Source organism: Salmo salar, chromosome 18 (assembly GCF_965601325.2).
Source record: "Salmo salar chromosome 18, fSalSal1, whole genome shotgun sequence".
Taxonomy (NCBI): Eukaryota; Metazoa; Chordata; class Actinopteri; order Salmoniformes; family Salmonidae; genus Salmo; species Salmo salar.
In genome coordinates this window covers 8,900,880-8,972,968 of record NC_138308.1, presented here as the reverse complement: position 1 = coordinate 8,972,968, position 72,089 = coordinate 8,900,880, and the positions used below count along the sequence as shown (strand labels likewise).

The 72,089-nt window shown below is 41.3% G+C and overlaps 3 protein-coding genes across 8 annotated transcripts; 2 read left to right on the top strand and 1 right to left on the bottom strand.

The window, feature by feature from the left end:
- Window positions 1–8,676: 8,676 nt before the first annotated feature.
- Window positions 8,677–13,419, bottom strand: LOC106576813 (DENN domain-containing protein 10). The gene is made up of 10 exons (XM_014154252.3): window positions 13,280–13,419; window positions 12,875–13,032; window positions 11,948–12,144; window positions 11,775–11,854; window positions 11,530–11,678; window positions 11,244–11,355; window positions 10,268–10,368; window positions 9,736–9,843; window positions 9,445–9,539; window positions 8,677–9,268 (listed from the first exon to the last, which is right to left on the bottom strand). The coding sequence occupies exons 2-10, from the start codon at window positions 12,918–12,920 to the stop codon at window positions 9,101–9,103; spliced, it is 1,056 nt and encodes a 351-aa protein (XP_014009727.2). The 5' UTR covers window positions 12,921–13,032; window positions 13,280–13,419; the 3' UTR covers window positions 8,677–9,100.
- Window positions 13,420–25,908: 12,489 nt separating this feature from the next.
- Window positions 25,909–52,127, top strand: LOC100380334 (eukaryotic translation initiation factor 3, subunit A). Of its 6 annotated transcripts, none has more exons than XM_045700439.2 (23): window positions 25,909–26,082; window positions 29,134–29,324; window positions 31,889–32,025; window positions 32,496–32,659; window positions 35,513–35,712; window positions 36,548–36,756; window positions 36,913–37,084; window positions 37,365–37,469; window positions 37,677–37,775; window positions 38,351–38,467; window positions 38,851–39,036; window positions 39,366–39,713; window positions 41,944–42,048; window positions 42,192–42,305; window positions 46,809–46,931; window positions 47,183–47,336; window positions 49,055–49,254; window positions 49,761–49,849; window positions 49,950–49,967; window positions 50,108–50,529; window positions 50,761–50,911; window positions 51,096–51,283; window positions 51,579–52,127. In XM_045700439.2, the coding sequence occupies exons 1-23, from the start codon at window positions 26,034–26,036 to the stop codon at window positions 51,788–51,790; spliced, it is 3,753 nt and encodes a 1,250-aa protein (XP_045556395.1). In that variant the 5' UTR covers window positions 25,909–26,033; the 3' UTR covers window positions 51,791–52,127.
- A 9,665-nt stretch (window positions 52,128–61,792) lies between these two features.
- Window positions 61,793–66,308, top strand: LOC106576814 (homeobox protein EMX2). Its single transcript, XM_014154253.3, has 3 exons — window positions 61,793–62,460; window positions 63,835–64,019; window positions 65,448–66,308. The coding sequence occupies exons 1-3, from the start codon at window positions 62,073–62,075 to the stop codon at window positions 65,619–65,621; spliced, it is 747 nt and encodes a 248-aa protein (XP_014009728.1). The 5' UTR covers window positions 61,793–62,072; the 3' UTR covers window positions 65,622–66,308.
- The last annotated feature ends 5,781 nt before the right edge of the window (window positions 66,309–72,089 follow it).

Genomic DNA, 72,089 nt, shown 5'->3' with positions numbered 1-72,089 from the left:
CCACTACACACAGCCTACACCATTGTCACCATATGAGCTAATGTCATAGTCAACATAGCTACTAGAACTAATGCATTAGTAAACCCGCTACAATCATGCAGTACAGTGTACAGCAAGCAGTTTAGCAGATACACCAGCCCGCCCCAGTGGCAATACATTTATAAAACCGAAAGCTTACCTTGACTTGGAAGAGTTCAAGTGTTGGATAGCCTTAGCCAGCTAGCTAACATAGATAGCATTCCTTTCTGTTTGAGCCGGGTGTTTGAGTAGGCTACATTAGCTAGCTGCATTAGCTAGCTAGCTAAGCAAGTGAAAGTGGAAAAAAATACAATGAAATATAGCTAGCTCCCTCTCTCCCTGCTGCTTCTCCTTAATGTTTTTGGAAATGAATTTGTTCAAAACTGTTCAACTATTGTCTTTTTCTCTCTTTGAGTCAACTACTCACCACATTTTATGCACTGCAGTGCTAGCTAGATGTAGCTTGTGCTTTCAGTACTAGATTCATTCTCTGATCCTTTGATTGGGTGGACAACATGTCAGTTCATGCTGCGAGAGCTCTAATAGGTTGGAGGACATCCTCTGGAAGTCATCATAATTACTGTGTATGTGTACAGTATGGAAGGGGGTGAGAACCATGAGCCTCCTAGATTTTATTGAAGTCAATGTACCCAGCATAGGATGGAAAATAGCTGTCCCCTGGCTACACCATGGTGCTACCCTAGAAAGTGCTCATGAGGCTACTGTAGACCTTCATTGCGAAACAATGAGTTTGAATCAGTTATTTGGTGATATGGGAATATATGTAGTATAGTTTTATCTAAAAATGATTCCTTTAATGTTTCACTATTTATTTATTTGTTAAATTCACTGAGTAGGATAATCCTCCCCTTCCTTCTTCCTCAGTGGAGCCTGATACACAAGTACCGGAGAATCCCTTTAATTACAAATTGATAAAGGACAGAGTCCATGTTCCGGTTCAGTTTAATTTAAAAACTGCAACTTGTATGTGGGTGTAAATAAACAAAGCACTGCAAGTTAATTGTAACCATGAGAATGTGTATAGCAAACAATGTCCTTCCTCGTACAGCATTTCACATGTGATTTGGTTTGCATGTTTTCATATTGCGCTCCATTATTTACTTGTTAAACATTTAAAGGAGAAATACCTATTTTTCCCGTATTACATCAACAGTTAGGCTATTTTCAAACAACTCTCCCCCTTCCCCACCCCCACCCCCAACAAGCCTAGAGTCACTCCCCCTTTGCATGGCTTTCTGCTCTCCAACGTGATAGAATAGCTGCTTCTCTGGTTTGTATTATGTTGAAAATGCCTATATATTTAACAAAAATAAAGTATTTTTTCTTGAATAGTTGAATAGTTAATGTATGAACAAAATAATTGGTGGCTGAATACATTTTGGTTTTTGGTATTTCTCCACACATATTACCTTTTTAGAAACCTGATCTAATTTCATGAATTTGCAATAGAAAGTAGTGTTTGAATTGGCTTTGAATGAATCGTAGACCTTGACCATACACATGAAAAATACCTTTAGTTGGGTGTGGAGAGAAATATCACATTCTGCCTTAGTGATAATAGGCTATGTGTGCATCTGTTCAGTCAGGATGTCACGTCCTGACCAGTAAAGGGGTTATTTGTTATTGTAGTTTGGTCAGGACGTGGCAGGGGGTGTTTGTTTTATGTGGTTCGGGGTTTGTTGGGATATGTGCTTATGTAAGAGGGGTGTTTTTATGTGTTCCGGGGTTTTTGGGTATTGTTCTATGTTTTGTATTTCTATGGTTTTTCTATGTTGTGTATTTCTTTGTTGGCCTGGTATGGCTCTCAATCAGAAACAGCTGTACATCGTTGTTGCTGATTGGGAGTCATACTTAGGTAGCCCTTTTTTCACCTGTCTTTTGTGGGAAGTTGTTTTTGCATTGCTGTGTGTAGCCTGCAAGACTGTTTGTCGTTCGTTGGTTTTCTTGTTTTGTAAATGTTCAATAAAAGTAAATATGAGCACTCAACCTGCTGCGCCTTGGTCTACTCCATACGACGACCGTTACACAGGAATTCCTCATCAGGGAGCTGAATGATGCAGACAACAGGGAGGTGGTGAGGCTGATGTTTCAGCGAGGGCCAGGGTTGGTGTTTATGTCCTAGAGATTTACCGGCAACTGCAGGGAGATGCCTATAGACGAATTTGTTCTTAACTGACTTGCCTAGTTAAATAAAGGTAAAATACAAATAAATAAATAAATTGACAGAGAGAGGAAGTGTTGCAGTCAAACCAAACTTCTGTGTAAGCCAGCTGCCACATTTCGCCCATTACTGCCTAGTCAACGGCTATTTTCGTTTGCACAGACGGTATAGGGTTGACGTGCTGGCAGTGGCCAATGCAGCAGAGCCTGGAGATGATGCCTGGGAATACCAGCATGCTGCCTACACACAGTTTGTGATGATGGGACACTTTCCCTGATCCCCATTCACAGTACACTTGGTTCCACCCTGGGCACTAGGATTCTCAAAGCGTTTGGCATGATGACGTACTAGTGTTATGCCAAAGCGTGTCCGTTGCCAGTCACTTATTGGCATGACATTAGTATGGCATCATGCCAATTGCTGTGAACAGAACACAACCTCTCCCTCAGTATGCATTCTCCATACACAAACACCTGCCAGGTGCATCTTCAGGACATCAACAACCTTTCTGGGCACACCATGTCATATCAAAGATTTTAAAGGTGGTTCGTTTATTTCTCACCCAAAAGTGTGATCACTGCACTTTCTCCCGGCACAACAAAGTTTAAATGGGAAAATGTCTGATTTTATTTATCCATCAGAAAGAGTGCTTGAAGAAATAATCATTTTACATTAGATCGTTTGCATATTGTTTTTTTTTCTGGATATACAGTTTTAAAAAATCCCACTTTTACACATTTTAGACAATATTTGTCTATATTGAAAATTGTTTACCATTGACATAAATCTACGGGTGAAATGTCACCCTCAAAACAACAGTTAACACCAATGACTTGTGCCAGGTCTATGTAGGTAATTGAGAATTTACTCCGAGCCTTGCTTTTCAAGGAGACATGGGATGTCCGGTGAAATGAGACAGAGGCGTGAAATGAGTAGGTTATGGTACCGATATTCCAGAGGAGTTTCAACTGGGATATAAAACACATAACTACCCCTGGACAAATGAACTCGATTGCATATTTAAAGTGGTAATCCGTGAGTCGTCCATGACCCCAGGCTCACCCCGCTTCTTGTGTTGTTTATATATACACTATGTATGGTTGTGAGAGAGTGGGAGAGCGCAAAGATGCGTGAGAGAGCGCTTGGGCATGAGGGAGCTACTGTAGAATGTAAACAGCAGGGTAGTCAGCTGCTAGCTAGTTGTAGATAAACAGGTCTGGTAGCAGGGACAATGTTTTTAAGAAATGTCCTACTGAACAAGTATCATCATCATTAGTATTGGATCTGTATCAACTCGACCCGAAAAGAGAAGTGAGAAAAAGAGGTCAGTGTTGAGTTTCATTACAAATGAAATAAGAGGTGTGTCCTGGGGGGGTCACAGACGACTCACTAATTCCAGCTTTAATGAGTTGAGATGCAATGTGAACATGATAAAACGCAAGTTAACCCTTAGCTACCAAGAACAATGGTCAACTGATAAATGGCTAAAACAGAAACTCAGAATATAACCAGATCAAAAACACCTTTGATCCAGAATCTTGTGTCACTTGTCACCTAACAAGAAATAATGTGTGTGTCAGCCCAGACATAATACACACCCCTAGAGGCAGGTAGAGCCCCATGAACACAGGGATGGGAAGATTAGAGGAGGGTATATTTTAATAGAGCTACGGGTGACAGGTGATCTGGGTAAGATGTAGCAGCATAGGTGGCTCAATGGATCTAGCTGTGTAAAGACCTCTATAGATTTAATCTGAACTAACTGATTCGTTTGCAAGTTGTGATGTCACTTTTTGCGAAGAGCCTTTTAGGAGGAGCTCCTTGGCAAATTGATTGGGGTGATCATGTGATGACGGCGGGCCTTTAATGAAGTAATGTACTCTCCAAAGTCAGGCCATGTTTACAGAGTAAAGTAAACCTATGAAAATGGTCTGGCACTGTAGGCCCTCTGTACAGCATTATATCAATGCTAATTTCATCTAATTCCTTCCCTATGCCAGGCAGCCATAGAGCTTAAGCTGTCCATGTGTATGTTCCTGTCATCAGGTTGTGTGTGTGTGTGTGGCCTGGTACATGGAGAAAGTGCTGCATCAGTTTTTGGGTTGGGACTGTGAGGCAGACAGGGAGGTCTCTCCCTAGTTGCTTGATAGTGGAGTCTTTAGGGGGGTCTTTAGAGAGGTCCAGCAGCAAGGGTCTTGGTCCATCGGGGCCTTTACTGTTAATCTAGAGATGCATTCCAACAGATAAGTCAGAAAAAATATTATTGTTACTATGAGGGGCAAATAATTCTGTAGTGCAAAAACTAAATGAAACTGCTTCTTTCAAATTCTGTCATTGTAATGTACTTGGTGTAAAGGGGTTTGTATGTACACTACCGTTCAAAAGTTTGTGGTCACTTAGAAATGTCCTTGTTTTTGAAAGAAAAGCACTTTAAAAAAGAAATTCCATTAAAATAACATCAAATTGATCAGAAATACAGTGTAGACATTGTTAATGTTGTCAATGACTATTGTATCTGGAAACGGCAGATTTTTTATGTAATATCTACATAGGCATACAGAGGCCATTATCAACAACCATCACTCCTGTGTTCCAATGGCACGTTGTGTTAGCTAATCCAAGTTTATCCTTTTAAAAGGCTAATTTATCATTAGAAAACCCATTTGCAATTATGTTAGCACAGCTGAAAACTGTTGTGCTGATTAAAGAAGCAATAAAACTAGCCTTCTTTAGACTAGTTGAGTATCTGAAGCATCAGCATTTGTTGGTTCGATTACAGGCTCAAAATGGCCAGAAACAAAGACTTTTCTTCTGAAACTCGTCAGTCTATTCTTCTGAGAAATGAAGGCTATTCCATGCGAGAAATTGCCAAGAAACTGAAGATCTCGTACAATGCTGTGTACTACGCTCTTCACAGAACAACGCAAACTGGCTCTAACCAGAATAGAAAGAGGAGTAGGAGGCCCCAGTGCACAACTGAGCAAGAGGACAAGTACATTAGAGTGTCTAGTTTGAGAAACAGACACCTCACAAGTCCTCAACTGGCAGCTTCATTAAATAGTACCCACAAAACATCAGTCTCAACGTCAACAGTGAGGAGGCGACTCTGGGAGTTCCTCTGTCCACTGTCTGTGTTCTTTTGCCCATCTTAATCTTTTCTTTTTATTGGCCAGGCTGAGATATGGCTTTTTCTTTGCAACTCTGCCTAGAAGCCCCCCTAGGGGGGAGGGAAACCCAACTCTAGGGGGGAGGGAAAGAATGAGGAACGTCGAGGTTTAGTGTACCTATACTGTGGAATTATAAAAAGACAACTATTCATTGACTGCATAAGTATCATCTCCTACAGGCTTTGTTGTAACTCACTCTGAGGTCTGATGCAATTCTACCTGATATTCCTGCCTTCCGTTTTTTACTTACCTCTTCTCACTTGTGATTGCACAAGTTCCTCAGTTGTTGGTGGAGGAATGGGGGGTAGGATATTATTTCTTTATTGAAGACTCATCTCTTCAGTAGGTCCTATTGAGTGTAGTCTGGCCCAGGGGTGTGAAGGTGAATGGAAAGGCACTGGAGTGACGAACCTCCCTTGCTGTCTCTGCCTGGCTGGTTCCCCTCTCTCCACTGGGATTCTCTGCCTCTAACCCTATTATGGGGGCTGAGTCACTGGCTTACTGGTGCTCTTCTATGCCGTCCCTAGGAGAGGTGCATCACTTGAGTGGGTTGAGTCACTGATGTGATCTTCCTGTCCGGGTTGGCGCCCCCCTCGGGTTCGTGCCGTGGGGGAGATCTTCGTGGGCTATACTCAGCATTGTCTCAGGGTAGTAAGTTGGTGGTTTGAAGATATCCCTCTAGTGGTGTGGGGGCTGTGCTTTGGCAAAGTGGGTGGGGTTATATCCTGCCTGGTTGGCCCTGTCCGGGGGTATCGTCGGACGGGGTCACAGTGTCTCCCGACCCCTCCTGTCTTAGCCTCCAGTATTTATGCTGCAATAGTTTGTGTCGGGGGTCTCTCTCTCTCTATCAGCCCTAGGACCATGCCTCAGGACTACCTGGCCTGATGACTCCTTGCTGTCCCTAGTCCACCTGGTCATGCTGCTGCTCCAGTTTTAACTGTTCTGCCTGCGGCTATGGAACCCTGACCTGTTCACCGGACGTGCTACCTTGTCCCGGACCTGCTGTTTTCGACTCTCTTTCTGAGCCAGCAACCTGTGCCAGCAACCTGTGCACAGCATCCAGTCTAAGCTATCAACTGCTTTTTCTCTCAGGAGTGCGGCATGAGCCCACTAGTAGTGAGCATAGAGAGAGATCCCGTCCAAACATCTCTCATGGTTCTGGTGTACTGGTCGGAAAATGGACAAGACATAATGGACTGTAAAGGATGGTGGCAGCTCAGGTGAGAAATTCATCTGCTTGGGAATATCTGATTATTCCCCCGATATTGAAATTGGAACATTATCAAGGGCCATCTACATTGAAGATGTGCCATTGGTAGGACGAACTGAAATACTATCTGAAGAAGAAAATGAAGAAACGCAAGAAGAATGAAATGCCGGGGAGGGGGTGGTCAACCTTGCCCGTAATTGATTTAGGCTTGTCCAAAATTGTTTAGTTGGGGAATCAGGTTGATTGTGGAGGTCTGCACACTGCAAAATTCATAGTAATTTAGACAAAAAATGCATTGAGATACCAATGTGTCATTAACATGCCACTCGCAACAAAAGCTGTATCTGAAATTTCAATGCCAGAATCCAAAAATGAAAGTGTCTGTGGTTTTATGAAGCGTAAGTGTAACTGTATCATTCTACTGCAATGGTTTTACAAGTAAGGGCTATGGAATTACGATCAGTTACTAGTTGGATTGTACAACCCAGAATGAAGGGTTTGAAAGTGTCTGTGGTTATGCATTGATTTTGTTTTCTGATTATGTATTTTGATAGAAGCTTCTTTGATAGAAGCTATAATCTGATGTTTACCTTAAAATATAGGGATAATTATCTCATAGTGATAAAAGCAGGGAATGTGAGAGAAAATGTTGTCTGAAGAGATAGCATTGAATTGTACACAGCATCTCCTTTCCCTCTATCTTGGTTCATGCAGGTGACTGTGACCTCCTCCTCAGACCAATTGGTAGTACGCCCAGGACATTGTTCTGGGAATCAAAAGGGATATCTCAGTTTCAAGGTCTCATTTTGGAGAGAAGCCGCCTCGTGAGGTATTGGTCGATCACATACAGGAACCAAATGTTAATGATGAATTAATTATGAATAATGTAAAACATGCAAATATAACTTGTCTGTGTAAGCAGTATATAAGAGAACGGGACTGCCCCAACCGACATGTACTATGGTGCATTAAGTTTGTTGGAACCTCTCCAGCTTGCTGATAATAAAACATTATTCATTTAATATTGACTTCAGCTGGCCCTGGTGGTAATTTCCACGACACCAAGATAATCCATCCACCAGACAGGTGTGGCATATATCAAGAAGCTGACAAAACAGCATGATCATTACACAGGTGAATAAAAGACCACTAAAATGTGCAGATTTGCCACAGATGTCTCAAGTTGAGGGAGCGTGCAATTGGCATGCTGACTGCTGGATTGTCCACCAAAGCTGTTGCCAGAGAATTGAATGTTCATTTCTCTATCCTAAGCCTATCCTACGTTGTTTTAAAGAATTTTGAAGTACATCCAAACGGCCTCACAACCGCAGATTACGTGTATGGTGTCATTTATTTTTTTACTTAGCAACTGCACTGTTGGTTAGAGCCTGTAAGTAAGAATTTCACTTTAAGGTCTACTACACCTGTTGTATTTGGCGCACGTGACAAATACATTTTGATTTGGGCAATCAGTTTGCTGATGTCAACCACGTTAACAGAGTGTCCCATGGTGGTGGTATAGTATGGGCAGGCATAAGCTATGGACAATGAACACAATTTAATTTTATCGATGGTCATTTGAATGCAGAGATACCGTGACGAGATCCCGAGGCCCATTGTCGTGCCGTTCGTCCGCCGCCATCGACTCATGTTTCAACATGATAATGCACGGCCCCATGACGCAAGGATCTGTACACAATTCCTGGAGACTGAAAATTTCCCTGTTCTTCCATGGCCTCCATACTCACCAGACATGTCATCCATTGAGCATGTTTGGGAGGCTCTGGATCGGCGTGTACAACAAACAACGTGTTCCAGTTCACGCCAATATTCATCAACTTTCACAGCCAGTGAAGAGGAGTGGGACAACATTCCACAGGCCATAACCAGAAGCCTGATCAACTCTACGTGAAGGAGATGTGCCGTGCTGCAAATGGTGGACACAAGATACTGACTGGTTTTCTGATCCACGCCCCTACCCTTTTTTTAAAGGTATCTCTGCCCAACAGTATTCCCAGTCATATGAAATCCATAGATTAAGGCCTAATGAATTTATTTCAACTGACTGACTTCCTTACATGAACTGTAACTTAATAAAATCTTTGAAATTGTTACATTTATTGTACATTTTTGTTCAGTATACATATTTCACATAGATATTTCTTTAATTCTGAAATATAACATGCTAAATCAAGGTTCTTGAGAACTCAAATTAATCTGTTAACAGTCTTAAGATAAACTATTGAATTGCTGAACTATGGAATGCTATGTAAATGCCGTTATTATATTATTGTCAAAACAAGACAATGTCTGTATATCTCATGTGTCTGTGACATTGTGAAACGTAGGCTTTGTTAGTATTGTTAAGAGTCAGGAATGCAACTGTGTGCGATACCTAACACCTGAGTTCTTCCCATTCTCCTTAACATGCCACTGTATGTAGAATTACATAGATGAATGCCTATGCTAATATTCAGTGTCCTCACACCGCATGGCATGTTACATGATGTAGGAGATCAAGGGTCATATCTTGAGGAGCTGCTCAGCAGCTGCCAAGTGGAACAGGAAGTTCTCCGTAGCAGGCGGGAAGTGGCGCTGCTTTAAGGTCTCCAGGGTGATTTTAGAGTTCTCACATTCCTCGGCTAATGACGCCAAGTTAGCAAGGATCTCCCTCGTCTTTATGGAAATGTCCTGAAAACATCGTAGCAAACAGACAGCTTTTTTCATGATTGTGCTAAATACCAGGATACTTATAATAACATATTTACTGTATAAACACTGTTCATCTTTGAAAATACATAGCTCACACCTTCTCTGATCACTGAAGAATGAATGGTAAGGATGTCATGTGTACTTTCAACTCTCACCTTGATAATCTGCCCATCTGTTCTATCAGCATTCTCTGCAGACTGGACAATGACGAGCCCAATGTCTTTGTGCAGCTTTCCCATAGACATGGCCTCTTTGGTGTATAAATTAGATAGGAGAGAGGTCATATTGTTTAAAAAATGGTGGATGCTTGCATTGGGATAATGAGGGAGGACTAGGTAGCAAGGTTTCTCTACATTCCGTTACATTTTTTAGATACAGAGCATTCTTCACTTTGAACAGACTGTCTTTTACAGTAATAGGAAGGAGATTAGAATTGAGACACCCACCTTTGGCACTCTGGGATATAGTAATCTCACTATCTGGGAGGTTCACATATACGTCAAACAAATCCGATCTGTTGCTCACTTCTGGATCAACAAATCCTGCGACGTATCCTGCAGAGACAGTGAGCATATGGGTGAATCAACTATTCATTTCTTCACCATAAGGCTTTTCAGGGACAGTGCAGATGGGGGTACTCACAGAACTCTACGTTGAGAAGCTCCAAGGAACATGTTTTCAAAACAGGCAAGTAAATAAATGTACTGCAAGTCAATTATTGCATGAGTCTTCCTGTGTGTGTGTGTGTGTGTGTAGAACTGACTGTTGGGAGACTATGGGAATCTGAGTTGTGTTCATTAGGACACGCTAAGGAAAACATTTAAAACATTTTGCAAGAGAAAATTAACATTCTATTGGACAGGTCAAGGAAGTCCCTGACTGTTACTGTCCATGTTCTTCTCTTTGGTGTTTAATGAACACGATCCAAGTCTGAATCAGTTTGCTTTAATGTGGATCTAATGAAGCAGATATCCTCACCAGTGCACGTCCTGAGATTCTCGAGCTCACTGTCAGTCAGGTGGACATAAGGGTGCAAAATGGACCAGTCTTTCCTGTGCCACGTCAGAGCTGGAAGAGCTCTAGGAGGGAAAAATACAATAAAATCATACATTTGATATAAAGATTATAATGTTCTCTCAAAAACATCAATTGTAATCCACTTCAACAATGAAGTCCATGAACAGTCAAAGGTCTGGATCCAGTTTCCCAAAATCATCTTAAGGCTAAGTTCATCGTTAGAACCTTCGTAGGACCATTGTTAAATCTCAGAGCTGTTTACCAAAACCATCGATACTAAAGTTGCACTTGAAAAGGCTTGCTACTTAACAACTGCCTCAGACCACTAGTAGAACAGCTAAGTGCATCGTTAGATGCTTTTTTTACCTTCCGCATTAAGATGTTTATCTGTCTTTCTGTAACTGCTGATAACTTTAGACCGATTGTGACTACAAATAGATAGCTGCCAATGTCTTTCCAACTGATACAAACAAGCGAAGGATATAAGATGCTTCAAATAAAAGAGATGACTGTATTAAAAGAAACACAGTATAGGCACTCTATATTTCAATGATATTGAAATACATTTCTTGTTAATTCAATTGGGTTTTATTTACCCATTTGTATGCTACTGTCTTATTTTTGCCTACATGTGCACAAATGATGTGTCAAATCTTAATTTATTGCATATAGGATAAGCATTAGAATAAGCCGCCTCAATATTTGTAGCCATAGGTGATAATATATCATAGGAGCTGATCTGTCATCAGTATTGTGGAATAATTCTAATGTTAAGGTAAGATTTGAAAGGGAGAAAGCTGATCCGAAAGCAGCGGTTTCTTTCTATCACATCACTTAGCGAACTCTCTCTCTCTAGGCGGTGGTGGTGTTTTGGGAAACGCATGTTACATCTTCGCCCGCATTTTCTTCTGTGCATTTTCTCTATTGCCTTAGTCACCTTGTGAACTCCAACAGTGCTTCAACCTGAGGGTGATGGACCACAATCCTCTTCTTCAGCATAAGGGCTGTGTACAGGATGATGGTCTCCATACCAAACTGGGACACCACATCTGAAACAGTTATCACAAGATAGTCTACCTAATCCTGGTAATCAAATGGGATCAGCTTCTTCAAGGAAATGCTTCTTTGCATACCAATAAGGAAACTGGACAGTGTCAAGCAACTTGTATGAACAATCATGTCCTTATACTGTAATAAGTGTTTTATATTTGTACATGTTTAACCTTTCACTGAGCCTGCTAAGTAGGCCTTCCTGACATCGTAGTCCTTGATGAGAAAGGAGCCATTCTCGTCACTCTGGCAGATGCCTTTGGTGAGGACTGCAATGTAACCCTCCATCATTTTCACAGGGCTCCCATGTTTGATGTAGATCCTGAATGATAAAACACACATGAAGAAATATGTTTTTGGGAAGTATTAAATAAGCAGACATTTAGCCATGGGGATGCATTAGCGTAGCATGCTGTACCTGCATAGTACTCGACTGAATGCTGCATACTTCTCAGGGTTGAAGTCCTTTGCTGTGACAACTATTGAAAAATGTGTGACCTAAAAAGAGAGAAATACGAGCAATATAATTTATCATTAGACCTACAAGTTCAAATTATTTCAATGAATGGAGAATTTCAAAACTAACTGTACCTTCTTTAGGGCGGTGGGTTCCTGCACCTCTACAGTGGATATGTAGTACCAGGTACGGCAGAACTGGCCAAACACAAAAGTGTGCAAGCCTCGGCTGTCCTGTCTGAGACAGCACTTACTGAGCAGGACCTCCCGGAGCTCAGCACTGACTGAAGGATAGCACCACACCCACAAGGTGTCTGCATTCACATCTTTCTCTGTGTGGGGAAGAATATGAGAATACTGTGTCATATTACTTTCACAACTCATTAGTATCAATATTACAGATCTTTAACTAAATTAATCTGTTCTCACGCTTACAGGAAGTAAAATCAAAGATGGTAAAATACTTCATCACATTGATATCACAGATGGAACAATGAGACAGATATTTCACTGGATGTATAAATATGAAGCATCTTGTTGGCGTTTCCACTCACTACCAAATATGGTAGTGAGAGGAAGCCCACTGGCGGGAGAAGATGGAACGAGATGGATTTTGGCCAACATTCTGCAAATCTTATCAATTAAACATTGTATCTCAATACAGTTCTGTTCCCAAAACTAGAATCTGTTATGAACAGAACAGACTAAGTTTTGTAGACTTCACCCATTGCCAAAGTTTCTAAAAATGTAGTTCTTTAAAAGGAATTGTAAAGACGAATTGAGTTATTGCATACACACAGTTCACAGCGTAGGCGTTCCCTAACGGAAATATGCTAGAACGCGCCAATAGGATCTCGCTAACTCGTGCTTGGTTCTACACACTATGATTAATTTGCTCCCATTGGAAACGGCAGGCTGTGGTCTATCTTGGGTTAGTTAAACAAATCTTTGTTGATCTCATGTGATGCCAGTCAAAGCCAAACAGAAGCAAACCTGGCACGCTTCAATCAAAAAAGCAGGGTAAAAATAATTAGAAAAGGGGAAAGATATGTCTTTCCTTACCAATTAATCCAACGCTTAACATGAGCTGAGTTTCTGGTGCCGCCATATCCCATCACAGTTCTGTTGTACTGTGGGAGTTGACAATTAGGGACTCATGACAGCTTGTCTTGGGCAAGGAAGTACTTTCACCAAACGAACAGCTAGCTAGCTGTTCCTGACTGTTTGGAGATAGGATGAGCAAGAAAGAAGAGTAAACGCTATGATAAAACATGTTCATTAGCTCTAGCAGGTTAGAGGTTATACCGACATCAACAAATTAGCCACAATGAATGATTAGCTACAAGTAGTTCGACAGTGATAACATTTGATTTGAGAAGCCATGCACAGTTTGATGATAACAGTCTTAGGCTTCTAGCTAGCTACGGTATAGGACACACAAAGTTGATGAAAGTACAGTTACTGTACCCTGTGTCTGGTCCAGATCTGCGATTATTATCGTGTGGATTTAGCGAATCTACAAAATGTATAAATGATTAGCTAACATTGATGCTTTCAAAACACACAAGCATTGTGAACCTATCGCAATTGAGGTCATGTGATCATACGGACAATTTTCTAAATAAAAGTCCCCTGAAAAACTGTTACAGGACGTTTTTCTGATTTAAAAATCACAAAACGTATAGTTAAAAGTTACTCAAACATTTGAAAATGAACAAATATAGATTTACTGTATTATTATTCTTAACTATAGCCTAATGATAACGCTTTTCGTTATAGTGCCCTGTAAAAAACAATACCAACACTGTTGCTGGAAGTATTAGTGGTTTTCTAACTACTGTCCACTCGTAACAGAACAGGATTTAAACATGTTTTGAAGAGAACATTTTCACATTGGCCCCGTCCAGGGATAACTTTGGACGGGACCACAGTGTTTGCACTGTACAAGGCCATAGAGGATAGCGGTGAACCACATGACAGTGTCTGCCTTCCAGCAGAGACCCCAGACTGTGTTTTTGTGTGAGGAGGATGCAACTATGGAACTGAGGGTTAAAACTGTCAAGTACTTCCAAGGCGAGCTCATTTTTTCCCAATGGTCTGTGCTATCTGGCATCCTTGGGAAGTCCTTACCCCATTGAAGTTGACATTTTCAATGGTTAACAAGAGTTGGGGTAGGGTAAGGGTTGGGGTTAGAGTTTAGGGATGTCCCAAGAATCCCGGATAGCATTGAACCTTACCAAATAACTTAATCCCAATGTTTATTTCATGATTGTGCCACTTGCATGGCTTATGAACAAAATCTATTCAGTGTTTTGTGTTATTTTTGGCTTGGGATTTTTTTATTGTATTCAAAACTAAAATGTGAATAAAATGAAAATCTAACTCACTTGACCTATTGTTATTTCCCCTCTAGGAAACCTGCAATGACATAGATGCATGACATGCCTGGATATGAGCAGCATGGAGAACAGTGCCATCTAGTGAAATGAAAATTAAACTATTATTACAGATCATTTAAATGAAAAATATTGAACTTTCAATCATTATTTCGTTTTCAACTCGTGTATTTTGGAAGACTGTAAAAGCAATTTGTTTAATACACATTTCGATGTCCCATTATTAAAATAATTACATGTACTGATTACATGTTTTATTTAATGTACTTACAAATAACCACAAGCACTCAACAATAAGACTTAATACCTCCTACAATAGCATGAAAAGAGGAGGGTAGGAACAATGAAACAGAATAAGGCATCTTGATACAGCCAAATATAGTACCATTTGTGAGTGTTCAAGTAAACGGAGGACTTCTATTTTGAAGCTTTTCCGGCGATTTGGACCCGTTAATGACGCTTATTTTTTCATCCGTACTCCAGGACGACCCACGTGACCTTAATGAAACGGTTGTCGCTGGCTTCCATATGCCGCGTTCAAAACAATTGTAAAATCTAAAATATTCGACTTTAGTGCATTCAAAACAATTGGGAACTTCAAAAAACGAGCTCCGACTGGGATTTTTTTTTTGAACGGTCATCCAACTCGGAATTCCAACTCGGGCCCCTTTCTAGACATGAAGATCACTGACGTCATGATTTGACCTCGTATTTTTCCGCGCTTGGTGCCTTGTCTTCTACAATTCATCTCCTGAAAAATGTATTTTAAACCTAACCACACTGCTAACTTTATGCCTAACCCAATGCTTAATTTAAGAACAAAAGGCTCATTTAGGTTTTCAGGAATTTTTACAATATAGCCTATGTTGACTTTGTGGCTATGGAATATGATGCTGCAATTTGATGCCCTATGCAGGTGTCGCTCCACCATTTCCTGGTTGCTAAAATTATAATAGTTCGCCTAATTTCAGTTTATGTGACAAAACAAGCAAGTATAGTGGAAAGAATCCTAATACCAACTAAACCGCTGTGAAATATATATTTTCCATGAGAAAAAATATAGCATTTTCAGCTGTTTGAAGCAGGTGTACTAAGCCTAACGTAAAATACAAAAACGAAATTTAAGAACGCATAGAAATTGCACACATAGCACATATCTACTGCTTCTGAGACTTGCTTTCAATGAGAATGACAGATCTATAAAAAACACTTCTATGTGGATTTGATATGTCCCCCCCAAAATGTAAATATTGGAGCTGTAATTCCTTTCATCCTCAAGATGTATGTCACTGTATCACCAATAAATGTATCTACAATTGTATTTAATTAAACTATGTTTTCACACAATGTCTGATTTTAATTTCACATTAAATTTGTCTCATATGCCTACTGAGCAAATTAATGTATCATAAATATTGAATATAAATTCATATTAATTTGTTGAAACCTACCAGGTACAACCCCAAATCCGTAAACATGGGCACCCTCATAGATATCATCCTAACCAACTTGCCCTCCAAATACACCTCTGCTGTTTTCAACCAAGATCTCAGCAATCACTGCCTCATTCCCTGCATCCATAATGGGTCTGCGGTCAAACGACCACCCCTCATCACTGTCAAACGCTCCCTAAAACACTTCAGCGAGCAGGCCTTTCTAATCGACCTGGCTGGGGTATCCTGGAATGATATTGACCTCATCCCGTCAGTAGAGGATGCCTGGTTATTCTTTAAAAGTGCCTTCCTCACCATCTTAAATAAGCATGCTCCATTCAAAAAAATGTAGAACCAGGAACAGATATAGCCCTTGGTTCACTCCAGACCTGACTGCCCTTGACCAGCACAAAAACATCCTGTGGCATACTGCATTAGCATTGAATAGCCCCAGTGATATGCAACTTTTCAGGAAAGTTAGGAACCAATATACACAGGCAGTTAGGAAAGCTAAGGCTAGCTTTTTCAAACAGAAATTTGCATCCTGTAGCACAAACTCAAAAAGGTTCTGGGACACTGTAAAGTCCATGGAGAATAAGAGCACCTCCTGCACTGAGGCTAGGAAACACTGTTACCACCGATAAATCCACTATAATTGAGAATTGAAATAAGCATTTTTCTACGGCTGGCCAAGCTTTCCACCTGGCTAACCCTACCCCGGTCAACTGCCCGGCACCCCCCACAGCAACTCGCCCAAGCCTCCCCCATTTCTCCTTCACCCAAATCCAGATAGCTGATGTAATGAAAGAGCTGCAAAATCTGGACCCCTACAAAATCAGCCGGGCTAGAAAATCTGGACCCTCTCTTTCTAAAATTATCCGCCGAAATTGTTGCAACCCCTATTACTAGCCTGTTCAACCTCTCTTTCGTATCGTCTGAGATTCCCAAAGATTGGAAAGCTGCCGCGATCATCCCCCTCTTCAAAGGGGGAGACACTCTAGACCCAAACTGCTACAGACCTATATCTATCCTACCCTGCCTTTCTAAGGTCATCGAAAGCCAAGTTAACAAACAGATTACCGAGCATTTTGAATCCCACCGTACCTTCTCCGCTATGCAATCTGGTTTCAGAGCTGGTCATGGGTGCACCTCAGCCACGCTCAAGGTCCTAAACGATATCATAACTGCCATCGATAAGAGACATTACTGTGCAGCCGTCTTCATCGACCTGGCCAAGGCTTTCGACACTGTCAATCATCACATTCTTATTGGCAGACTAAACAGCCTTGGTTTCTCAAATGACTGCCTCGTCTGGTTCACCAACTACTTCTCTGATAGAGTTCAGTGTGTCAAATCGGAGAGCCTGTTGTCTGGAACTCTGGCAGTCTCTATGGGGGTGCCACAGGGTTCAATTCTCGGGCCGACTCTCCTCTGTATACATCAATGATGTCACTCTTGCTGCTGGTGATTCTCTGATCCACATCTACGCAGACAACACCATTCTGTATACTTCTGGCCCTTTTTTGGACTCTGTGTTAACTAACCTCCAGACGAGCTTCAATGCCATACAACTCTCCTTCCGTTGCCTCCAACTGCTTTTAAATGCAAGTAAAACTAAATGCATGCTCTTCAACCGATCGCTGCCCGCCCATCCAGCATCACTACTCTGGACGGTTATGACTTAGAATATGTGGACAACTACAAATACCTAGGTGTCTGGTTAGACTGTAAACTCTCCTTCCAGATTCACATTAAGAATCTCCAATCCAAAATTAAATATAGAATCGGCTTCCTATTTCGCAACAAAGCATCCTTCACTCATGCTGCCAAACATGCGCTCGTAAAACTGACCATCCTACCGATCCTCGACTTAGGCGATGTCATTTACAAAATAGCCTCCAACACTCTACTCAACAAATTGGATGCAGTCTATCACAGTGCCATCTGTTTTGTCACCAAAGCCCCATATACTACCCACCATTGCGACCTGAATTCTCTCGTTGGCTGGCCCTCGCTTCATACATGTCGCCAAACCCACTGGCTCCAGGTCATCTACAAGTCTCTGCTAGGTAAAGCCCCGCCTTATCTCAGCTCACTGGTCACCATAGCAGCACCCACCCGTAGCACGCGCTCCAGCAGGTATATCTCACTAGTTACCCCCAAAGCCAAATCCTCATTTGGCCGCCTTTCCTTCCAGTTCTCTGCTGCCAATGACTGGAACGAACTGCAAAAATCACTGAAGCTGGAGACTCATATCTCCCTCACTAGCTTTAAGCACCAGCTGTCAGAGCAGCTTACAGATCACTGCAACTGTACATAGCCCAGCTGTAAATAGCCCATCCAACTACCTCATCCCCATACTGTATTTATTTATTTATGTTGCTCCTTTGCACCCCAGTATCTCTACTTGCACATTCATCTTCTGCACATCAATCACTCCAGTGTTTAATTGGTATATTGTAATTACTTCGCCACCATGGCCTATTTATTGCCTTACCTCCCTTATCTTACCTCATTTGCACACACTGTATATAGACTTTTTCTACTGTATTAGTGACTGTATGTTTGTTTATTCCATGTGTAACTCTGTGTTGTTGTATGTGTCGAACTGCTTTGCTTTATTCTTGGCCAGGTCGCAGTTGTAAATGAGAACTTGTTCTCAACTAGCCTACCTGGTTAAATAATGGTTAAAAAAATATAATTTAAGCGTTAAGAGCAATGTCACGAAAAAAAACCCCCACATGTAATTCAAATACATTTTCCTCTCAATCAATATACAGTTAAAGTCAGATGTTTACATACACTTAGGTTGGAGTCATTAAAACTTGTTTTTCAATCACTCCACAAATTTCTTGTCAAAAAACTATAGGTTTGGCAAGTCGGTTAGAACACCTACTTTGGGAATGACAAGTCATTTTTCCAACAATTGTTAACATACAGATTATTTCACTCTATCACAATTCCAGTGTGTCAGAAGGTTACATCCACTAAGTTGACTGTGCCTTTAAACAGCTTAGAAAATTCCAGAAAATGATGTCATGGCTTTAGAAGCTTCTGATAGGCTAATTGACATCATTTGAGTCAATTGGAGGTGTACGTGTGGATGTATTTCAAGGCTTACCTTCACACTCGGTGCCTCTTTCCTTGACATCATGGGAAATCAAAAGAAATCAGCCAAGACCTCAGCAAAAAAAATTGTAGACCTCCACAAGTCTGGTTCATCCTTGGGAGCAATTTCCCAACGCCTGAATATACCACATTCATCTGTACAAACAATAGTACGCAAGTATAAACACCATGAGACCACACAGCCGTCATACAGCCCAGGAAGGAGACGCATTCTGTCTCCTAGAGATTAAGGTACTTTGGTGCGAAAAGTGCAAATCAATCCCAGAACAACAGCAAAGGACCTTGTGATGATGCTGGAGGAAACAGGTACAAAAGTATCTATATCCACAGTAAAAAGGGTCCTATATCGACATAACCAAAAAGGCCGCTCAGCAAGGAAGAAGCCACTGCTCCAAAACCAAAATAAAAAAGCCATACTGTGGTTTGCAACTGCACATGGGGACAAAGATCATACTTTTTGGAGAAATGTCCTCAGGAAGTGAAAGCTTGGTCGCAAATGGGTCTTCCAAATGGACAATGACCCCAAGCATATTTCCAAAGTTGTGGCAAAATGGCTTAAAGGACAACAAAGTCAAGGTATTGGAGTGTCTGTCACAAAGCCATGACCTCAACCCTATAGAACATTTGTGGGCAGAACTGAAAAAGTGTGTGTGAGCAAGGAGGCCTACAAACCTGACTCAGTTACACCAGCTCTGTCAGGAGTAATGGGCGAAAATTCACCCAACTTATTGTGGGAAGCATGTGGAAGGCTAACCCGAAACATTTGACCCAAGTTAAACAATTTAAAGGCAATGCTACCAAATACTAATTGAGTGTATGTAAACTTCTGACCCACTTGGAATGTGATGAAAGAAATAAAAGCTGAAATGAATCATTCTCTACTATTATTCTGACATTTCACATTCTTAAAATAAAGTAGCGATCCTAACTGACCTAAGACAGGGAATTTTTACTTGGATGAAATGTCAGGAATTGTGAAAAACGGAGTTTAAATGTATTTGGCTAAGATGTATGTAAACTTCCGACTTCAACTGTACATACAGTACCAGTCCAAAGTTTGGACTCACCTACTCATTCAAGAGTTTTTATTTATTTTACCTTTTTTCTACATTGTAGAATAATAGTGAAGCTATCAAAACTATGAAATAGCACATAGGGAATCATGTAGAAACCCAAAAAGTGTTAAACAAATCAAAATATATTTTATATTCTTCAAAGTAGCCATTCTTCGTACTCTATCAACCAGCTTCATCAGTCTTGAGGGAGTTCCCACTAATGCTGAGCACCTGTTGGCTGCTTTTCCTTCGCTCTGCAGTCCAACTCCTCCCAAACCATCTCAATTGGGTTGAGGTCGGGTGATTGTGGAGGCCAGGTCATTTGATCAGCACTCCATCACTCTTCTTCTTTTTCAAATAGCCCCTACACAGCCCGGAGATGTGTTTTGTGGCATTGTCCTGCTGAAAAACAAATGATAGTCCCACTAAGCGCAAACCAGATGGAATGGCGTATCGCTGTGGTAGCAATGTTGGTTAAGTGTGACTTGAATTCTAAATAAATCACTGACAGTGTCACCAGCAAAGCACCCCCACACCATCACACCTCCTCCTCCATGCTTCACGGTGGGAACCACACATGCGGAGATCATCCGTTCACCTACTCTGCATCTCACAAAGACACCGCTGTTGGAAACAAAAATCTCAAATTTGGACTCATCAGACCAAAGGACAGATTTCCACCAGTCTAATGTCCATTGCTTGTGTTTCTTGGCCCAATCAAGTTTCTTCTTCTTATTGGTGTCCTTTAGTAGTGGTTTCTTTGCAGCAATTCACACAGTCTCCTCTGAACAGTTGATGTTGAGATGTGTCTGTTACTTGAACTCTGTGAAGCATATATTTTGGCTGCATTCTGAGATACAGTTAACTCTAATGAACTCAGCAGAGGTAACTCTGGGTCTTCCTTTCCTGTGGCGCATCTCATGAGAGCCAGTTTCATCATAGCACTTGATGGTTTTTGTGACTGAACTTGAAGAAACTTTAAAAGTTCTTGACATTTTCCGGATTGACCTTCATGTCGTTTCTCTTTGCTTATTTGAGCTGTTCTTGCCATAATATGGACTTGGTCTTTTACCAAATAGGGCTATCTTCTGTATACCACCCCTACCTTGTCACAACACAACTGATTGGCTCCAACCCATTAAGAAGGAAAGAAATTACACAAATTAACATGGCACACCTGTTCATTGAAATGCATTCCAGGGGACTACCTCATGAAGCTGGCTGAGAGAATGCCAGAAGTGTGCAAAGCTGTCATCAAGGCAAAGGGTGGCTGTTTTGAAGAATCTTGGTTACTACAACAAAAGAAAGGGGATGATCGTGGATTTCAGGAAACAGCAGAGGGAGCACCCCCCTATCGACGGGACAGCAGAGGATAAAAAGGTGGAAAGTTTTAAGTTCTTCGGCGTACACATCACGGACAAACTGAAATGGTCCACCCACACAGACAGTGTTGTGAAGAAGGCGCAACAACGCCTCTTCAACCTCAGGTGGCTGAAGAAATTTGGCTTGTCACCTAAAACCCTCAAACTTTTACAGATGCACAATTGAGAGCATCCTGTCGGGCTGTATCACCGCCTGGTACGGCAACTGCACCACCCACAACAGCAAGGCTCTCCAGAGGGTGGTGCGGTCTGCACAATGTATCACCGGGGGCATACTACCTGCCCTCCAGGACACCTACAGCACCCGATGTTACAGGAAGGCCAAAAATATCATCAAGGACAACAACCACCTGAGCCACTGCCTGTTCACCCCACTACCATCCAGAATGCGAGGTCAGTACAGGTGCATCAAAGCTGGGACCGAGAGACTGAAAAACAGCTTCCATCTCAAGGCCATCAGACTTAAACAGCCATCTCTAACACAGAGAGACTGCTGCCTACATACAGACTTGAAATCATTGGCCACTTTAATAAATGGATCACTAGACACTTTAAATAATGCCACTTTAATTATGTTTACATATCTTACATTACTCATCTCATATGTATATACTGTATTTTATACCATCTATTGCATCTTGCCTATGCCGCTCGGTCATCGCTCATTCATATATTTATATGTATATATTCTTATTCCATTCCTTTATTTAGATTTATGTGTATTAGGTAGTTGTTGTGGAATTGTTAGATTACTGTTAGATATTACTGCACTGTCGGAACTAGAAGCACAAGCATTTCGCTACACTCACAATAACATCTTCTAACCATGTGTATGTGACCAATACAATGATTTTATTTGATTCCATATGTGTTATTTCATAGTTGAGGTCTTCACTATTATTCTTCACTATTTGTCTTCACTATTATTTACGTTTCTGCTCTTTTGCACACCAGTATTTCTACTTGCACATCATCTGCACATCTATCACTCAAGTGTTAAATTGTAATTACTTTGCTACTATGGCCTATTTATTGCCTTACCTCCTCACGCCATTTGCACACACTGTATATAGACTTCTTTTTTTATTTTTCTATTGTGTTATTGACTGTACGCTTGTTTATTCCATGTGTTACACTGTGTTGTTGTTTGTGTTGCACTGCTTTGCTTTATCTTGGCCAGGTCGCAGTTGCAAATGAGAACTGGTTCTCAACTGGCCTGCCTGGTTAAATAAAGGTGAAATATATATTATATATATATATATATATATATATATATATATATATACTGCTCAAAAAAATAAAGGGAACACTTAAACAACACAATGTAACTCCAAGTCAATCACACTTCTGTGAAATCAAACTGTCCACTTAGGAAGCAACACTGATTGACAATAAATTTCACATGCTGTTGTGCAAATGGAATAGACAACAGGTGGAAATTATAGGCAATTAGCAAGACACCCCCAATAAAGGAGTGGTTCTGCAGGTGTTAACCACAGACCACTTCTCAGTTCCTATGCTTCCTGGCTGATGTTTTGGTCACTTTTGAATGCTGGCGTTGCTTTCACTCTAGTGGTAGCATGAGACGGAGTCTACAACCTACACAAGTGGCTCAGGTAGTGCAGCTCATCCAGGATGGCACATCAATGCGAGCTGTGGCAAGAAGGTTTGCTGTGTCTGTCAGCGTAGTGTCCAGAGCATGGAGGCGCTACCAGGAGACAGGCCAGTACATCAGGAGACGTGGAGGAGGCCGTAGGAGGGCAACAACACAGCAGCAGGACCGCTACCTCCGCCTTTGTGCAAGGAGGAGCACTGCCAGAGCCCTGCAAAATGACCTCCAGCAGGCCACAAATGTACATGTGTCTGCTCAAACGGTCAGAAACAGACTCCATGAGGGTGGTATGAGGGCCTGACGTCCACAGGTGGGGGTTGTGCTTACAGCCCAACACCGTGCAGGACGTTTGGCATTTGCCAGAGAACACCAAGATTGGCAAATTCGCCACTGGCGCCCTGTGCTCTTCACAGATGAAAGAAGGTTCACACTGAGCACGTGACAGACGTGACAGAGTCTGGAGACGCCGTGGAGAACATTCTGCTGCCTGCAACATCCTCCAGCATGACCGGTTTGGCGGTGGGTCAGTCATGGTGTGGGGTGGCATTTCTTTGGGGGGCCGCACAGCCCTCCATGTGCTCGGCCAGAGGTAGCCTGACTGCCATTAGGTACCGAGATGAGATCCTCAGACCCCTTGTGAGACCATATGCTGGTGCGGTTGGCCCTGGGTTCCTCCTAATGCAAGACAATGCTAGACCTCATGTGGCTGGAGTGTGTCAGCAGTTCCTGCAAGGGGAAGCATTGATGCTATGGACTGGCCCGCCCGTTCCCCAGACCTGAAACCAATTGAGCACATCTGGGACATCATGTCTCGCTCCATCCACCAACGTTACGTTGCACCACAGACTGTCCAGGAGTTGGCGGATGCTTTAGTCCAGGTCTGGGAGGAGATCCCTCAGGAGACCATCCGCCACCTCATCAGGAGCATGCCCAGGCGTTGTAGGGAGGTCATACAGGCACGTGGAGGCCACACACACTACTGAGCCTCATTTTGACTTGTTTTAAGGACATTACATCAAAGTTGGATCAGCCTGTAGTGTGGTTTTCCACTTTAATTTTGAGTGTGACTCCAAATCCAGACCTCCATGGGTTGATAAATTGGATTTCCATTGATTATTTTTGTGTGATTTTGTTGTCAGCACATTCAAGTATGTAAAGATAAAAGTATTTAATAAGATTATTTCATTCATTCAGATCTAGGATGTGTTATTTTAGTGTTCCCTTTATTTTTTTGAGCAGTGTATATATATATATATATATATATATATATATTTTTTTTTATTCTACAATGTAGAAAATAGTAAAAATAAAGAAAAACCCTTGAATGAGTAGGCGTGTCCAAACTCTTGACTGGTACTATATATTTCATTATTTACTTTGCTACTTACTGCCTGTCTAGCTATATCAAAGACAAAAACTGTGATGAAAAGCGCTTCGTGTACATACGGGAACTTATGTCGTTACTGATGTAGGCCGCTCACAAGCAAGGTTGCCATGTGTGTGGTTATCCTGTTATAGGCTACTTAGAAAACGATGTCAAGGGTGAAAATGTATTGGTCGAGCATTTCATTTTTTTTTACCTCTTAAGTGACCCGTGGCCGTCTTGGCATTTCTCTTAAAAATATATATTTATTTAACTGTGACCTGTTGCTGCCGATTTACATGCCATTGTAAGCTACCATTTGATACAATAAATATGTTGAAATGACTGTCACTGGAGTCATTGCAAATCAATTTGTGCCATTTGTGTAGTCTACTTGGAGTTGGCAAACGGATTTAATAAATAGCCTATAACTTCAGTGTATTGTTGTTGTAGCCTTGTGTTATGCAATTATTAATGGACATGTTCAGTTAATTAAATTGGAAGTTATCAAAGCTCTATCGCAATTTCAAATCAGTTGTTAGAATGCATTAGATTGATGGTAACAGTCAGTCAGATTAGGCTAAAGGAAAATATGTTAAACACTGGCTCTTGTTGACAAGCTTATTTAGTTGATATACATATTATTAGTATTTAATTGAAATTACGACCCAATCCTCAGTAGCCTATTCTAATAGGCTATTGGGAAACACACACACTTCTTACCTCGAAATCGCCAAACTATTCATGTTAAACAAAAGAGTCAATTTGAATTCAGCAAGCTGCTAAATCTTTCATTTTACATCTTGCCTACATTTTGCTTAGACTACTGTAGACTATCTGAAATAAGATGTAGGCCTGTCTGGGGCTCTAGGCTACCTGCATCTATCTAAGCAAACCATGGCAAAGTTGAATTACAACCGTACACCCAGAATTTTGTCTGTAGTCAATGCCTATTGAAATGACAAGTCAAATGGGCCATTCATAGCTGTTTGTAGTCTTAACATCGGGCATATAATAAAAGGCACAATTGAAGGAAAATAGCCTAACAGTTTTTTTAAGTCTCAATAAGGCACCTCCAAGGTTTATAATTAAGCAATAAGGCCCGAGGGGTTGTGGTATATGGCCAATATACCACGGCTAAGGGCTGTTCTTATGCACAAATCAACGCGGCCCTAAGCCGTGGTATATTGGCCATATACCACATCCCCTCCGGCCTTATTGCTTGATTATAAACGGGTTCAAGCCCTGAATGCTGATTGGCTGACAGAAAATTACTTTTATGTTGGTAATCAGTTTATAATAGCAATAAGGCACCCTTGGGGTTTGTGGTATATGGCCAATATTACAGGGCTAACGCCTACATCCAGGCACATCATGTTGCGTCATGCTTAAGAACAGCCCTTAGCCATGGTATATTGGCCATATACCATACCCCATTGCTTAATCATAGCAGTCAAACAAGTTAAATAGACATCCATTGATGGACAATGATATGAGTTTAATAAGGGCAAATTATATTTTCTCTTGCAACATATTCAAATTAGTTTATTACATCATGTCATAGTTTGCAATAATTATTATTTTGATAAACTTGTAACTACTATACATGTGGCAACTCTCCTCTTGCGGTGGGGGAAAAATGGGGCTATTTTTCATGCCTTTTGTGCGGGTTTTGAATAGTCGTTTACAGGATTTTTACGAATTTTCTCGAACCTGGCAACCCGGCTCACGAGGTTAATTCCTTTCCCAGGAGCTTGTAGAGTGGGTGAATGCCTGGCTCGGATGGACCGGTGAAATTAGTAAAATTCACCTAAACCAACCTTCTCTTCATTCCGCGAGCAAGGCCATAAAATGCCGGCATATTTCCAACGACCGGAGAATGCTCTCAAACGAGCAAATGGTGAGTGTAAAGGTTAATTTCCTAGATGTCATCGCTTGCTAGCTAGATAGCTAGCTAGCCAGCCAGCCAAAGTTATGTGTATTCATTGTTGGCTTGCCATGGTTAACGTAACAGCTAGCTACGCATGGCGGGGAAGCCATGTTTCAAGTATACGCTCATTCAGGCCACCCGTGTCACTAGGCCTTAGAGTTAGGGTTCCACCACCCATAATGACGTTAAATGTGTCATGGCCCTGCCAATTCAGCAAGATTAGCAGCTTGAAATCGAAAATCGCACTAGTTATCAGATTGTCTCACTGACATCAAAAAAGTACCTGCCATCTTAGCTCACACTCACATAGATACATTTAAACATCAGCACATCCTAGCCCTGAAGGGATAACATATCCCGTCATCATCAAGCTGAGATAGTGAGCGGCTAACTAGTAGTGGCACAGTGAGCAACTTGTCCAACTCGCTTTGATGTCCGTAACTAATCGGTTTAGCCACATGTAACGTTAGTTGACTATAATTTTTTTTTACATTTAACCTTTATTTAACTAGGCAAGTCAGTTAAGAGCAAATTCTTATTTACAATGACGACCAAACCCGGACGACGCTGGGCCAATTGTGCGTCGCCTTATGGGACTCCCAATCACAGCCGGATATGATGCAGTCTGGATTGGAACCAGGGACTGCAGTGCCTTCTGACTACACGCGAGCGTTGCAAAATAAATGTAGAAATCTATGTTATTCAATTATTGCACCCACACTGCTCATGCGCGTCTGCGTTGCTAAAATAGAAGTCCTTTCTATTTCTGACTCAGATCAAGCTGAAAGTCCTGCCTTTCCCATCTCCTCATTGGTTTATAGAAGCAGGTACCCACGTGCCATCTCCTCATTGGTTATACCCACGTGGGTGCTTGAAAGAAGATGGTGTAGAGGGACAAAATACATTTATGCACGATGGCGCATGCGCACAGCTGGTTTGGGTTCCGTGTTTAACACATACGCGATCACAACAGGCAGGTTAAAATATCAAAACAAACTCTGAACCAATTAGATTAATTTGGAGACAGGTCGAAAAGAATTAAACATTTATGGAAATTTAGCTAGTTAGCTTGCACTTGCTAGCTAATTTGCCCCATTTAGCTAGCTTGCTGTTGCTAGCTAATTTGTCCTGTGATATAAATATTGAGTTGTTATTTTACCTGAAATGCAGAATGTCCTCTACACTGCCAATTAATCCACACATAAAACGAATCGTTTTTAGTCATCCCTCTTCCTTCCAGGCCTTTTCTTCTCTTGACTTTATATTGCGATTGGCAACTTTCATAAATTAGGTGCATTACCACCACTGACCTCGTTCGTCTTTCAGTCACCCACTTGGGTATAACCAATGAGGAGATGGCATGTGGGTACCTGCTTCTATAAACCCATGAGGAGATGGGAAAGGCAGGACTTGCAGCGTGATCTGCGTCAGAAGTAGAAAGGACTTCTATTTTAGCCCTTTGCAACGCAGACGCTTGTTGGCGCGCTGAGCAGTGTGTTGTGCAATAATTGAATAACAAAGATTTCGAAATGTATTTTGCCACCACTGCGCCAATCGGGAACTATCAACTGAAAAGCAACAAGTGTTGCTGGTTCATGTTTTTTTAGAATTGTCTTGGGGCTCCTGAGTGGCGCGGCGGTCTAAGCTCATCTCAGTTCTAGAGGCGTCACTTCAGACCCTGGTTCGATTCCAGGCTGTATCGTAACCGGCCGTGATTGGGAGTCCCATAGGGCGGCGCACAATTGGCCCAGCGTCGTCCAGGTTAGGGTTTGGCCGTGGTAGGCCGTCATTGTAAATAAGAATTTGTTCTTGACTTGCCTAGTTAAATAAAGGTTGAATAAAATAAAGATTGCATCACCAAAACAAGGCCATACTAAGATTGTCTATCAATTGCAGTAGCTAGCTAGCTAGTTAGTCACCTTTAATTAGGATTAATGAGTCACTTGACACATCTTGCAATTATATTGTCGCATAGTAGTACCAATAGTCGTTGTTAGTCAACATATAGCTGGTTTGGGGAGTAACTACCCCATTCATAGACGCTAACTGCTTTAGCGCCTCTGATGATAGTATGTTCTGGTCGGGGATCTTTTGTTAAGAGCCCCTACGCTCGTTTTGAACTTTAAAACACATCGCATACGGTACAGTTTTGGAAACATAAGAAAAGTGTCTTTCATATCAGTGAGAAACTAAAAACAAAAAAAAGGTTAAATGACTACACACCTTTTTGTAGGGTTACTTCTTGCGCTTCCCAGAGCAGAGCTGTTGTCAAGGAAGTGAGTTTTTGTGTTTATACAGGACCTCCCGCACACTACTACCATCAACCAATCATGTCAATGCGGACCTATACAGATCCCTCCGCACTATTAAATAATTTGGGAGTCGCACGGCATCGCCTTATGGAGCTCGATTTGGCCTCCGCAAGCCTCCGGAGGCTCTGCAATTGGGTCATACCCTCCATACGGAGCCTCCGGACAGCATTGTCGGATCAAGCATAAATCAGCTATTAGTATAACCACACGGCCGTATCTCCATGTTACAGAGCTTGTTTAAGGAAGACAGATGGAAGATATAGGTGGTCACCAGTGCCAATTAGCTATCTAGCGCGGTCTTAACACGTGTGTAAGCGTAACTGGGGAAGAAGTATAGTTTGTCAACTGGAGGCATATAGCGTATTGATCTGTGCAAAACTGGTACAGTAAGTGTATATTTTTTGTTTGTTTTGCAGGCAATGGTTTTGACGTTTCTAAACTTTAAAACAGAACGTCGGACTTGTAGTTCACACGCAGCCAACCATGGGGGAAGCTAAATGCTGAAAACACTACGTATAATAAGACAGGTTTTCAAAGGCTAGGGAGTAGCTAGCTAAATGGTTAGGTTGATAGCTCTACCTTCAACTATCAGATCGTTTTTTAATCCATTTGGTGTCCCATGAATATACATGTTAGTAGCAACTGACTCACCTTCCAAACTATTATGCTGTTTGCCTCCATTTTCATGTAATTTGCTGTGTTTGTACAGAGTTCTTGGAGGTTGGCAAAAAGCAGCCAGCTTTGGATGTTTTGTACGATGTCATCAAGAGCAAAAAGCATCGAACATGGCAGAAGATCCACGAGCCCATCATGGTCAAGTACCTGGAGCTCTGTGTTGACCTGCGCAAGAGCCACCTGGCAAAGGAGGGTCTCTACCAGTACAAGAACATCTGCCAGCAGGTCAGTGGAAGCACACCCAGCCCTCTCTTTGATAACCCTAAATGTTGGATACTATTGATCCTACTTAGTCACTCACCTGCCGGAGTTAAAGGTCCAATGCAGCCGTTTTTATCTCAATATCAAATCATTTCTGGGTAACAATTAAATATCTTACTGTGATTGTTTTCAATTAAAATGGTCAAAAAGAAACAGATTCTTAGCAAGAGCAATTTCTCAAGCAATACTTTTGATTGGACTGTCAGGGAGTGGTCTGAGTGGGGATTGGAAAACTGAAAACTACCTGTTATTGGCAGAAAGGTTTGGAACTCTTTCTTATTGGTCTATATTGGTCTATTAACTAATTTACTGCCTGGTGATGCTACCAGCCAGGCCAAAACTCCACCCCACCAAAACAGGCTGATATTTCAGGCGGTCTTTTCAATCAGCTCTTACACTAAAAGAGAACTATCATAATTTTCACAGTATTATTCCAACCTCATTTTATACAGTACCAGTCAAAAGTTTGGGCACACCTACTCATTCAAGGGATTTCCTTTATTTTTACTATTTTATACATTGCAGAATAATAATGAAGACATCAAAACTATGAAATAACACATATGGAATCATGTAGTAACCAAAAAAGTATTTTACTAAATATATTTTATATTTGAGATTCTTCAAAGTAGCCACCCTTTGCCTTGATGACAGCTTTGCACACTCGTGGCATTCTCTCAACCAGCTTCATGAGGAATGCTTTTCCAACAGTCTTGAAGGAGTTCCCACATATGCTGAGCACTTGTTGGCCTCTTTTCCTTCACTCTGCGGTCCAACTCATCCCAAACCATCTCAATTGGTTTGAGACAGGTGATTGTGGAGGCCAGGTCAAATAAAGAAAAACCCTGGAATGAGTAGGTGTGTCCAAACTTTTGACTGGTACTGTGTATATATACTGCTCAAAAAAATAAAGGGAACACTTAAACAACACATCCTAGATCTGAATGAAAGAAATAATCTTATTAAATACTTTTTTCTTTACATAGTTGAATGTGCTGACAACAAAATCACACAAAAATAATCAATGGAAGTCCAATTTATCAACCCATGGAGGTCTGGATTTGGAGTCACACTCAAAATTAAAGTGGAAAACCACACTACAGGCTGATCCAACTTTGATGTAATGTCCTTAAAACAAGTCAAAATGAGGCTCAGTAGTGTGTGTGGCCTCCACGTGCCTGTATGACCTCCCTACAACACCTGGGCATGCTCCTGATGAAGTGGAGCTCCTCCCAGACCTGGACTAAAGCATCCGCCAACTCCTGGACAGTCTGTGGTGCAACGTGGCGTTGGTGGATGGAGCGAGACATGATGTCCCAGATGTGCTCAATTGGATTCAGGTCTGGGGAACGGGCGGGCCAGTCCATAGCATCAATGCCTTCCTCTTGCAGGAACTGCTGACACACTCCAGCCACATGAGGTCTAGCATTGTCTTGCATTAGGAGGAACCCAGGGCCAACCGCACCAGCATACGGTCTCACAAGGGGTCTGAGGATCTCATCTCGGTACCTAATGGCAGTCAGGCTACCTCTGGCAAGCACATGGAGGGCTGTGCGGCCCCCCAAAGAAATGCCACCCCACACCATGACTGACCCATCGCCATACCGGTCATGCTGGAGGATGTTGCAGGCAGCAGAACGTTCTCCACGGCGTCTCCAGACTCTGTCACGTCTGTCACGTGCTCAGTGTGAACCTGCTTTCATCTGTGAAGAGCAGAGGGCGCCAGTGGCGAATTTGCCAATCTTGGTGTTCTCTGGCAAATGCCAAACGTCCTGCACGGTGTTGGGCTGTAAGCACAACCCCCACCTGTGGACGTCGGGCCCTCATACCACCCTCATGGAGTCTGTTTCTGACCGTTTGAGCAGACACATGCACATTTGTGGCCTGCTGGAGGTCATTTTGCAGGGCTCTGGCAGTGCTTCTCCTGCTCCTCCTTGCACAAAGGCGGAGGTAGCGGTCCTGCTGCTGGGTTGTTGCCCTCCTACGGCCTCCTCCACGTCTCCTGATGTACTGGCCTGTCTCCTGATAGCGCCTCCATGCTCTGGACACTACGCTGACAGACACAGCAAACCTTCTTGCCACAGCTCGCATTGATGTGCCATCCTGGATGAGCTGCACTACCTGAGCCACTTGTGTGGGTTGTAGACTCCGTCTCATGCTACCACTAGAGTGAAAGCACCGCCAGCATTCAAAAGTGACCAAAACATCCGCCAGGAAGCATAGGAACTGAGAAGTGGTCTGTGGTCCCCACCTGCAGAACCACTCCTTTATTGGGGGTGTCTTGCTAATGGCCTATAATTTCCACCTGCTGTCTATTCCATTTGCACAACAGCATGTGAAATGTATTGTCAATCAGTGTTGCTTCCTAAGTGGACAGTTTGATTTCACAGAAGTGTGATTGAGTTGGAGTTACATTGTGTTGTTTAAGTGTTCCCTTAATTTTTTTGAGCAGTGTATATTACAAACAGGGAAATCTAGTTTTTGACTACACTGGGCCTTTAAGCATGAGCCTCTATTTCGTGATGTAGGTGAACATCAAATCCCTCGAGGATGTGGTTCGAGCCTACCTGAAGTTGGCCGAGGAGAAGACAGAGACCGCCAAGGGGGAGTCGCAGCAGATGGTCCTGGACATTGAGGACCTTGACAACATCCAGACTCCTGAGAGGTATTTATTTAACCAGGAAATTGCTTTGAGGTATGGGGCTATTAAAACTTTGTGATGGGCTGATACTATAATTCAGATATATTGGACTGTCTGCACACTTAATGTTACTACCTTTAATGGTGGTAACCATGCTAACAGTCATGCTTCACCTCTGCTGTAAACCATTCCAAGTGGTGGACACACTGAAATGTGTCTTCCGCATTTAACCCAACCACTCTGAATCAGAGAGGTGTGGGGGGATGCCTTAATCGACACCCAAGTCTTCAGCGCCCGGGGAACAGTGGGTTAACTGCCTTGCTCAGGGGCAGAACGACAGATTTTGTACCTTGTCAGCTCGGGGATTCGATCCAGCAACCTTTCGGTTACTGGCCCAAAGCACCTACCCGCCAGGCTACCTGCCACCCCCACAATGTTGACGGTGCAGTTCTGTGAGCTCAAGTTTTGATGCATAACTTCCTGTGTGATCCTAGTGTACTTCTGAGTGCTGTGAGTGGTGAAGACACCCAGGATCGTACAGACCGTCTGCTGCTCACTCCCTGGGTGAAATTTCTGTGGGAATCCTACCGCCAATGCCTGGACCTGCTGCGTAACAACTCCAAGGTGGAGCGCCTATACCATGACATTGCCCAACAAGGTGAGCACAATCTGAATATTAAACATGATGTCCAGGGTGGGAAATGAACTTTTTGGTCCAACAGTCACTGTGGCAGATAGCTGGAGAAAAGAAATCCCAACTAATTACACCAAAAATAACAAAAAGCGGATTAACATGCTTTTGTAATGTTTCTAAAACAAGAAATGTATTACTAGTAAGAAGTAATGTGGTATTATTGCTCAGTTGAATTTTTGTGACCGGAGTCTTTTAACCAGTCATTTAGATACAATAGTAAAACAGACATAGTTTCTACAACTGAACATCACAAATCAAGTGATGAGTCTTATTTATTATTATTACTTCAGGGCTCTAACGCTGACATTTTTTTACAATGAGTACATACGTCTATTTAGGAGCACAATGCAATTATTTGAGTGTTTTAATGATAAGGAATGACATAAAGCTCATGAATAAAAGTTTCTGGAGTGTTCCATGTTCAATCAAGCACAACCTACCCAAATATTTGAGTAATGTAGGTGGAGACAGAAATGTTCAGCTGCTCCTTTAAACTTCTACATTTGGGCTTTGGATTTATTTATTTTCCCCCAAAATGCTGTGCGACCACACGCCAACGTGGCTGGTGAAATAGTCATTCTCCTCCGTCAATGCCAAAATCTACCCACATGTGGCCGGTGTTCATTTCCCACACGGATGATGTACATGAGGGCTTGGTAACTAGATTCAGCCGCTGCAGATTTTTGTCAGAGAGGACGGTTGGGGGGGGGGGGGGGGGGATATTAGTAAGCCCAAAAAGATTGGATTTGAAAATAACATAATCATTTCATACCCGTGCCTGGTCTGAGTGTAGGTTTGATATTATCTAACAATCTTGTTATTAGAAATATATATTAGTCTGAGATGCGTAAGTGTAGTATGCTGTGACCTAGTTTTTTTCCTAAAGTTAGGTTTACTCACACTCTGTAACCATATCACAGTATGAAGTGTTATTATTAAGGATGCACGATATATCGGTGAACATATCGGAATCGGACGATATCAGCTAAAAATGCCAACATCGGGATCGGCCCGATGTCTAGTTTAACACCGTGTTAAAAACCGATGTCAAAGCTACCGTGCATACCTATGTAACGTAGGTACATGACGTAATAACGCCACGTAAAATGTTGCGCTACACGTGCCACACAGCATTCCTAACCTAGCCCACACAATGTCTGCTGTGTGGATCGAGCAATCAACAAGTCGAGCAGTCATTTGAAAGAGAAATACAATTTCAGCGAGACAACTCAAAGGAGAAATCCATTAATGCCAAGATAATGGAATTCATTGCCCTTGACAATCAACCGTTCTCTGTCGTTGGGGATGTTGGTTTTCGCCAACTGGGAGCACCGGTACACACTACCAAGTGCGCTATTTTTCAGATGTTGCCCTACCGAAGTTACAAAGTAGTAGCGTCACTGCTATTAGCTTCACGACATACATACTATGGAACGCCGTTTGGGTCTTTGCGTGTCAAAAACGATACAGTAGCACAGTCAAAGCTGGACAAAAAAGTCTGCAAATAAGAAAACACCGGCGACGAACTATGTGTTTACAATACCGCGTTGGTAATAAAGCATCATTTGTTCGACCGCAACTTCTGGGTTTGCCAGCTTTAGCTTGGTACCTAGCTAGCACCAATACAACCAGCCTGAAAACAATGACCAGTAGAAACTGCAATCATTTTCATTATTCTTAGCAATGATTTAGGAATCCTTGTGAGTAAGTATTAGCTATGTTGCCACTTGTTATTCACCTATTGAAATTGAACTTCAGTTCATGAAAATAAATAGCTAGCCAGCTACTTAACCCTGTTGCCCAAAGCTAACGTTAAAAGCAGCCAGCTGGCTTCATTGGGCTAGTGACGCTCGACCGGACCGGGTTATGTGTTGTGAAGCTAGCCACAATAAGGATTAGGCACAATAGTGGAATTTGCGGTTTGCCTTCAAAATAAAAGTATTTAATTGACAGTGATGCAAATGAATACAGAGTAGAATTATGCCATACTTTTATTTTGAAGGCTAACCGCAAAGTCCACTATTGTGGCTAATCCTTATTATGGCTAGCTTCACATAGATGGGTCCGACCACCATTAATCAAATAAGAAGTGTCTTATAAATTAGGGTTATTTTAGATGATGACACCTAGCTATATAGTTAGCTAACTATAGCTACTGAAACAGATTATGTCGTGTTATTTGACATGTATCTTATTTGACACGCAAAGACCCAAACGGCGTTCCATAGAAATCCTGGTTTAGAATGAAACGACTGAACAAATGAACATGAAACAGCACAGCAAGTAAGTGAAGGAAATAGGATTTCATTATGTTTTACTGGTAATGGGGACATACATAAAAGCGTGTGTGTGTGTGTGTGTGTGTGTGTGTGTGTGTACTTTATTTAACTAGGCAAGTCAGTTAAGAGCACATTCTTATTTTCAATGACGGCCCGGGTGACGCTGGGCCAACTGTGCGTCGCCGTATGGGACTCCCAATCACAGTTGGATGTGATACAGCCTGGATTCGAACCAGGGACTGTAGTGATGCCTCTTGCACTGAGATGCAGTGCCTTAGACCGCTGCGTGTGTGTTAACTATTTAACTGTACTAGAATGCTTAAAAGGCTGCAAAATGTTTAAATATCAGTTATCTGTATCGTTTTTTTGGGGCAAAGAAAATATTGGATATCGGTATCGGCCAAAAATGTGCATCACTAGTTATTATGGTTCATAATTCAAGCTAAAGTCAACAACTGTCAGTGTTCTAAACGTTGATGTAAATTAAAAAATATATATATTGCTCTGCATCCTAACCATATCCTGATGTGCTCCACAGCTTTCAAGTTCTGCCTTCAGTACATCCGTAAGGCAGAGTTCCGGAAGCTGTGCGACAATCTACGCATGCATCTGGGTCAGATCCAGCGCCACCACAACCAGAGCACAGCCATCAACCTGAACAACCCTGAGAGCCAGTCTATGCACCTGGAAACACGCCTGGTGCAGCTGGACAGTGCCATCGCCATGGAGCTCTGGCAGGTATGATGTCATATATGCAGGGATGGAAATGAAGCTCGCCTGCTTGACTGAGGCAAGTGTTTTTCAGAGAGCGAGGGAAACTCATTTTAAGGTGTTTTATAAACCGCTGTGATTTGCACATGTGTTAAAATGCTCTACAACAACAACTCCACCTTAAAAGTCGAATTCTACTCAGCTGGCGTCTGGCGAATGTTCACGTTGACGTAGCTAGCTACAGTGTAGTTGATTGACATGCGAGTAGACCATTAGCCTCGATCCTCTGCCTTCAGCGGCGGGTAAACAGATACACACACACAAGCTTAGTTTGGTTGCCAAGGGAACATTGTTGCGTTTGACAGCTGTGTGTGAATAGTTGTCGGTAGCTAGCAACAAAGAAAATATATATATTTTTTTGCAAACGTAACACCCCCCCCACCAAAAAGAACTAAAACTGACACAAACAAATAGTTGTTACAACCTAATTATAACATTGTGTAATGTTCCGGGAACGAGAGGTTTTCCAATATGTTTTTATGCCTGACTCTGACTTATCTGTTTTCCAATTTCAAAGCAAATACAAAGGTCTATATCTGCTGGGCGCTTACCTCGTATATACCACTATATAAACTGGGCTAGTACCATCTTAGCCAGTCTACTAGCCCGGCCAGTGCCCAAAAGCCTTGAGTTCCATCACTGCATATATAATTAGCTTGCAGTATTGTAACTGTTGCATCTGGGAGAAGAATACTTCATCGTCCATTTTATTTTTTCAATACGCCCTTTTTTATCTACATTTTATTACGAACATTGATTTTATGTGTTATGAATGGTGAAATTTGATTTTTGATTTTTACAGGAAGCTTTCAAGGCTGTGGAAGACATCCATGGTCTCTTCGCCCTTTCCAAGAAGCCCCCCAAGCCTCAACTTATGGCCAACTACTACAACAAGGTTTCCACCGTGTTTTGGAAGTCTGGGAACGCCCTGTTCCACGCTTGCACCCTCCACCGCCTTTACCACCTCTCCAGGGAGATGCGCAAGAACCTCACCCAGGAGGAGATGCAGAGGTATGCTAGCCCAGTCCTTACCAGTCTCTGCTGGAATATGTGGCACGTAGAAATATAATTACTAGAACGGTCATTCGCAAGTCAACGTTTGACAGGTAGATCCGAGGTTGCAGGTCAGGCAGGTGCTTACGGCTCTCTTTTCTCTCGCTTCCTCAGGATGTCCACAAGGGTCCTCCTGGCCACCCTGTCCATTCCCATCACCCCGGAGCGCACGGACATCGCCCGCCTGTTGGACATGGATGGCATCATCGTGGAGAAACACCGCAGGCTGGCCACACTACTGGGCCTGCAGTCCCCCCCGACCCGCCAGAGCCTCATCAATGACATGGTATATACACGCATGCATGGAACAGTATAGAAATAACCATGGGGATTTCTGTTTGTGAGCAGGCTGGGTATAAGAGGCAGGTGACAGAATGTCCGATATGTCAGACAACGTTAGGAGTTTGTATTTTAGTGCTCGACTTGTTTTATTCTTGTGAACAACACGTACAGATACGTTTGTTTGCTACATAATTGAAAATGAAAACAAACACGGTAAGCAACTGCTGTTGCTTTTGTTGGGGGTTGTTCACTGAGTGCTATGTGTGTGTTGTGTTTACCTTCAGGTGAGGTTCAATTTGCTGCAGTACATTGTACCTGAAGTGAAGGAGCTGTACAATTGGCTGGAGATGGACTTCCACCCACTGAAGCTGAGCGGAAGAGTAGCAAAGGTAACATTTGAATTCAGATTCAGAAAAGCTATAGTGTCGAGACATTGGGCAATTTGACTTGCAACTGTACAAAAAACAATACACAGTGTACAATGCATACACACAATTCCTCTAATAACGACAGCTATTTGTTACACGGCTGATTAATTTACCATTTCGTTTTTTTAAATCTGTGGTATTGACTGGCCCCACCCCTCTTCCTGTTAGGTGTTGAACTGGGTGAGAGACCAGTCAGAGAAAGAGGCGGACCTCCAGCAGTATGTTCCCCACCTGCAGAGTAACACCATCCTCAGGCTGCTGCAGCAGGTGACTTATTGCTCATTTTTCTTAGGCCCTTATACTTGATGGTCTGTTAATCTCACTCGTAGTTACACGTCACGAATATTTGTCAAACAATAACTAATCAAATAAAATGTCATTTAACTTTGTTATTAACCATGTCTGTTGTCCTTGTCGTAACTCTATAGTGCAGGGATGGGCACCAGGAGGCCCGCGAGACGATTAAATGCCGCCCACAATAGATTTAGTTAATAAATAAAAAAGGGAAGGGGGGGATTGGGATTAAAAAACTATTTGAGGCTACATTTGAACGTCTAAAACCTGATAGGTACATTAAAACTTCTTCATACGTTCTATGTATTTTAAAATAACTGCCCTTTTTCCAGCCCACAAATTGGTTTTGACTAACAAAATGGTCAACAACAACAAAACCGCAGTCCTAATATGGCCCTCGAGCCTCAAGACGTTGCCCATCCCTGCTATAGTGTGTAATGCATGTTGTCACTGTAACAAAATGCTTTGTAACACATGTCATGTATTGTATGTAAGTTGTGGTCCTATGAGCTAATCACTGAACACTGTTTATTCTATTGGGATATTAGGTGGCGCAAATCTATCAGAGCATTGAGTTCAGCCGTCTGGCCTCCCTAGTTCCATTTGTGGATGCCTTCCAGTTGGAGCGCTCCATTGTGGATGCTGCCAGACACTGCGATCTGCAGGTAGAGTACTGGACATGGATTTTGCCTGAAACGATGAGATTCTCTGTGCAAAGTCATACAAAGTGGACTTTTCAACTTAATCCATTTTTGTGTTTTCATACCGATACACTTTGAATTCAGTCAGTATTTCCACAACTAAAAGATGAACACTTCTGTTTATATTACACAGAATGGTCACAGGAGGTTGGTGGCACCTTAGTTGGGGAGAGCGGGCTTGTGTTAATGACTGCCGCGGAATTGTATCAAATACATCAAAAACATGGTTTCCAGGTGTTTGCCATTCCATTTGCTCCCTTCCGGCCATTATTATGAGCCGTTCTCCCCTCAGCAGCCTCCAGTGAGAATGGTACACGTGAAAAACATTTTGGAAATGTCTGTTCTAGGTTCGAATTGACCACACCACTCGAAACCTGAGCTTTGGTTCAGACCTGAACTACTCAACCAAAGAGGACTCTCCTGTGGGGCCGTTCCTGCAGAACATGCCCTCTGCGCAGATCAGGAACCAGCTGACAGCCATGTCGTCATCCTTGGCCAAGGCGATCCAGGTCATAAAGCCTGCATCCATGCTGGTGAGCACAGCCCCCTGTCGTGATAGCATTTGGATATGGGCTGCTAGCCCTAAAAACGTCAAGTCGACAATGTCGCTGTCCTCCCTGATCAAATATCAAGACTTGCTTTTCTATCATCCCCGATGCACATTCCATAAATTATTCTATGGTATTCAGGGCCAATACTGTATGTATTGTTCCATGCATATACATACAAACACAGCACCAATTCACAATGATACCGCATGAAACCCCCATTCATGCACAATCTCTATTGCTCCATTTCATTCTCGCTCAAACAAACCTGTCCCTGTCTCTCACTCATTTACCCTCTTGTCTACCATTTCCAGCAAGAGCGTGAGGAGCAAAGCCATCTGGCCATCACTGCCTACCTGAAGAATGGCCGCAAGGAGCACCAGCGCATCCTGGCCCGCCGGCAGACCATCGAGGAGCGCAAGGAGCGCCTAGAGAACCTCAACATCCAGCGGGAGAAGGAGGAGCTGGAACAACGCGAGGCGGAGCTGCAGAAGGTGCGCAAAGCGGAAGAGGAGCGCCTGCGCCAGGAGGCCAAGGAGCGCGAGAAGGAGCGCATCATGCAGGAGCACGAGCAGATCAAGAAGAAGACGGTGCGCGAGCGGCTGGAGCAGATCAAGAAGACAGAGCTGGGAGCCAAGGCGTTCAAATACTTCGATATAGAGGTAAACTACACATAAGCTCAAATAAGCTGTACATTATGCCACTCATCAAACATATTAACCTTAGAGATCCTATTAAAGCTGCAATATGTAACTTTTTGATTGACAGGACCAAATTCACATAGAAATGTGTGTTATAGATCTGTCATTTTCATTGAAAGCAAGTCTAAGAATCGGTAGATCTATGTTATGTGTGCTATTTCTCTGCTTCCATTGTTTCGTTTTTGCGTCTTTTACTTTCGGTTTTATACATCAGCTGAAAACACAATATTTTGGGTTATGGAAAATATATTTCACAGCGGTTTAGATAGTACAATGATTCTCGACACTACTTGCTTGTTTTGTCATATAAACAGAAATTAGGCAAACTATTAGAATTTTAGCAACTAGGAAATGGAGGAGCGATTTCTGAATAGTGCATCTTTAGATTACTAGAGGGGCTATGTCATTAACCCTCAAAGTTCCTGAATGGGGTGACAATGTCAGCCATATTGGTCAGGGAGAAATCCAAACCAGTCTAATTGGAATGAAGGGCAGTAGAGGCATAATCCAGATTTTACTTATGCAGGAAAATAAAAGTAAGGCATGTTATGTAATAGTTAGAGTCAACCTAAAATATTGTCATATAATTATAAATACCCTGAGTGTACATAACATTAAGGACAACTGTTCTTTCCTTGACACAGACTGGCCAGGTGAATCCAGGTGAAAGCTATGATCCCTTATTGATGTCACTTTGTTAAATCCACTTCAGTCAGTGTAGATGAAGGGGAGGAGACAGGTTAAAGAAGGATTTTGAAGCCTTGAGACAGTTGACATGGATTGTGTATGTGTGCCATTCAGAAGATGAATGGGCAAGAGAAAAGATTGAAGTGCCTTTGAACGGGGTACGGTAGTAGGTGCCAGGCGCACTGGTTTGTGTCATGAACTGCAACGCTGCTGGGTTTTTAACCCTCCGCAGTTTCCCGTGTGTATCAAGAATGGTCCACCACCCAAAGGACATCCAGCCGCACAACTGTGGGAAGCCATGGAGTCCTGTGGAACGCTTTCGACACCTTGTAGAGTCCATGCCCTGCTGAGTTGAGGCTGTTCTGAGGGCAAAAAAGAGGGTGTGCAACTCAATATTAGGAAGGTACAATACTGGTTTTATACCGATTTTCTGTTTAAATAGCCTCTATATGTAACATCATAAATGTCTTGGAAAGCTGTGAGTGCTATTATACTGAACAACAATATAAACGCAGTATGCAACAATTTCAAAGATTCTACAGTTCATATAAGGAAATCAGTCAATTGAAATAAATTCCTTAGGCCCAAATCTGCATCCATGCTGGTGAGCACAGCCCCCCATGACTGGGAAGACACATATGCATCTGTTGGTCACAGATACCTTAAAAAAAAAAAGTGTTAATCAGAAAACCAGTCAGTATCTTGTGTGACCACCATTTGCCTCATGCAGTGCGACACATCTCCTTCGCATAGAGTTGATGAGGCTGTTGATTGTGTCCTGTGGAATGTTGTCCCACTCATCTTCAATGGCTGTAGTTTCAGGATGTTGGCAGGAACTGGAACACGTTGATCCAGAGCATCCCAAAATGCTCACTAACACAGGTGTAAACAAATTTGTGTGCAATATTTGAGCGAAATAAGCTTGTTGTGCATATGGAACATTTCTGGATTTTTTTTTTTCAGCTCATGAAACATGGGACCAACACTTTACATGTTGCATTTATATTTTTGCTCAGTGTATATGATACCATATCAGTACTAGTTGCATTTACAACTAGTCTAAATCCTATCATCAACTGACTCATTTCAGCCAGTATGGCTGTGTTGACATCATTGTTTGAATGGAATGTTGGCTTATTGGCTGTTAATTTGACAAATGAATGGAATCAGTCCTCTCAAGCTGGCTTGCTATCTAACAAACATACAGTGCAGGTTAATTCTTAAAATTCATTATTTTACACAATATAAACACATCTGGAAAACCATCATTGCCCAACTCCGTGACCAAAATGGCTGACCTTTATATCATCATAAGAAGGTTACTGTTTATTCTAGTATTCTAATTCTATGTCAATGATGTTAAGACAAGTTTTTTCCCAGTGGGTCATACCTATATCAGTACCATAAGTGTAAACCTGGAATGTAGATACAATCTAGAATGGGCTTTGGAAAAGAAGTGTGGCTGTACAATGATGAAATTAACTCTTAACCACCCTCTGCACAGAACCTTGAGGACCTGGACCCTGACTTCATCATGTCCAAGCAGGTGGAGCAGCTGGAGAAGGAGAAGCGAGAACTTCAGGACCGCCTGAAGAACCAGGAGAAAAAGGTGAAGACAGAATTTTCAGCAAATTAGGCGATTCCATGTTTTCTGTCTTGCCTGTTACACAAACACGTGATACGTAAAGACCTCTACTAGGGGGGGAAAATGACTCACTCAACATTGTTTCATGTGTGGACTGGTCCTTGCAGATTGACTACTTTGAGCGTGCCAAACGTCTGGAGGAGATCCCCTTGATCAAGAAGGCCTATGAGGAGCAGCGTGTCAAAGACATGGAGTTATGGGAGCTCCAAGAGGAGGAGAGGGTATGGCAATATATTTCTTCAGTGTCTGTGCCTTTGTAAATCCTAAACACAAAGCCATCTAGGGCTGTCCCCAACCCCCCAAGTTGTCTGTTCTTAAAAAGTGTATTTTTCCATATACTGACACATCCTATGTGTTTTAATCAAATCGACTATATTCACTGAGCTTGTCTGATGCTTTAATCACACTCTTTTTAGTTAAATAATTAAGACACACAAATGACTAGAGGGAGTCCGACCAGCAATTGATTTGATTGTGCTTGGCCGGGCTCAGACAGCGAATGACTGTGTGACTAGCACCCGTTGTCTCTCTCTCCTCCCTGCTGCAGCGACCACCACAGAACATCAACGTGTTTATCGCGCTCTCCGTGTTGCTGAAGCTGCAACATAATTACAGCTATTTCTGACTGAGAAGTTATCGAAATGTAGGAAAAACATTCCCTATTCCCTCAACCCTTGCTGTCTTTACGTGACACATGTATGAATCACACGCATGTGACCAAAGACTTATTCACATGGGACTAGTATTACTAGAGAATGTTGGTTATGTAATTATTACTCTATTCCGGAGGATGATTCGGACGGGATTAGTTTTTTCCCAAACTGCCCCCTGTAATTATGATTATTTGTTATGTAAATCGACAATTATGACTAAAGCTTGGAGGTTTTTATTCTAGGCGTGAAGATAGAGCCACACTGATAACTCGAGCTTGCTTCCGAAGTTTCTAAACCACATCAAACTGTCTTTGGTATAGTGTCGCCATAACATTTCAATTGAGGAAGTGTGATCATAATCATTAGGATATTTTAGCGATCCGCAGTATGTCCTAAATGCCCCCCAGCCTTCAGGTGTGAGCTAAACAGTGCAATTACAACTTGAGATGTGTTTTAAGGCTACGGATGAGAAACTTAAGTTAGCATTTCCAAGCGTTTAGGTCAGTTGTATGCTGCTGCTTTGTGATCTATTAACAGAAAGGGTTGCATTAAATAGCCTCAAAATGTTTTACTGATGCATTTGGCAATTTTCAATTCATACGCACAAAACATATAAACAAAAGCATTCACTGTTGATGGGCTACATGTAGACCATTCATATATAGCTTATGCACATTTATCGAATCAGTTATTGTTTTCTTGTTTAACCTCTATGGGCTAGGTGGGACTCTAGCGTCCCCCCCGTGGTGCACTCCATCAACAGCAGGTGCATTTCAAGAGCGGCAAATTTGAATCCAAATAAATGTCAAAATTCAAATTTTTCAAACATACAACTATTTTACACCCTTTGAAAGATAAACATCTCCTTAATCTAACCACGTTTTACGATTTCAAAAAGGTTTTATGGCGAAAGCATAAATTTAGAGTATGTTAGGACAGTACATTTACAAGAGTTGTGTGTAATGTTTTGTCAATTCAAAGACAGGGTCACCAAAACCATAAAACCAGCTAAAATGATGCACTAACCTTTTACAATCTCCATCAGATGACACTCCTAGGACATTATGTTAGACAATGCATGCATTTTTAGTTCTATCAAGTTCATATTTATATCCAAAAACAGCGTTTTACTATGGCATTGATGTTGAGGAAATCGTTTCCCTCCAATAACCGGCAGTCAAGTCAACACCACAAATTAAATAATTAAAATTAGAAAACATTGGTAAAATATTATATTGTCATTTAAAGAATTATAGATTTACATCTCTTGAACGCAATCAACTTGCCAGATTTAAAAATAACCTTACTGGGAAATCACACTTTGCAATAATCTGAGCACTGCGCCCAGAAAAATACGCGTTGCGATACAGACTAGACGTCATGTTGGGGAGATCTAAAATCGAAAATACTATGTAAATAATCCATTACCTTTGATTCTCTTCATCAGATGTCACTTCCAGGTATCACAGGTCCATAACGAATGTAGTTTTGTTCAAAAAAGCTCATCATTTATGTCCAAAAATCTCCGTCTTGTTAGCACATGATCTAAGCCAGCCGGACTTCTCGTCATGAACGAGGGGAAAAAATATATTTACGTTCGTTCAAACATGTCAAACGTTGTATAGCATAAATCATTAGGGCCTTTTTTAACCAGAACATGAATAATATTCAAGGTGGACGAATGCATACTCTTTTATAACGTATTGGAACGAGGGTACCCAACATGAACTCGCGCGCCAGGTGTCTAATGGGCCATCATCGTTCCATGGCTCTTGTTCGGTCAGATCTCCCTCCAGAAGACTCAAAACACTTTGTAAAGGCTGGTGACATCTAGTGGAAGCAATAGGAAGTGCCAAAATATTCCTCAGCCCCTGTGTTTTTCAATGGGATAGGTTTAAAGGTAATACAACACATCAGGTATCCACTTCCTGTCAGAAAATGTCTCAGGGTTTTGCCTGCCAAATGAGTTCTGTTATACTCACAGACACCATTCAAACAGTTTTAGAAACTTTAGAGTGTTTTCTATCCATATATAATAAGTATATGCATATTCTAGTTACTGGGTAGGATTAGTAACCAGATTAAATCGGGTACATTTTTTTTATCCAGCCGTGCAAATACTGCCCCCTAGCCCTAACAGGTTAAATCGCGAGCAACATCTGTCAAACTCAGGCATTTCTCTCAAAAGACAGGTATGTCGATTAGCACGGGACTAGTATTATCAGAGGCTATTCTGCCTGGAATCGTTACTTTCCTGCCATGTAAAAATTACTGACATGGCAGATTTGGACGGGACAAAAATTACAGATGTGATGTTTTGTGCTTGTGCACATAATTACATTACCCAACCTCCCCCAGTAAAAATAATCCCATCCAAATAGGGCACAATAGGGCCTGACCTATAGCGTATCATAGTCAAATTGGTTATAACAAACTCAGAACACCGTAACACATGTGACAGCAAAATGGATGCAGAGGATGTGAAAAATAAACTCGAAACGGGGGAATGTTTTCTGGTTGCTCAGGAGGTAAAGGGAAAGTCAGCTATGTGGAATAAATTTGACTAGTTGTGGAAAATATTGGAGATCAAGAAAAAGAAGGTAAGGAGCAAGCACTGCGTGCATATTATGTGTGCCAAACAGGTGCTGTGTAGATTACAATATAATTTCTCTGACCGTTTGGAACAATGTAAACAACACTGAATAAATTATAGGCGTACCAGAGAGTCTGTTGTAAAATTTTTTTGCTAAGCCTTTATTACAGCAAAGACTAAAAACAGTTGCATTCATTCATGAATGCAATTTCTGAAATTTAACTATTTATTTATTGTTTAAGCTAATTATTCAAGGCTCACTTAGTTTTAAAATAAACATTTAAATGCTTGATTGCATTTCAAATCAAGAATGACTCCTATGCTTTGTGATGACATAAATGATTTATGACTTATTGATTGATGCAGTAGCCTATATAAGTATTGAAATATAGGCTTAAGTAAGTTACGGTATTAAGACTAAACTGGATACATTCTTAGGCCTGCAGCTCAATGGTGGTTACACAAGGCTGCTGTACTAAGCCTACTGATGATAATGACATTACTTATGATCATAATAGTAATAACAAGAAAAAGTAGATAAAGAAAAAGGAGCGTTATTATTATAAATATAATTTTTCGGACAATTTGGAGCAGTGTAAACCACAATTTATAAATAATACCAGAGAGACTAAGGAAAAAAAGTGTACATTTTTTTTATATATATATTTTTTAAATGGTGTAATTGTTTACTTGAAATGCCATGCCGTTGCTTGAGGTTTTTGGCTTACGAAATCAGTAGACTATTAAACAAACAAACAGGCAACGGAAGCAGGATCTGTCTTATTTCTGTAGATATATTGATGATTCATAATGCCAGGCACCTTTAACAGTTAGGCTATTGATTATAGACCTAATTAAGTTGGGGGTTTTCGTAGACAATAAGGCAAGGGCTGTTTTCTCATCTCCTCATTCTGCTGCTGCCGCCGCTGCATTGTTCTAATCACCGATATGCTGGTTAACTTTGATATTATGCACATAGCAACATGGTCTAGGAAAAGGGCCTCAATTCAACAGCGCACTGATGTGTTTCTGATCCGCGCACAGTGACCACTATCCAACGCGGGAGAGCGCATTTTGTTATAAAATAATCATATATTTATTAGTGTTGCACCATTGTTCTTATGTAATATAACCATATACAATTTCAGTAGCACATGTCTTAGACTGATGGACTGTGCCACCCCCATGGCCTCCACAATGGATCAGTCATCTCAGACAGGTGCGAATCAGACATGTCTTGTACACCATGGTATTTTTATTTTAGCAACTGCTCGACTAAAGAAATCTCGGTCGACCAACAGACTATCAACCAAATCGACCAGTTGACTAAATGGTGTCAGCCCGAAAGCCATCATAGATAGGATGCATGAACTGAGCACTCTAGTGATGTCAGGCTGACTGGTCCATGTTTTTTGTCTAATAAAAAATAAAGGAATGTGGTTACGCAATGGTCAATGATTATGGTCCATGTGTTGTAGATCAGCAACATGAAGGTGGATCGTGAGAAGGCCTTGGAGCACAAACAGAGGATGTCAAGAATGATGCAGGACAAGGAGAACTTTGTGGGCAAAATAACCGACGCCCGCAGCTTCATCTACGAGGTAAACACCATTTGAACATGCATGAAACCACAGATTCTATAAGCCCATTGGCAATGACATTAAAGAGCTATTATCAATTGCTACTAAGAAAGCAGGAATAACCAAACAAAAGTAATACCAGTGTCAATGGTGTTCCACCATAAGTTATTTTGCTGGTGCTGTTTTTCATCATATTAAGAACACACCTCAGTAAGAATGTTATGAGTTGAAAGCGTTGGCCTAAAATGTCTTTGTTCTTCTTACCTTCCAAGGAAAAACTGAAACAGTTCCAGGAGCGCCTGGTGGAGGAGAGGACGAAGCGTCGAGAGGAGAGGAAGATCCACCGCAAGGAGGACCGTCGCAACACCTTCTACCGCAATAAGGAGGAGGAGGCCCAGCGCATCCATGAGGAGCAGCTCAAGAAAGGTACCTCAGAGTTACCTCTCAGGTCCAGAGATGACTTGATCTATAGAATGACTGTCAAATTAACTTAGATCTAGTCCTCTGAGTTTCTCTTAAAGGTTTGGCATTACAGGGCATTTAAAAATCTACCAACGAGTTCGATTTTTTTACCAGCCAAAATATAATTTTTTCACTAAAATCACACCAACAAAACACAAAATAAACAGATGAGAATGTTTTGTAATGTTTCTAACACAATAAATGTATTACCGTAATTTCCGGACTATTAAGCTCACCTGAATATAAGCCGCACCCACTGAATTTAATATATTTGTATTTTTTTCACATAAATAAGCCGCACATGTCTATAAGCCGCAGGTGTCTACCGGTACATTGAAACAAATGAACTTTACACAGGCTTTAACGAAACACGGCTTGTAACAAAAAATAAAAAATTAGCAGTAAGCTTTAGTTGTCTTTTTGCACTGAGTCAATACCTCACGCTGCTGTTTCCAACGTCTTATCATCGACTCAGCTCTATTTCCTTTTCCAACAGCCAGATCAATCGTCTTCAACTTGAAAGCTGCATCATATGCATTTCTCCGTGTCTTTGCCATGATGAGGGTGACAAAATGACTACCGTAATCAGAATGATGGGAAGTTTGAGAGCGTTTGACCTTAACCCGTTCGGCAATTTCATTGGTCTAATGAAAGCTTCATCCCGCCAAAAAACTGAGCACGTCACAGAATGTGTTTTTGTTGTAGAAAAAAAAATTGAAAGCGGGAAAAATCCATATATTAGCCGCGTCATTGTTTAAGCCGCGAGGTTCAAAGCCTGGGAAAAAAGTTTCGGCTTATAGTCCGGAATTTACAGTACTAGTAAGAAAAAATGTGGTATATTGTTTAATTGTTTTTAAATGGGACCTGTCTTTTAACCAAAATATCACAGATGAGGCAAAAATGTTTACCGGACACTTTAAGGACGGGAGGTTACCGTGGTAACATGACTCGTCATGTTTGCCTGTGAGATTGAGTCTGACTAGTAGAAGCGTTATCGTTTCCCTAGCAGTTTAAACTAAAATATAGAAAAACAACCTAGCTTGTGAACAAAACAATGGAAATAACCAAGAAACACAAGGACAATGTCTAACTTCAGTAGACTTTCGATTCAAGTAAATTAGACCCACTTTTATGCCTGTGTGCAACGCTTCTAAAAATGAATCTTTCCCTCAGCTTTTCACGTGCACACAGCCCATAGCTTGGCGGTGGTACATCACGAGGTGGAATAGGCTATATAGGATTTGTAATCGCTTTGTGCGATTCATTTTCCAGCTATGAAACAAAACAGCGGAAATACTTTGAAAACAGCTACTGCAGCATTTATTTTACTATAAATGTGATCATATTTGACTATTTTTAGTCACAGATGCGAGTGAAACGCTCTCACTGTGGAGCCCTGACCTGCCACCAACATGGCTGGTGAAATAGACGTCTTACCCTCCAATGCCAAAATCTACCCGCATTTGGCAGGTGTTAGTTTTAGGCCTTGGTAAAATAGTTTAATTGATGTCAGTTGAAGATGTGTGCAAAAACTTGAGTTATGCACACAGATTTAGGTAGGTTAGATTTTGGGTCCAATGTGGTTTTTGGTTGGAGTTTGTTCATCTGGGTGTCCAATGTGACGCTTGCCCCATAGTCTTCAGTGATCCTGTGTTCTACGTATTATCCATGTGTTGTTGCAGAGCGCGAGGAGCGCGAGCGCATCGAGCAGGAGGCGCGCGAGGCAGAGGAGGCAGTGTACCAGGAGCGCCTTGCCAAACTGGAGGAGCAGGAGAGGAAGCAGCGCGCCCGGCAGCAGGAGATCGAGGAGCGCGAGCGCCGCAGGGAGGAGGAGATGAAGACCCCTGCTAGATCCGAGGAGAAACCCAGAGGAGAAACCAAGGTAGCCTACTACACATCCCCGTCAACATCTCCTCCCAGAGCACTTTCACACAGCCTCACTTTGCCTGTTGAGTCAAAGATGACTCACTTTAAAGGGGTGTTAAGATCAATATGTAATATTAATAAATGGGTTTTATGTAGCGCTTCTAATGGACCCAAAGTCACTTCAAAGTTTTGTTTGCTCAGTGATGATTCTCCTCCATTGATCGCTCAAGAGCGACATGAAATGAAATGCACTTCTATTTCACCGGCGAACTGAGAGCAACGAGCACAGGCACCCGTCTGAAAGTAAAATACAGCTATTTTCCCCTTCACAGTGTGAAGTGTCTTGACACTTTGGGTGTAGAATGCGAAATGAATGTAGTCCTTCACCCTGTCGACTTAGTACCCTGTTAACTTAAAAATGAGCTTAGATAAAGGTATATTGAGTAGGATAAAATGATCATAATTATGTTGTAAAGGTAATGAAACCCGCCACTCAGTGTTGGACACTCTTTTCCTCTCCAGGACTGGGGCGCTGAGAAGGAGGAGGGAGGAGGAGGATGGAGGAGACGTACCGAGGTTGAATCAGAGAGGCGTCGCCCCGTGCCTGATAAGTGAGTGTGATTTCATTCAGAATGTATTTTTGAAGCTCTTCATCTGGTTAAAAATAATTTTGAGTTCACTGATCAAAAACTGGTTTATTATTCTCTATAGTGTCACCGTACAGGCTAAGTGAGTGGGATTTCATTCAGTTTGCACATTTTAAGTATTTTATCTGGTTTAAAGTACTTTGTATGTTTGTGTTCACTGTTTAAAGTGACATGTCCCTATCTGTCTTATAACTGTGCTGTGCGTTCGCCCTGTCTCCCTAGGGACTGGAGAGCCGAGGGCCGCGAGGATGTCGGCGAGGACAGAGACCGAGAGCCACCCTTCAGGAGAGGAGGAGACGGCCCTCGCCGTGGCGGAGACGATGACCGTGGACCGCCGCGCAGGGGCTTCGGGGATGACGACCGCCCCCTGCGCAGAGGCATGGATGAAGACCGTCCACCGAGGAGAACCTTTGGGGATGATGACCGTGGTCCCAGAAGGGGAGGGGACGAGGACCGCGGTCCCCGCAGAGGCTTCGATGATGGCCCCAGGCGTGGTTTTGATGACGGCCCCCGCAGAGGCATGGACGAGTCCAGGGGCCCCAGGCGCGGGGCTGATGATGACACCTGGGGCCCCAGGAGAGGGGGAGATGACGAGAGGGGAGGGCCCCGTGACGACAAGCCATGGAAGCCCGCTGTTCGGCCCGGTATGGATGCGTTTTTCATTTAATCTGTTCCAAATATGGATCATTGAATTGATGTGGTTGCATGTTTGTCTTGTGTAGTAAGTGTGTTGTTGTTGAAAGCGCCCTTGTACTTGTTCTCCTGTAATTCTGTATTGAACTTCCAATAGTGAATGTGTGTGTAGTGGCAACTGTTGCCAGTTCTTTTCACACGTTGTGCTGGATCATGGGCAGTTGCTCTGGTGTCTGCTTCAGGTGGTGGCTGGCGTGAGAGGGAAAAGGCCCGCGAGGAGAGCTGGGGTCCACCCCGCGAAGGTGGCGGCCGCAAGGAGGACGAAGAGGGCGAGAGGGAGGAGAGAGAGGATAAACAGGAGAGCGAACGCTTCCCAGAGCGCCGCCCACCCAGGTCAGACACACAGTATGTGGACTACAAACGGCACTACTGTGATATGGAGGCTCATATACCATATGATCAGGAGTGGCCCTAAACGGGTGGATGGTTTCACTGATATTGTGAAAATAAAGTAGCATACATGTGTTATGGCAAGGTGTTGGTTTTTTTGTGGAGTAATGGGGACCTCTGTTTTCAGGGAGGAGGGTGGTGGAGGTGGTGGTGCCTGGAGAAGGCCAGGTGCTGATGAGGCGCCCAAGAAAAGCTGGAGAGACTCTGTTCGTCAGGAAGAGCCTGCCCGTGAGGACCGCCCTCCTATCCGTCGAGAGCGACCTGATCGCAGGGATGACCGTGAACGCCCCCCACCCAGCAGAGAGCCTGAAGAAGGTAAGACGAGCTCAGTCCTCTGCAGACACATTTCAAGTTTTGCTATAAAGCTTTAATTTTAAACTATTTAGCCAGCAGGTGTCCCCACTTTCTCTGTATTTATTGCAAGCGTCAACCAGGATCAAGCATCAACCTGTTACTGCAGCAATACTATCATTCATTGCTTGTACCATGAAAATCAAGACTACTGTAGCCCCTGACCTGTGGTGGTATTTCCAATCTGGAGGGGGTATTTTTAAACAACACTTAGAGTTAAGATGCCATCCCCTAACGAGACGGGGTTCTGTGCACACAGGAGGCGGCTCCTGGCGCCGTGCAGGTGATGACAAGCGTGAGGAGCGTAAAGAGGAACGTCCGACTCCTCCCAGACCCAGAGAGGGTGAGCGTGAAGAGGACGGAGAGAAGAGCTCCTGGCGCTCCGAGAAAGACAAAGAGAACGCTGGTCGCTCTAATAAGACCACCGACGAGACCGACGATGACGGCTGGACCACTGTGGCCCGCCGCTGAGTCCACCCTCTCTCTAAGCATCTGCTTCAAAATGGCCCCGCAATGGCTAATGTACCCCTTATTGCCGCCAGCCTCCTAGTGGTTTAACCTTGGCATAAGCTGATGAAAACTGGCATAGCAAAGCTGTTTAATTGTTAAATCAAATGTGTCATCTCATCAACAACTATCTCTATTGCCAATGAATTTTGTTAAAGTTGCTTCTTAACCTAAAAAGTAGTTGATTCCCATTTTGATGTGCATTCTTAAGAGTATCTACACTGTGCGAGAATATAAACGCAACATGTAAAGTGTTGGTCCCATGTTTCATGACCTGAAATAAAAAATCCCAGACATTTTACATATGCACAAAAAGCTTATTTCGCTAAATTTTTTGGGGCACAAATGTGTTAACATCCATCTTAGTGAGCATTTATCCTTTGCAAAGATAATCTATCTACCTGACGGGTGTAGCATATCAAGAAGCTGATTAAACAGGATGATCATTACATAGGTGCACCTTGTCCTTCGGACAAAGGGCCACTTTTAAAAGGTGCACACAACACAATGCCACAGATATCTCAAGTTTCGAAGGAGCGTGCAATTGGCGTGCTGACTGCAGGAATGTCCACCAGAGCTGTTGCCAGAGAATTTAATATTCATTTCTGTACCATAAACTGCCTCCAACGTCGTTTTAGAGAATTTGACAGTACGTCCAACCGGCCTCACAACCACAGACCACGTGCAACCACGCCAGCCTAGGACCTCCACATCCGGCTTCTTCACCTGTGGGATCGTCTGAGGAGGCTGGGCCTGGCTCCCCAGTGGGTGGGCCTATGCCTTCCCAGGCCCACCCATGGCTGCTCCCCTGCCCATGCATGTGAAATCCATAGATTCGGGCCTAATGAATTTATTTCAATTGACTGATTTCCTTATATGAACTGTAACTCAGTTAAAATCTTTGAAATTGTTGATGTTGCGTTTATATTTGTGTTCAGTTTTTGTTTGTCTATTCTGCATCCGTAGATAAACCATGTGTCTGTGATTAATGGGGGCTGAACTAGGCGGTGTTTGTGAGGCCGGGGCCGGGTCTTTTATACAAAAACCTCTAGAATCAGAATGGTTCAAGCTACAAACTGTTAAAAGCTGTTAAAAGCTATCTATGAAAAGCTGAGACCTCCACAAACTTGCACGTGACATGTTTTGATCTATGATGCTCACAAGCTACACAAGAGTCGTTAGAAGGTAAGGTTCTTCTACATAGATCAAAGGAAATCCCATGACATAGTGTCTATAATACTGTAATAAGCTCACATAGTTATTTTCTTGTAAGTTTTTTTTTTTACCTTTATTTAACTAGGCAAGTCAGTTAAGAACAAATGATTTACAATGATGGCCTACCAAAAGGCAAAAGACCTCGTGGGGATGGGGGCTGGGATTCAAAATAAAAATATAGGACAAAACACATCATGACAAGAGAGACACCACAACACTACATAAAGAGAGACCTATGACAACACAGCATGGTAGCAACACAACATGACAACAACATGGCAGCAGCACAACATGGTAGCAGCCCAAAACATGTTACAAACATTATTGGGCACAAACAACAGCACAAGAGGGCAAGAAGGTAGACAACAATACATCACACGAAGCAGCCACAACTGTTAGTAAGTGTGCCATGATTGAGTCTTTGCATGAAGAGATGGAGCTAAAACTGTCCAGTTTAGTTGCTGTCACAAACTCCACATAGTTGTCACTGACTAGTTGGATATGAATTTCCCAGTGAGCAAATCATTTCTGTACTTAACAGCATTCATATGACTTCATTTTTATCAGGCTTTTGCTTTGGCAGACCTTATTTTTTTTAATTGACATTTGTCAATAAAAGTCATGAATGGAACTATCAAATTGTTTTGTGTTCTACTTGTAGCCCTGGTTGTCCTGAAAATAAAATGATAAAACAATTCATTGTGAGGCAATTCATGCCCAGGCATGTGAAATTCATAGATTAGGACCTAATGAATTTATTTCAATTGACTGATTTCCTTAAATGAACTGTAACGCAGTAAAATCTTTGAAATTGTTGATGTTGCTTTTATATTTTTCTTTGGTTTAATTGGTCTCACTCAATATATAGTGTCTGGTTCTATTTTAAATCATTCAACCATATTGCATGTTTATAGATAAAGCCTTTATTAGTAAAGTACTTTGCGCAACAGTTTATTTCTCTGTTAAGGCTCAAGGCCTGAAGGGTTGGTTAGAGCATAGCTTGTACTCAGTAGAGTTTTTCTTACACTTGGTCCTTTTTAAATAAACGTCATGAATGCAACTATGAAATTGTTTTGTGTTCTGCTTGTAGCCCTGGTTGTCCTGAAAATAAAATGGTAAAACAATTCACTGTGAGGCAAAATATAAAGGCTGGATTAATGAAAGTCAGATAAATGAAAAGACGATTTTTGCTAGAATCTCGGGACTGATAGGGACCCTTGGAATCGAGTGAGCATGGCTGGAGGGAGTTTCCACCATATTTCTTACAGCAGTCCATTCCTTTTAAATCCATAAGGGGGAGTGAAAGCTAGAGAATCGCATTTAATCTTATATCTCAGTTCAAATGGCTGAAAATCTTAAATCCAAAAGTTAGTTCATTTGAGAAAAGTTGTTCCCTGTTAGTTTTAAAAGACGTTCCTACTTGAGAATGTAAAAATAAGTAACAAAGCTCTTTGTGGGTTTATGTATCCTAGACTGGCTATACGATTATGTAGGCATAGGGTATGTAACAAACGGTTCAATCATCTCCCAGTCCCATCCCCATTGAGAATAGGCCTACTCGTTTGACCTATGGATTCTACCCATAAGAATGTGTAGAGAAGCTACGGTTGGTCTCATTTCGAATCTTACATTTTCATGCAACCAGTCTGTGTCCCTTCTTTACGCGTCCTATTAACTACCAAAACCACAACAATCACCCTCATTAGTTCGATAGACATTGCAAATGTTTGTGTGATTTTTGGATCTTGGGCCTATTTGATATATTATTGGTGGGCCAACTGTGATGTGTCTGAAATGCGTGTAGATTATGCTCCAAAGGGCAACCAAAATATGTTATTTTATTTTGCCACCATGGAAGGAGGGTATTTGCAGTGATCTCTGAAAGGAATGCGCTAAAACTATTTCCTCTTGAGGTATTGAAATGCAGTTGTATTTGAAGCAAAGCCATGTAAAGTAGCTACATAGCCTATATCAGAAAGGCATGGGTGATGTATAAATACAAAACGAAAAAAAGCTACAAAGAAAACGAATAAAATATAGGGCTAATGTAGTTTTCAAGATTGTTTGATATATACTGCAGCATTAAAAGGGCTGTCACAACAACAAAAAAAGTTACCTTTATAGGGAACTGGGGTAAACTGTTTTTCATGTCAATTGAAAAGGAGTCGGCTGACACCGTAGTCTGAAAAATCAGGTGGGATATGTCGACACGCACTCACAGTCACACAAACACGCACACCTTTAGTTTCGTAAGTCACGGCCGATTAAAATGTGCAATATTAGGGCTATGATTATGATGATAGGGGAAGTTGTGTTGGCCAACATGTTTGCTTATTTTTTTGGTCGCCAGAATTAGTTCGCAAAAGTGTAGCAGAGTGCAAATGTTATGATAACGCGTATTGGCTTTACGTGTAGGCTGTAGAACATGTGATCATTCATAAGCTATAGGCCAACTAGTCCTACTTTAGAAAGCTTATCATTCAGCAATATTTTACACGTGTATTTTTTCAATAGTCATTATGCAAAAATGTTGGCTCGAGAATAGTTTGTAGGAATTATTCTGCCTCGACAGCTATTTTCATCCGTTTCAATTTGAACATGGAAAAATATTACATTATTATATTAGCTTACTAGCTTACAATATTAGATATGTCAATGCATCGTAGCCTATGTTGTGACTTAATAATCGATGACTTTATTATTTTGGGGGAAATAGTTTGAGGGCTAGCCTAGGTCTACTATGTGAAATGCTTCATCTTTACACATCATTTTGATAATTAAATAGGCTAGGCCTATATCAGTGCCTTCAGAAAGTATTCACACCCCTTAACCTTTTCCACATTTCTCTGTGTTACAGCCAGCATTTATAATGGATTAAATTGACATTTTGAACATGATTTTTTTAATGACTATTTCATCTCTGTACCCCACACATACAATAATCGGTAAGATCCCTCAGCCAAGCAGTGGATTTCAAACAACGATTCAACCAAACAAGGGAGGTTTTCCAATGCTTCACAGCAAAGAAGGGCACCAATTGGTAGATGGGTAAAAAAGCTAAAAGAAAACGTTGAATGTTATCCCTTTGAGCATGGTGAAGTTATTAATTAGACTTTGGATGGCATATCAATACACCCAGTCACTACAAAGATGCAGTTGCCGGAGAGGAACTAAACAGCTCAGGGATTTCACCAATGGTGACTTTACAACAGTTACAGAGTTTAATGGCTGTGATAGGAGAAAACTGAAGATGGATCAACAACATTGTAGTTACTCCACAATACTAACCTAACTGACAGAGAAGGAATCCTGTACAGAATATTCCAAAACATGCATCTTGTTTGCAACAAGGCACATAAGTAATGCTGCAAAAAATGTGGCAAATCAATTAACTTTTTGTCCTGAATACAAAGTGTTACGTTTGGGGTAAATCCAATACAATACATTAGTGAGTACCACTCTCCATAGTCTCAAGCATAGTGGTGGATGCATCATGTTATGGGTATACTTGTAATCGGCAAGGACTGGGGAGTTTTTCCAGATTAAAAAAAATTATGGAATGGAGCCAAGCACAGGCAAAATCCTAGAGGAAACCTGGTTCAGTCTGCTTTCCACCAGACACTGAAATATTAATTCACCTTTCAGCAGGACAATAATCATAAACATAAGGCCAAATCTACAGTGAATGTTTCTGAGTGGCCGAGTTCCAGTTTTGACTTAAATCTGCTTAAAAATCTATGGCAAGACCTGAAAATGGTTGTCTAGCAATGACCAAAAACCAATTTGACAGAGCTTGAAGAACTTTGAAAATAATAATGGGCAAATATTGCACAATCCAGATGTGGAAAGCTCTTAGAGAATTACCCAGAAAGACTCACAGCTGTAATTGCTGCCAAATGTGATGTTAACATGTATTGTTTCAGGGGTTTGAATACTTATCTAATCAAGATATATTCGTGTTTTATTTTTCTTCATTTTTTTTTTTTGTTATACAAATGTTAGAAGTTTTCTTCCTCTTTGACATTACAGAGTATTTTTGTGTAGAAAGTTGACAAAACAAATACAATTAAATCAATTTGAATCTCACTTCGTAACACAACAAAATGAGGAAAAAGTCAAAGGGTGTGAATACTTTCTGAAAGCACTATACAAAGCGATGACAGAACATGTTTCTCGATGAGTACAATTTCGAAGACATAGTTCAGCCATTTTTCTCTCATTCTTGTTGTTTCCTGTAACTGAAATTAACACATTTAGAGTGTTAGTAAAGAATAGTTAGGCTGCAACTTTTTAATAACGGGTGTAAAAGCATACTAATAATTCTACCGCACCTTCACAAGATGTCCACCGGAGGCCGGCAGCGCACCATCGCTGAATGTTGGTCAAAACCATAGAGAATGATAGAGGACTGTTGTTTGTGTCTGTCCAACTATGGCGTCTGTGAGAGTACCTGCAGCTCCTTTGAGGCCATCTCGATTTTGAAGAAGTGAATTTCTTCTTCTACTACTTCTCTGAGTTGGTAAACAAACTGAAAATGTTCATACACCTGCAATGTGTTGTTTGAACAGGTATAAAGCCAAGGTTGGCGATTTCACATCAACAGGACTGTAGTCAAGCGGGTTGAGAACTTCAAGTTCCTCGGTGTCCACATCACTAAGGATCTATCATGGTCCACACACACCAACACAATTGTAAGGAGTGCGCAACAATGTCTTCTCCCCCTCAGGAGGCTGAAAATATTTGGCATGTGCCCTCAGATCCTGAAAAAGTTCTACACCATGCACCATTGAGAGCATCTTGACTGGCTGCATCACCGCTTGGTATGGCAACTGCTTGGCAACCAGCCATGAGGCTCTACATAGGGTAGTGCGTACAGTCCAGTACATCACTGGGGCCGAGCTCCCTGCCATCCAGGAAATTGTCTAAGACTCCAGCCACCCAAGTCATAGACTGTTCTGTCTGCTACTGCACACCAAGCAGTACCGATGCACCAAGTCTGGAACCAACAGATTCCTGAACAGATTCTACCCCCCAGCCATAAGACTGTAAATAGTTAGTTAAATAGTGAACCAAATAGCTACCCGGGCAATCTGCATTGACCCTTTTTGCACTAACTTTTATTTACTCATCACATACGCTGCTGCTACTGTTTATTATAGGTCATTTTATTCCTAGTTATATGTACATATCTACCTCAATTACCTCGTACCCATGAACATCGACTCGGTACTGGTACCTGTGTATATAGCCAAGTTATCGTTGCTCATTTTGTATTTATTATTACTTTTATTATAACGTGTTTTACTTTTCTATGATATCTCTATTTTCTTTCTCTCTGCATTGTTGGGAAGGGCCGCAAGTAAGCATTTCACTGTTAGTCTACACCTGTTGTTCATGAAGCATGTGATGAATAAAATGTGATTTGATTTAATGCCACTTGACGTTATGGAATGTTTGCACACAAGTATAAATCATTGGATGATCCCCCTGATAACCCGGATGGAATTATGTGATCCTTCCTTAAACCCTTAGGAAGTCCCACCCACTTGACTACTTAAAAATTGTGAAAGTAGTCAATGGGCACTGCTCATGCTACAAAATAGGCTTTTGGGTACTAGAGTCCTCTATCTATCTCTATGGTCAAAACCAAGAAGTCGCACGAACCATGATGGTTAAGAACCATCAGTCATGGATGCTGTAAAAAAAAAAAACGTTGAGTTTTTCCAAAATAATCTAGGACTATACAAACAGATATGCAACGGAAATAAAAACCTCAACTAAAAAAAAATCTACTAAAAAAATCTATGATAAACAAACGATTATCCGCGTAAGTACATATTTGCATTGACAAGGCTACCAGTAGGTGACGCAGTTTTGAACAGCTAGCCTACTAAACCTACACCCTTGAGAAACCCTCCTTCATCCCTGGTTCATTGAATGGATTCCAATAATAAACAATCCAAAGAATGAGACCAGTGTAATATAAGGTAATCTTGCTAGCTATATTGTTAACAATGTTTTTATTCATTTAAGTCTCAGCAACAATTCTGAGTAGACCTACATTTATTCGTTACTACATACATTAGGGCATGTGGCCTATTGTTATTATTATGCTATTAATATCAGAATTTCTGGAACAATAATACTGATGAACTGATAATAATAATAATAATAATAATAATAATTGTTCTATTTTTTGTTATTATTTTATTATCACTAATATTCTGCCTTAGTGCTGAAGTAGATGCATTAGCCTACTGTTTATCAGTCTGTAACTGCAAAACGTCCGTTTCCTCATTGACTAATGCAGGCCGTTGTGATATATAGGCCATCGGATGCATGGAGTATGCCAGACAGTGTGTTGCTGTTGGGCTACACAAAGAAGCAGCAAGCTGCACCGTGTACAGAAAAGGACAAGCAAGATAATAACACAAAACAGAGACATCCCACTGACCCTTCCACCACTACAGTCACGGAGAGAGCAAGCAGCAGTAAGATTGGTCACTGCCATGCACCAACCTGACCACCCTCCACATGATCTCCTACCACAGAGAAAGGGAGACAGTATTGGCAGAGTCTTCTGAAACCAGAAATGACTGTCCAAAATCAACGCAAGGACAAAAAGGCTGGTCAATTCTACCACAGCCACAGCCATCAGACTTTGATTTTGTGATTTTTTTAACTGTATTTTTTCCTAAGATATGGGACCTTTTTAATTGAATGTAATATCTTGTGTGTTTTTTAAATATTGTCTAAATTCCACTGTGCATTCTGCAAAATGTAGTCTTGTGGACTGCGAGTATGAATTAAATCAATACAGGCCTACGGCAGATAAAATGTAAATCATATGCACAGGACTTTTCGAAAGACATATGGGACCTTCTCAATTGAATGCAATAGCTTGTGTTTTTTAAGAATTGTCTAATTGTAACTGTGCATTCTGCAAAATTCAATATTGTGGACTGCGAGCGTGAATGAAATAAATCAAATCAAAATCAGGCCTGCAGCAGGTCAAATGTAAATCATACGCACAGGACGTTTTCAAAGACACTGCACATAGAGGGAAATAGTGCATATTACTACGCAAGGAGACAACGGCCTACAATGGTGCAATGTTGCAATATCGATGTTCAGCACAAATGCTTATTGGGGTTATAATTTATTAAAATAACACAATGCGTGCTGACTTCAGTTAAGTTTTCATCATCCCAGTTTTCAGGTACAAGCCATGGCTTGCAACCATGTTATCGTTAGACCGAGTTGGCACTATAGCCTACATGAGCTGTCCAGACGTAAAAATGTGTTCAACTGAAGTCATCCTTCGATATCTTTCTTATATATTTTTAAGTAAATCTTAGATTTAATTAGCAAAAGTGTAACCTTGCCATAATATGAATAGGCCTAATTAATCATCATAATCATTCATTTTTTATGGATTTCTTGTTATTCATAATAATTTGACCATCAATGTAATGGGCTTGTAGTCATGCAGGACGGATTGGCCGCGTAGATCTAATAAGCAGAACATCGCAAACAAAGTTAAACTACAGAGACTCAAATCCCGGGCAGATTTGGACTCACACCCCATAGCATTTTCTTATAGCCTACTTGTGGGTGGAATCATATGTCTCCGAAGATGAGCATTATAATAATGACAATGACTACAAACCTACAGTTAAATGAAAGAAAAACATAGTTATCTTATTCCAACAGAGGTCCTTTATTGGATTAAGAAAACCATCATGCGCATTTTCATGGAATTCAGCAATGGCAAAATAATGAAGATATCACTAAGGCATGTAGAACTATTGCGGCATATAATAGGCTATATGTTACAGGTGGTTTTATCATTATGGTACAGACATTTCCGCTAAATGAACGATTAAATGAAAGGCATACCAAATACATTTCTAAACTCGTGCGTGTGAATAGGCCTATAGCTTCCTATGCACTTTGTAAACCTCAAATAAATTACAAATGATAAACCTTTCGTCAGTGAATGCTTGACTTGCATTGAGCAGAAATTAGCCTACGCAAAAAGTTGTGTGTAGGGTAATTTACGTAGGCCTAAATGAATGGGTCGTTTATATGTCAATACAACAAACCAACTGCACTGAACATAGTGTGGATCCAATATCCATCGTCCCAATCTTCCGGCCAATAGAAATTGGGGAGTATTCAACCCCTAACTAATCACAAACTGATAGGAGAAAATGAAAACACGGAGAGACGAGGCCAGGGTATGTAGTTGGGTATGCTGTAATTACCATAATAATGGAAAATATAAATTAAATATAAAACCTACCCCTAAAATGTAAAATCGGTAAAACCCCATTTTAACATAACTATGTGGTGGCTATTGGTAAACACACCCAGGTCAATGGTGTAGGCTACATTTTATACTAACAACGTATCACACTTATGTCAAAGAATGTTAAACCGACTCTTAGCCCCATACTTCAACATAAAACTCAACACTGATAAACATAAAGGCCCCTTTAAGACCAACTGTCTGTCCTCAGGCCTTATCGGTAGACAAAAATGCAAACGTAAGTACCTTGAGCTTTTCTACTGGTTCAGCTGAGTAGCCTATGTAAAAATGTTCTGAAGATCTGGTTCTGAACGAATCCGTTCCGTTTTGCTCGAGTCCGCCTCTCCGTGCCTGTTCCTATTGACGCACTTAAAGACTCTTCCCTCAACCTTAAGGCGAGTAGCAGCGACCAATCACCATGCCATTACAGGCTTCAGAGGAAGCTGTTTATGTGACTCCAGCGCTAATTAGGCTCATGAACTAACAAATCGCTTGCACAACTGGTGAGGAACCGATCACATCCATGGATTGTCTGGCGCAGTCGACCACCTTTATGGCTATTTGTTGATTTGTTGTTACTTTGGCTTCTATTCTTGCTGCACTCTTCGTTCCAAAGTTATTTATGCTGACAAACTTTCTCGGTGTGGAGTAGTAACCTATTTTTACGAAGAACGCCTGCACCTCTTAAACTCTAAGCTGGGGAATCTTGACTATCAAACCATGTTTCAACCTACACCGAAGAGGTGTTTTACTATAGAATCGTTGGTAGCGAAGGATAATCCTCTACCAGTGTCGAGGTCTGAGGAGCCCATACGACCAGCAGCTCTGAGCTATGCAAACTCCAGCCAGATGAATCCATTTCTGAACGGGTTTCATTCCAGCGGCAGGGGCGTCTACTCTAATCCGGACTTGGTGTTCGCTGAGGCGGTCTCACATCAGAACAACTCCGGTGTCCCAGTTCATTCGGTACCACCTCCACACGCTTTGGCTCACCCACTTTCATCCTCACATAGTCCGCACCATCTTTTTGCTAGCCAGCAAAGGGACCCCTCAACTTTTTACCCATGGCTAATACATAGATATAGGTACTTGGGTCACAGATTCCAAGGTAGGTTGAAGTTACATTTGTCTTTTTAACGCATTTATTACGTATTTATGCTGTTAAGCCATTTTGAATGTTCCATCGCATTTATGTCGGCCAATATAACATGTAATTATGAGAATAAAGAAACGAATGATAAATATCAGTGAGCTATCGAATTTTGGAAATATATGTGCTATCGACTTGTCTCGAACAGTTTTACAAAGTGTTTTTGTCTGTTATAATTAGAACACTGTTCAACTGAAATAGGCTAGGGTACTTTTAGTAGCCTAATGTAGGGCATAGTATTTCTCTATGTGGTGACACGGGTTCACATTTATTTTGCTGGTAGTCTATAGCCTATCATTTTACATTTTGTTAAAAAAGGAATTGCAAAGAGTCGACTTTTAAAAGGTTCTTTAGCATCTAAAACATTTCATTGAAACAAAAATAAGCATAAAACCTTACAACTGTAAAGTGTAGGCCTATATAATTAATTGACTTGTTATTTTGAACAAAAAAAATGATTGTTGAAAATTAAATAATGATTTAATTTGGCCTAGATATTTACTTCATGTTTTAACTGAGTGCAAATCAACTTAACTACATTGATAGATGCCTGTTTATTTTTTTTTGTAATCATCCGTGCCTTGGAATAGGGATTGGGTCGTATTTGTGGGCTGTGTTTTTATTGCCCAAACTGCTGTTTAAGAAATTGTACACAATGCACTTTTTAAAATCGCACTATTCATTTAACGTCCCCCAAATTGGACTGTCATTTTAGAAAATTATATATTTTTTTTTGCTGGTGGATGCTTATTGATCTTTTTCTGAAAACAGTGACATGCAAATTGTATAATAAGTGAACGATCTGTTTTCATAATGGTTATTTTAATAAGGGTCTTGATAGTAATTCTGACAAAAAATATAGGCTAATGTAGTCTATTTTATTCTCCACCATATACTTACAGTATACCAGTGACTGTAGGCTAATGTTAAAAATAAAAGATCGAGAAGGGTTAGGCTATAGAGGCTTCTAGGCCCCTTTGTGATTGTAGACCATTGTGTTGCTATTTTCTTATGTGTAGGCCTAGTGTTTTTAGGATAACCATAGACTGTATCGAAACGGCGCTTAATTTAGCCACTGCATAGCACTATTGTTTCCATTTGAATAATATATACTGTATCAATTTGCTATTGTTAAAATTATTGCAAAAAATTGTCAAGGTGTTGTGTGACTAAATTGGTTTCAATGTTCAATTGAGTGTTGCCGTAGACTTTAGTTAGAAGGCCCAAGTCTGCGGTATAGCCAAATTATGAGCATAGCATCATCATCTATTTAGCCTCAGTTTGCAACATAAGAGTGGTCATAATTAACATCCCTCCCATTGTCGTTTTCAGGTAACGAAACAAGCCCGGAGAGCTTCCTTTTGCACAATGCACTGGCCAGAAAGCCCAAAAGAATTCGGACAGCTTTTTCCCCTTCCCAACTTCTGCGGCTTGAGCACGCATTTGAAAAAAACCATTACGTCGTAGGTGCCGAACGAAAACAGCTTGCGCACACCCTTAGCCTCACAGAAACTCAGGTAAGAAAATGAATTGAATATTCACAAGTGTATCGTTAAATCCGCATTAGGCCTACTTTGAATAGGGAATGGTTTTAAAAGACGATTGTGTTCAGTTGCATCAGACCTGACATGACGCACAGGTTTGTGGGGTGTTTTTCAAGGGGTGTTTTATAGCCCGTAGGCCTACCTACATTAGGCTATTGGACAATAATAACTTGTTTTGGTGTTGGCTACGGAATCTGTGAATATGCTAAAATTATCTGAATAGGCTAATTATTTATTGGGAATTCATATGCCTGCCTATAAGTGACATTACGGGAATTCTTTATTCATTTCTTGAAAACACGACAATGTGTTGTCTATTGGGGGAAACTGCACACATGCTATGGTTAATCCGTATAGCAAGTCAAATGTATGAATTTCACATAGGCCTAAATGCTATTTTATTTTAAAAATTGAAATGAAACAGACGTTTATTCATTTTTCAAAATTAGGCCTACTATTGGATTGACCTGTGAACTCACAGTTTCAGAGATACACAAATAAATGTATACACCACCATCGGCCTTGAGGCTTTTAGTTGGATGAAATCCATGATCATTGTACAACCTCGTTGGGTTGAATTACTTTGTTTTGGGGAAAAAAAGGTTTCCATTCAAAATGGAGGGCAATTAACCAGTTAACCATTTTAAAGGATCTATGGCACGATAAAAAAGAATGAGACGGACTCAATGAATTTCCCTGGCCATATTTAAGATCGTATTTGTGCCTATCAGCTTGTGGAACGGTCGGTGTCTTTTGTCCCAGTGTCACCACCGGCTCTTCTCTAAACGGAGGCTTTCAGAGGGGAATGAGGGAGAAATTAACCATCACCCACTTCAATTAGCTGACTGAAAGCACATTAAATGCACCTCACTTGCCAAGCTGTCATACGGATGGCTTGTATATATTAATATTGCCCACTAGCCTATTGATATGCATTTACAAAAGGCTTAAAATTAACAAGCAATGTGTCTTTTACATTTTGGGGGAAATTATTAGAAATTAAATGAAACTTATTTGTTATGCATTGCATATTCGTGGGCCTGTTTGCGCCCGTTTATTTTCGACCAAGGGGACGTCAATGTCTGGTAATTGGCTTATGTTTGTACTATAAAAAAATAGAGCATGCAATACATGCCATTTTTGACCTAGGCAATATCCCATCTGAAAATAACCGTACTTCTAGCCTAACTTGTAAGACATTTAGGGCCTATAGCATTGGACAAATTTTCACACGGCGATCTATGAGAGCGTATGCAAAAATGTAAGGCCTTTGCACTCCTTTTATAGTCTATGCTTGTATCTCTTTTTGCTATTCTGCTATTTGAATTCTCACTTTAAGCAGATGGATCGTTTTTGTTTAGTATTTTGGTATTTATTGTAGCCTTTATTTATTTCCCTTAGGTAAAAGTGTGGTTTCAGAACCGAAGAACCAAGTTCAAGCGGCAAAAGTTGGAGGAGGAGGGTTCAGATTCGCAACAGAAGAAGAAGGGGACCCATCACATAAACCGATGGAGACTCGCAACTAAACAAGGATCGGGAAGCCCGGAGGAAATTGATGTAACTTCAGACGATTAAAATACGAAATTGTTTGAACCTGGGACAGCCGTGTGGCGTGAAGGATGACATGGCTAAGGATGCTGTGTACAGAGAGACAGAGAGAGGGTAAAGCCAATGTCACATTTCGATTCTTCGGAGATCGGCAGCTGAGGGTGAGAGATCCGATTGGTGGCACTGCTGTCACTACCATGGGTCTGTCAAACCATATCAAATTGCCCAGGCAAAAGTGATTGACAGTATCGCAGTCCACCTACCTGACCACCATCCACGCATCAACCCACCACTTCAATCTCCCACGAACCACCCAAAAATTAATCTCCAATTCACATTGGACATTTGCACTTCTGAAAGTTTCTAAATATGAACGTTTCCACTCAAGATACCAAAATCCACAACTGTTTTTGTAAAACTTAAATTGCATGGTAGACTTTCTGGTAGTTGTTTTAATTTGATCATTTTCTCAAAAACAACTTTGTTTTAACTCTATTTTCAATCTCAGAGATGTTGTGCTTCTTCCTTTTTACAAAGTGTGCAGTCTTTTAATTAATGATTATCGTGTTAAAGTGATTGTGAGAACAGTATGAAGTAGCAGTGCTGCGTTATAGTGTTTTTAAAGAAAATGTATTTCGAAAACTTTATAGAAGTTTATCAAACCACAGATAAAGTACTTAAAGGGAAAGTATCCAGGACATTCCTTAAACCTAAAGCTTTACCATGTCTCCGTTATTCTGTCACGAGCATATTGTCAGGATTTGACCCTCCCGTGAGAGTTGCCACAAAGGACTAATGCAAGAATTGACTGCCGTAGGGGCGAGAAAACGTCAAGCACTGAGCGTATCCATGTACAGAGATACTAAAAGTTAATGTTTCTGTTAAACCCTCTTTTATCAGAATGTAAATAATGTTGTGTTTGTGTTAAGTTTGCTACAATTTTAACACAAAGTATACTTCCAAGAAGTATGTAATTGTTAATATTTTGTCAATAAAGTTTTATCAATATGTTGCGCGCGGAGTAAAAGTAGGGTTTTGATTTAAGATCAACTTTCATATTTTGTCATTTTATAAAGAGACCTGTTACGCTCTTCAATTCAAGCGTGTATTATTTCACACTTTTTATAGGCTATTGGCTGCCACCAATCACCCGCTTCATATATCTTGATTTTGGTCAAACCAGTCTCACAATTAGCCTATATTTGAGAAAGGCCTCTAACTAACTTTAGAAGGAATCCAGACAATGTGGCTTGTTAAAAGTAACTTATAAAATCCAAAATTATTTTTCTTTGGCAAGTGCATGGTTGTTTTTCCGGTGGTTCATTTGCTCCTCAGTCTGATAGACTGCATTAATCCGTTTTTATTTAGAGGGGCAGCGTCTGGTCTGTTCAGGCTACAAAGAGTCCTACGAGCTTTTGTGAAAGTGCAAATCAGTTTAGGCAATTATCATGCGAGTAATATGAGGGGGAAAGGGGATGCATTGCCCAGTGGTCCACTTTAATCTCTTAATCCGTGGATCCAAGGGGGCTTGGTTGGACATAATTTAGTACAATCTGACTACCCCTCACGAAGCGATAAGGGAAGGTTGCAATGTGCAGCAAAATGAGATCTTTGTTTAAAATCTTGTCTCCGACAGCCACGAGTAGGATATGCGTACACGCGCTCTTCCCACAAATTGATCACGAACAAAACAGCATCAACGCATGTATACTCTTTTCCCGTTTCATGTGTAGCCTATTACGCTTGTACGGCAAAAATAAATTCTCTATATTTTGTTTTGTTTTTACATCTAAGAGCTTAATAGACCAACGTCTTTCTTTATAAGTGACTCAAACATAACATTTTATTATTTATTTATTCAGGGCAAACCCATTGACACCAAGGTCTCATTCACAAGGATGCCCTGGTCACAGTAGCACAATTAAATACAACATGGAAACAAAACAGCCATCAATACAATGTAAAAGAAAAGAAAAAAATACAGCACAACACAATTGAAGAAAAACAGTTACACTTCTCAACTACAAAATGTTATATTCCTCAGCTACTAAGTCCTCAGTCAATCATTTAAATTGCCATAGCGACACCAGAACATCCTATTGTAATGAGTTTTGTGAATTGTTTGAGTAGTGAGGTGCATTAAAAGTAAGAAAGGATTGACCTAATTCGGTGGAGACCCGAGGAACCTCAAGAGTTAACCAACTCTGTGAAAGGGTTTGGTATCTCATGTTTCTATGCTTCAACAACGAAGTTAGGTAACAGAAAGGGAATATTGAAGTGACCTACAGGACTTTAATGAGGACCAGCTAACCTTTTAATACAGGATGCGTATTAAAACCGTAACCTGTGATAAATCGGAGGGGTTTTGGTAGACAGCATCCCCAAAGGTTTAAGAGTAGTGGCTGCTGCATTCTGGTAACTGGTGTCACCATAGTCAAGAACTGTCAGGAAAGTTGACTACAATATGCTTTCGGCTGTTTAGAGAGAGGCGTTTTAACTAGCTCATTAGTATGTTTCTTTTTACCCTTGCCAATCCAAATGCCCAGATATTTATAGGCGGGAGCCCGATCAATGGGTGAGCCATTAAATTAACAAATGCGTAGTCCAATGCACATGGGAAAAACGCACATCAAATTGCTTTAAATGTTGCAACATTAAACTGTATTATATTTACACTATGTATCTCCTATACATGTGAAGTCCCACCATTCATAGTGTATGATGTGAGGTGTAGTGTCTGTTTCTATAATTGTTTTACATCTTGAAAAGGAGCTTTTCGGAGGGGGTGGGGGGTGGGGGGGGGGGCTATAGGCCTACATACAAACTATGGTCCCCATATATGGATGGGGAGTTTTAATCGGCCCATGGACTATAACAGCAATAAGAATCTTCAGAGAATACCATTAGCTTTGAAAAAAACCCTAAAAGCTTTATTACAAACCCAGCTTTGAAATAGGGGGATTAGAGGGCTGAAAAGGTCCCACAATAGTTAGAAGAAAAGGTTTCATGCTAATGAGGTTAATGCCCTTTGTATCTCCGGACTCCACAACTTCATTACTCCTATCTCCGGCAACACCGAGCGGCTCAGAGCGCGCAATCCACTCGAGCTTCTCCCTACCCTGCCTAAAGAAGGATTTGATAGCAGTCCTGTTCAAACTAGATAATTATATATTTTCAAGTTGGAATTAAGATAAAGAAAGTGCAGTGAAGGCGGTGAGCCTTGATCCGCTGCAAACAAATTTGGCGCACTTTCTCCCTCCGCGGTGCCTCAATAAGCAGGACAGCCCCCTCATTCTGACTGGGTCTCGTTTTATTAACTGTGCACTCTTTTGATTGAAACAAGTCCAGTGTTTTGAATTTAAAGGCAGATTATTGTATACAACGAAATTAAATAAATGTTATAATGAAGAACCGGATCTGTTCAAATGTACGGGTTCCCATGAATAGCCTATACATTAGCACTTCTACACAAGTAGGCCTATACAGGCCATTCACAGAGCTAATTTGGAGCTAGGGGAGGACATTTCTATTCAAGGCTGCATTGCAGGCCTTTATGACACATGCTGAAATGTATTTTATTTTATAGTGGATATATTCGTCAAATAGGCTATTGAATTAACACTGCACACTATTTGGTGTTTTTTTGATAAAGGCTATGATAGGCCTATATTCTTTCATAGAAGTCTGTGCATAGGCATATGAATGCGTAAAGCCTCGACCTTTTCATTTTTACAAGGCCTACAATTGCAAAGATGTACATATCTTGGGTTTTGACAATTTAACATTTTCACTGAGGTAAAGCAGCAACGCAGGGGGTAAAATACCAATGTGCGCAGGAAAGCGCACCTGTCTTCTTGAACAAGGCAGGTGAAAACGTTGTTTGTCATTGTTCATCTTTAGTGGTTCCGGTAGGCCTACTGTTTCCTCCACTCAAACTTGCTCTGGGTCAGTGAATGTTAAGTTATGAGATACTAGACCCAATATACTGTATCAATCGATTCCTTTCCCAAACAATAAAGCTGTGTGTATGGGGAGTGCTGGGGACCTTGTGACCCGCTTATTTAACCTTGCGCTGCTCCGCCGTACAGAGGCTAAAGTTTTTTTTGGCCGCCCTTAATAAGGACTGGGAAACGATCAATCATCAAAGCCCCATGGCTTGGGTTTATTATTTAGTTACTATAGCCAGATCATTCCTGGCTGCTAAATACTCGATGAGGAATATGGATTCTGACACCATCTGTAAGCCAAAGGTCTAGTTCTAGGCTACTTACCTGATGTGAAATAATTATCCGCCATTTAAAGAACCGTCCTATCAAATGATCCCAGTGACCCAAACCCCCTAATCTGCAATTAGTAGGTCTAAATATGTCCGCTGATGTTGCTAATGTGAATGGTATTTGGATGGCAACCATTACACACCAATAACGCACTTCCCCGCTATAGCCTAAATACTGAAAACAAGTATATCTGCAAAAACAAACACACATTAGATGAAGTCCACTATATAAAACATGCAATGAGACTAATCTGCTCTTGTTAGCGTAACACGGGCCATATAGCCTACTTATAACTCGCACTCACAAATATAGGCTACATTTCATCACCATTATGCACAGATGAGCGACTGCAAGCATGGTATAGCCTTATATCATGTGTGATTTATGATCCGGTTTTTGAAGACTTACTGGTAGGCCTAGGGCCTAGGCCACAGTGGTGCATGCCAACTGCCGTCCTACTCGTATTCACGTTGCTTGAAACTAGGTAATGCCAACTTCTGTCCTCTCATTCACGTTTCTTGACACTAGCTACACTGTAAAAAGTCATTAGTTCTGCTAAGTCAATTATTTTGAGGAAACCCGTTGCCTAGAACCATTCGAGTAACCCACCTCAAGGTATTTCAGTGTTCAATACTTAAAGTAATAAAGTGACCTTTAAAAAAATATATGTTTAAATGTAACCTTTATTTAACTAGGCAAGTCAGATAAGAACAAATTCTTATTTACAATGACGGCCTACCCACGGCCAAAACCAGACAGAGGCTAGGCCATCTGTGGGACTATAGGACCCCCAATCACGGCCGGATGTGATGTAACCTGGATTCGAACCAGGGACTGCAGTGACGACTCTTGCACTGAGATGCAGTGCCTTTGACCGCTGCGCCACTCGAGAGCCGTAATCACCACCCATATATTTGAAAGTTGTAAGTTGCATTATATATTCTGTACTATAACGATTGAAGTTACTTGAACATGACCATTTGTTGTAGTGAACACTAAAATGTAGGGTCCCTTCTCTTTAAATGATTAACCTTCATTACATTTTTTTTCACGTGTAAATAGTAGGCCTACGTAGTTCTGATTAGTAGGCTAATTATCAGTGGTCGTGTGTTAATGTTTAACATTTTTTTAAATGTATTTGACCATGTGTAATTTTAGCAGGCATTGTTGAGCATGGTGCTTATTCCTCTTGCAGTAACTGGAGGTAGAGCTGTAAGCGTTACAGGATGCTGCATTAGCCTCTGACATGAAGGGCTCTATTCAATCTGTAAATCTGATGAATTACATATTCCGCGAAAGAAATGTAAGGGTCATTTCCGATTGAGCCCACATATGCAACATTTTCCGTGAACGCAGTCTCCACTAAAGCAGGAACATTGCCTTTAAATTTCCAGCACCCTGTAAAATCTCTGAAGCTGGAGACTCATATCTCCCTCACTAGCTTTAAGCACCAGCTGTCAGAGCAGCTCACAGATCACTGCACCTGTACATAGCCCATCTGTAAACAGCCCATCTATCTACCTACCTCATCCCCATACTGTATTTATTTATTTATCTTGCTCCTTTGCACCCCAGTATCTCTACTTGCACATTCATCTTCTGCACATCTACCATTCAAGTGTTTAATTGCTATATTGTAATTACTTCGCCACCATGGCCTATTTATTGCCTTAACTTACCTCATTTGCACTCACTGTATATAGACTTTATGTTTTCTTTTGTTCTACTGTATTATTGACTGTATGTTTTGTTTATTCCACGTGTAACTCTGTGTTGTTGTATGTGTCGAATTGCTATGCATTATCTTGGCCAGGTCGCAGTTGCAAATGAGAACTTGTTCTCAACTAGCCTACCTGGTTAAATAAAGGTGAAAAAAGAAAGAAAAGAAAAATTAACTTCCGCAATGCGGATTAAATAGAGCCCTAAGATTAGTACGTTCACATGACCTTGTTGATAGTGGGACTGGCCTGTCTCATTATTGAACGCCGGATTGTCTGACGGTTTTTATATCAGTTCACCATGATCAATAACACGTCATAGCACAACAAACTGCTTAATACTGTTTTAGAATGATACTTTTCACTGTATACACTGACCGTTGGAGATGTTTGAGTAGCCACTACTCAATTTCTATAATGAGTTAGGTAGTTACTTTTTTACATTGTATACAGTACAGTCTACACTGTGTCAGCTACTGCCATTTCACATTCTCATCTCA

Bases quoted from the DNA above. Each gene is read 5' to 3' on its own strand.
- LOC100380334 (XM_014153938.3), top strand. From the start codon at position 26,034: ATGCCGGCATATTTCCAACGACCGGAGAATGCTCTCAAACGAGCAAAT. The intron at 37,776-38,350 runs GTGACTTATTGC...TTGGGATATTAG, and splicing joins TCCTCAGGCTGCTGCAGCAG to GTGGCGCAAATCTATCAGAG. The intron at 39,714-41,943 runs GTAAACTACACA...CCCTCTGCACAG, and splicing joins TCAAATACTTCGATATAGAG to AACCTTGAGGACCTGGACCC.
- LOC106576814 (XM_014154253.3), top strand. From the start codon at position 62,073: ATGTTTCAACCTACACCGAAGAGGTGTTTTACTATAGAATCGTTGGTA. The intron at 62,461-63,834 runs GTAGGTTGAAGT...TGTCGTTTTCAG, and splicing joins CTTGGGTCACAGATTCCAAG to GTAACGAAACAAGCCCGGAG. The intron at 64,020-65,447 runs GTAAGAAAATGA...TATTTCCCTTAG, and splicing joins TTAGCCTCACAGAAACTCAG to GTAAAAGTGTGGTTTCAGAA.
- LOC106576813 (XM_014154252.3), bottom strand. From the start codon at position 12,920: ATGGCGGCACCAGAAACTCAGCTCATGTTAAGCGTTGGATTAATTG. The intron at 11,356-11,529 runs GTTAAACATGTA...TAACTGTTTCAG, and splicing joins CTTAGCAGGCTCAGTGAAAG to ATGTGGTGTCCCAGTTTGGT. The intron at 9,269-9,444 runs GTGAGAGTTGAA...CGATGTTTTCAG, and splicing joins CAGATGGGCAGATTATCAAG to GACATTTCCATAAAGACGAG.